Below are 72089 nucleotides of genomic sequence, written 5' to 3'. Positions count from 1 at the left end.
AAAAAGTTTGACGAAAGAAAATTCTCCATTAGGTTCTCTTTTGAGGCTACACGTTTAGACATACACGCCACACCAATTCTTTTCGAGTTACAACGTGTAGTTTTGGAGATACAAGCTAATTTTTTACTATGTGTTATTTCTTCTCGTAAAGTGTTTCCAATACCTACGTATTTGTCTTTACTCTGCAACACTGTATTTCCTTATAACGTGGTATTCTTACATAATCTTTCGAGAGAAAACTCTCCTGTGCCTTCTCTTTTGAGGCTACACACTTAGTCATAAATGCAACACGAAAGCTTTTCGAGTTACAACGTGTTGTTTAGGAAAAACAAGATAATTTCGCACGATGCGGGATTTCCTTAAAACGTGATTTTCTGAAAAAATTTGACGAAAGAAAATTCTCCTTTGGGTTCTCTTTTGAGGCTACACGTTTAGACGTACATGCCACACCAATTCTTTTCGAGTTACAACGTGTAGTTTTGGAGATAAAAGCTAATTTTGTAGGATGCGTTAATTCTTCTCATAAAGTGTTTCCAAAACGTACGTATTTGTCTTTACTCTGCAAAATTGTATTTCCTTATAACGTGGTATTCTTACATATTATTTCGAGAGAAAACTCTCCTGTGCCTCCTCTTTTGAGGCTACACACTTAGACATAAACGCAACAAGAAAGCTTTTCGAGTTACAACGTGTTGGTTAGGAAAAACAAGATAATTTCGCACGATGTGGGATTTCCTTAAAACGTGATTTTCTGAAAAAATTTGACGAAAGAAAATTCTCCTTTGCGTTCTCTTTTGAGGCTACATGTTTAGATGTACACACAACACCAATTCTTTTCGAGTTACAACGTGTAGTTTTGGAGATAAAAGCTAATTTTGTACAATGCGTTATTTCTTCTCATAAAGTGTTTCCATTACGTTCTTATTTGTCTTTTCTCTGCAAAATCGTATTTCCTTAAACGTGGTATTCTTACATAGTCTTTCGAGAGAAAACTCTCCTGTGCCTTTTCTTTTGAGGCTGAACACTAAGACATACACGAAACACGAAAGCTTTTCGAGTTACAACGTGTTGTTTAGGAAAAAAAAAGATAAATTCGCACAATGCGGGATTTCCTTAAAACGTGATTTTCTGAAAAATTTTGAAGAAAGAAAATTCTCCTTTGCGTTCTCTTTTGAGGCTACACGTTTAGACGTACACGCCACACCAATTCTTTTCGAGTTACAACGTGTAGTTTTGGAGATAAAAGCTAATTTTTTACGATGCGGTATTTCTTCTGGTAAAGTGTTTCCAATACGTATGTATTTGTCTTTACTCTGCAAAATTGTATTTTCTTATAACTTGGTATTCTTACATATTCTTTCAAGAGAAAACTCTCCTGTGCCTTCTCTTTTGAGGCTACACACTTAGACATACACGCAACACGAAAGCTTTTCGAGTTACAACGTGTTGTTTAGGAAAAACAAGATAATTTCGCACGATGCGGGATTTCCTTAAAACGTGGTTTTCTGAAAAATTTTGACGAAAGAAAATTCTCCTGTGGGTTCTCTTTTGAGGCTACACGTTTAGACGTACACGGCACACCAAATCTTGTCGAGTTACAACGTGTTGTTTAGGAGATACAAGCTCGTTTTTTATGATGCGTTAATTCTTCTCGTAAAGTGTTTCCAATAAGTACGTGTTTGTCTTTACTCTGCAACATTGTATTTCCTTATAACGTGGTATTCTTACATATTCTTTCGAGAGAAAACTATCCTGTGCATTCCCTTTTGAGGCTACACAGTTAGACATAGAGGCAACACCAAAGCTTTTCAAGTTACAACGTGTTGTTTATGAAAAACAAGATAATTTCTCACGATGCGGGATATCCTTAAAACGTGTTTTCTGAAAAAATTTGACGAAAGAAAGTTCTCCTGGGGGTTCTCTTTTGAGGCTACACGTGTAGAGGTACGCGCCACACCAAATCTTTTCGAGTTACAACGTGTTGTTTAGGAGATACAAGCTAATTTTGTACGATGCACTATTTCTTCTCTTAAAGTGTTTCCAATACGTACGTAGTTGTCTTTACAATGAAACACTGTATTTCCTTATTACGTGGTATTCTCACCTATTCTTTCGATAGAAAACTCTTCTGTGCATTCTCTTTTGAGGCTACACGCTTTGACATACACGCAACACCAAAGCTTTTCGAGTTACAACGTGTTGTTTAGCAAAAACAAGGTAATTTCACACAATGCGAGATTTCCTTAAAACGTGGTTTCTGACAAATTTTGATGAAAGAAAATTCTTCTGTGGGTTCTAGTTTAAGGCTACACTTTTAGATGTACATGTCACACCAAATCTTTTCGAGTTACAACGTGTAGTTTAGGAGATACAAGCTAATTTTTTACTATGCATTATTTCTTTTCTTAAGTGTTTCCAAAACATATGTATTTGTCTTTACTCTGCAAAACTGTATTTCCTTATAACGTGGTATTCTTACATATTCTTTCGAGAGAAAACTCTCCTGTGCCTTCTCTTTTGAGGCTACACACTTAGACATACACGCAACACGAAAGCTTCTCGAGTTACAACGTGTTGTTTTAGGAAAAACAACATAATTTCGCACGATGCGGGATTTCCTTAAAACGTGATTTTCTGAAAAATTTTGACGAAAGAAAGTTCTCCTTTGGGTGCTCTTTTGAGGCTACACGATTAGACGTACACGCCACACCAATTCTTTTCGAGTTACAACGTGTAGTTTAGGAGATACAAGCTAATTTTGTATGATGCCTTATTTCTTCTCGAAAAGTGTTTCCAATACCTTCGTATTTGTCTTTACACTGCAAAACTGTTTTTCATTATAACGTGGTATTCTTACATATTCTTCCGTGAGAAAACTCTCCTGTGCCTTCTCTTTTGAGGCTACACACTTAGACATACACGAAACATGAAAGCTTTTCGAGTTACAACGTGTTGTTTAGGAAAAACAAGATAAATTCGCACAATGCGGGATTTCCTTAAAACGTGATTTTCGGAAAAATTTTGACGAAAGAAAATTCTCCTTTGGGTGCTCTTTTGAGGCTACACGATTAGACGTACACGCCACACCAATTCTTTCCGAGTTACAACGTGTAGTTTTGGAGATGAAAGCTAATTTTGTAGGATGCGTTAATTCTTCTCATAAAGTGTTTCAAATACATACGTATTTGTCTTTACTCTGCAAAATTGTATTTCATTATAATGTGGTATTCTTACATATTCTTTCGAGAGAAAACTCTCCTGTGCCTTCTCTTTTGAGGCTACACACTTAGACATACATGCAACACAAAAGCTTTTCGAGTTACAACGTGTTGTTTAGGAAAAACAAGATAATTTCCCACGATGCGGGATTTCCTTAAAACGCGATTTTCTGAAAAATTTTGATGTAAGAAAATTCTCCTTTGGGTTCTATTTTGAGGCTACACGTTTAGACGTAAACGCCACAAATATTCCTTTCGAATTACAACGTGTAGTTTTGGAGATACAAGCTAATATTCTAGGATGCGTTATTTCTTCTCGTAAAGTGTTTCCAATACATATGTATTTGTCTTTACTCTGAAAAACTGTATTTCCTTATTACGTGGTATTCTTACATATTCTTTGTAGAGAAAACTCTCCTGTGCCTTCTTTTTTGAGGCTACACACTTAGAATTACACGCAACACAAAAGCTTTTCGAGTTACAACGTGTTGTTTAGAAAAACAAGATAATTTTGCATGATGCGGGATTTCCTAAAAACGTGATTTTCTGAAAAATTTAGAGGAAAGAAAATTCTTCTTTGGGTTCTCTTTTGAGGCTACACGTTTAGACGTACACGCCACACCAATTCATTCGAGTTACAACGTGTAGTTTTGGAGATACAAGCTAATTTTTTCGATGCGTTATTTCTTCTAGTAAAGTGTTTCCAATATGAATGTATTTGTCTTTACTCTGCAAAACTGTATTTCCTTATAACGTGGTATTCTTACATATTTTTTCGAGAGAAAACTCCGCTGTGCCTTCTCTTTTGAGGCTACACACTTAGATATAGACGCAACAGGAAAGCTTTTCGAGTTACAACTTGTTGTTTAGGAAAAACACGATAATTTCACACGATGCAGGATTTCCTTAAAACGTGATTTTCTCAAAAATTTTGACGAAAGAAAATTCTACTTTGGGTTCTCTTTTGAGGCTACATGTATAGACGTACACGCCACAACAATTCTTTTCGAGTTACAACGTGTAGTTTTGGAGATAAAAGCTAATTTTTTACGATGCCTTATTTCTTCACATAAAGTGTTTCCAATACGTATGTATTTGTCTTTACTCTGCAAAACTGTATTTTCTTATAACGTGGTATTCTTACATATTCTTTCGAGAGAAAACTCTCCTGTGCTTTCTCTTTTGAGGCTACACACTTTGACATACACGCAACACGAAAGCTTTTCAAGTTACAACGTGTTGTTTAGGAAAAACAAGTTAATTTCCCACGATGTGGGATTTCCTTAAAACGTGATTTTCTGAAAAAGTTTGACGAAAGAAAATTCTCCATTAGGTTCTCTTTTGAGGCTACACGTTTAGACATACACGCCACACCAATTCTTTTCGAGTTACAACGTGTAGTTTTGGAGATACAAGCTAATTTTTTACTATGTGTTATTTCTTCTCGTAAAGTGTTTCCAATACCTACGTATTTGTCTTTACTCTGCAACACTGTATTTCCTTATAACGTGGTATTCTTACATATTCTTTCGAGAGAAAACTCTCCTGTGCCTTCTCTTTTGAGGCTACACACTTAGTCATAAATGCAACACGAAAGCTTTTCGAGTTACAACGTGTTGTTTAGGAAAAACAAGATAATTTCGCACGATGCGGGATTTCCTTAAAACGTGATTTTCTGAAAAAATTTGACGAAAGAAAATTCTCCTTTGGGTTCTCTTTTGAGGCTACACGTTTAGACGTACATGCCACACCAATTCTTTTCGAGTTACAACGTGTAGTTTTGGAGATAAAAGCTAATTTTGTAGGATGCGTTAATTCTTCTCATAAAGTGTTTCCAAAACGTACGTATTTGTCTTTACTCTGCAAAATTGTATTTCCTTATAACGTGGTATTCTTACATATTATTTCGAGAGAAAACTCTCCTGTGCCTCCTCTTTTGAGGCTACACACTTAGACATAAACGCAACAAGAAAGCTTTTCGAGTTACAACGTGTTGGTTAGGAAAAACAAGATAATTTCGCACGATGTGGGATTTCCTTAAAACGTGATTTTCTGAAAAAATTTGACGAAAGAAAATTCTCCTTTGCGTTCTCTTTTGAGGCTACATGTTTAGATGTACACACAACACCAATTCTTTTCGAGTTACAACGTGTAGTTTTGGAGATAAAAGCTAATTTTGTACAATGCGTTATTTCTTCTCATAAAGTGTTTCCATTACGTTCTTATTTGTCTTTTCTCTGCAAAATCGTATTTCCTTAAACGTGGTATTCTTACATAGTCTTTCGAGAGAAAACTCTCCTGTGCCTTTTCTTTTGAGGCTGAACACTAAGACATACACGAAACACGAAAGCTTTTCGAGTTACAACGTGTTGTTTAGGAAAAAAAAAGATAAATTCGCACAATGCGGGATTTCCTTAAAACGTGATTTTCTGAAAAATTTTGAAGAAAGAAAATTCTCCTTTGCGTTCTCTTTTGAGGCTACACGTTTAGACGTACACGCCACACCAATTCTTTTCGAGTTACAACGTGTAGTTTTGGAGATAAAAGCTAATTTTTTACGATGCGGTATTTCTTCTGGTAAAGTGTTTCCAATACGTATGTATTTGTCTTTACTCTGCAAAATTGTATTTTCTTATAACTTGGTATTCTTACATATTCTTTCAAGAGAAAACTCTCCTGTGCCTTCTCTTTTGAGGCTACACACTTAGACATACACGCAACACGAAAGCTTTTCGAGTTACAACGTGTTGTTTAGGAAAAACAAGATAATTTCGCACGATGCGGGATTTCCTTAAAACGTGGTTTTCTGAAAAATTTTGACGAAAGAAAATTCTCCTGTGGGTTCTCTTTTGAGGCTACACGTTTAGACGTACACGGCACACCAAATCTTGTCGAGTTACAACGTGTTGTTTAGGAGATACAAGCTCGTTTTTTATGATGCGTTAATTCTTCTCGTAAAGTGTTTCCAATAAGTACGTGTTTGTCTTTACTCTGCAACATTGTATTTCCTTATAACGTGGTATTCTTACATATTCTTTCGAGAGAAAACTATCCTGTGCATTCCCTTTTGAGGCTACACAGTTAGACATAGAGGCAACACCAAAGCTTTTCAAGTTACAACGTGTTGTTTATGAAAAACAAGATAATTTCTCACGATGCGGGATATCCTTAAAACGTGTTTTCTGAAAAATTTTGACGAAAGAAAGTTCTCCTGGGGGTTCTCTTTTGAGGCTACACGTGTAGAGGTACGCGCCACACCAAATCTTTTCGAGTTACAACGTGTTGTTTAGGAGATACAAGCTAATTTTGTACGATGCGCTATTTCTTCTCTTAAAGTGTTTCCAATACGTACGTAGTTGTCTTTACAATGAAACACTGTATTTCCTTATTACGTGGTATTCTCACCTATTCTTTCGATAGAAAACTCTTCTGTGCATTCTCTTTTGAGGCTACACGCTTTGACATACACGCAACACCAAAGCTTTTCGAGTTACAACGTGTTGTTTAGCAAAAACAAGGTAATTTCACACAATGCGAGATTTCCTTAAAACGTGGTTTCTGACAAATTTTGATGAAAGAAAATTCTTCTGTGGGTTCTAGTTTAAGGCTACACTTTTAGATGTACATGTCACACCAAATCTTTTCGAGTTACAACGTGTAGTTTAGGAGATACAAGCTAATTTTTTACTATGCATTATTTCTTTTCTTAAGTGTTTCCAAAACATATGTATTTGTCTTTACTCTGCAAAACTGTATTTCCTTATAACGTGGTATTCTTACATATTCTTTCGAGAGAAAACTCTCCTGTGCCTTCTCTTTTGAGGCTACACACTTAGACATACACGCAACACGAAAGCTTCTCGAGTTACAACGTGTTGTTTTAGGAAAAACAACATAATTTCGCACGATGCGGGATTTCCTTAAAACGTGATTTTCTGAAAAATTTTGACGAAAGAAAGTTCTCCTTTGGGTGCTCTTTTGAGGCTACACGATTAGACGTACACGTCACACCAATTCTTTTCGAGTTACAACGTGTAGTTTAGGAGATACAAGCTAATTTTGTATGATGCCTTATTTCTTCTCGAAAAGTGTTTCCAATACCTTCGTATTTGTCTTTACACTGCAAAACTGTTTTTCATTATAACGTGGTATTCTTACATATTCTTCCGTGAGAAAACTCTCCTGTGCCTTCTCTTTTGAGGCTACACACTTAGACATACACGAAACATGAAAGCTTTTCGAGTTACAACGTGTTGTTTAGGAAAAACAAGATAAATTCGCACAATGCGGGATTTCCTTAAAACGTGATTTTCGGAAAAATTTTGACGAAAGAAAATTCTCCTTTGGGTGCTCTTTTGAGGCTACACGATTAGACGTACACGCCACACCAATTCTTTCCGAGTTACAACGTGTAGTTTTGGAGATGAAAGCTAATTTTGTAGGATGCGTTAATTCTTCTCATAAAGTGTTTCAAATACATACGTATTTGTCTTTACTCTGCAAAATTGTATTTCATTATAATGTGGTATTCTTACATATTCTTTCGAGAGAAAACTCTCCTGTGCCTTCTCTTTTGAGGCTACACACTTAGACATACATGCAACACAAAAGCTTTTCGAGTTACAACGTGTTGTTTAGGAAAAACAAGATAATTTCCCACGATGCGGGATTTCCTTAAAACGCGATTTTCTGAAAAATTTTGATGTAAGAAAATTCTCCTTTGGGTTCTATTTTGAGGCTACACGTTTAGACGTAAACGCCACAAATATTCCTTTCGAATTACAACGTGTAGTTTTGGAGATACAAGCTAATATTCTAGGATGCGTTATTTCTTCTCGTAAAGTGTTTCCAATACATATGTATTTGTCTTTACTCTGAAAAACTGTATTTCCTTATTACGTGGTATTCTTACATATTCTTTGTAGAGAAAACTCTCCTGTGCCTTCTTTTTTGAGGCTACACACTTAGAATTACACGCAACACAAAAGCTTTTCGAGTTACAACGTGTTGTTTAGAAAAACAAGATAATTTTGCATGATGCGGGATTTCCTAAAAACGTGATTTTCTGAAAAATTTAGAGGAAAGAAAATTCTTCTTTGGGTTCTCTTTTGAGGCTACACGTTTAGACGTACACGCCACACCAATTCATTCGAGTTACAACGTGTAGTTTTGGAGATACAAGCTAATTTTTTCGATGCGTTATTTCTTCTAGTAAAGTGTTTCCAATATGAATGTATTTGTCTTTACTCTGCAAAACTGTATTTCCTTATAACGTGGTATTCTTACATATTTTTTCGAGAGAAAACTCCGCTGTGCCTTCTCTTATGAGGCTACACACTTAGATATAGACGCAACAGGAAAGCTTTTCGAGTTACAACTTGTTGTTTAGGAAAAACACGATAATTTCACACGATGCAGGATTTCCTTAAAACGTGATTTTCTCAAAAATTTTGACGAAAGAAAATTCTACTTTGGGTTCTCTTTTGAGGCTACATGTATAGACGTACACGCCACAACAATTCTTTTCGAGTTACAACGTGTAGTTTAGGAGATACAAGCTAATTTTTTAGGATGCGTTATTTCTTCTCTTAAAGTGTTTCCAATACGTATGTATTTGACTTTAATCTGCAAAACTCTATTTCCTTATAACATGGTATTCTTACATATTCTTTCGAGAGAAAACTCTCCTGTGCCTTCTCTTTTGAGGCTACACACTTAGACATACACGCAACACGAAAGCTTTTCGAGTTACAACGTGTTGTTTAGGAAAAACAAGATAATTTCGCACGATGCGGGATTTCCTTAAAACGTGATTTTCTGAAAAATTTTGACGAAAGAAAATTCTCCTTTGGGTTCTATTTGGAGGCTACACGTTTAGACGTACACGCCACACCAATTCTTTTAGAGTTACAATGTGTAGTTTAGGAGATACAAGCTAATTTTGTACGATGCGTTATTTCTTCACGCAAAGTGTTTCCAATATGTACATATATGTCTTTACTCTGCAAAACTGTATTTCCTTATAACGTGGTATTATTACATATTCTTTCGATAGAAAACTCTCCTGTGCTTTCTCTTTTGAGGCTACACACTTACACATACACGCAACACGAAAGCTTTTCGAGTTACAACGTGTTGTTTAAGAAAAACAAGATAATTTCGCACGATGCGGGATTTCCTTAAAACGTGATTTTCTGAAAAAATTTGACGAAAGAAAATTCTCTTTTTGGTTCTCTTTTGAGGCTACACATTTAGACATACATGCGACACCCATTCTATTCGAGTTACAAAGTGTAGTTTTGGAGATACAAGCTAATTTTGTATGATGTGTTATTTCTTCTCGTAAAGTGTTTCCAATACGTATGTATATGTCTTTACTCTGCAAAACTGTATTTCCTTATAACGTGGTATTCTTACATATTCTTTCATGAGAAAACTCTCCTGTGCCTTCTCTTTTGAGGCTACACACTTAGACCTACACGCATGACGAAAGCTTTTCGAGTTACAACGTATTGATTAGGAAAAACAAGATAATTTCGCACAATGTAGGATTTCCTTAAAACGTGATTTTCTGAAAAATTTTGACGAAAGAAAATTCTCCTTTGGGTTCTGTTTTGAGGCTACACGTTTAGATGTACACGCCACAAAAATTCTTTTCGAGTTACAACGTGTAGTTTAGGAGATACAAGATAATTTTTTAGGATGCGTAATTTCTTCTCGTAAAGTGTTTCCAATACGTATGTATTTGACTTTAATCTGCAAAACTCTATTTCCTTATAACGTGGTATTCTTACATATTCTTTCGAAAGAAAACTCTCCTGTGCCTTCTCTTTTGAGGCTACACACTTCGACCTACACGCAACACGAAAGCTTTTCGAGTTACAACATGTTGTTTAGGAAAAACAAGGTAATTTCGCAGGATGCGGGATTTCCTTAAAACGTGATTTTCTGAAAAATTTTGACGAAAGAAAATTCTCCTTTCAGTTCTCTTTTGAGGCTACACGTTTAGACGTACACGCCACACCAATTCTTTTCGAGTTCCAACGTGTACTTTAGGAGATACAAGCTAATTTTTTACGATGCGTTATTTCTTCTCGAAAAGTGTTTCCAATACCTACATATTTGTCTTTACTCTGCAAAACTGTATTTCCTTATAACGTGGTATTCTTACATATTCTTTCGTGAGAAAACTCTGCTGTGCCTTCTCTTTTGAAGCTACATACTTAGACATACACGAAACACGAAAGCTTTTCAAGTTACAACGTGTTGTTTAGGAAAAACAAGATAATTTCGCACGATGCGGGATTTCCTTAAAACGTGATTTTCTGAAAAAGTTTGACGAAAGAAAATTCTCCATTCGGTTCTCTTCTGAGGCTACATGTTTAGACGTACACGCCACACCAATTCTTTTCGAGTTACAACGTGTAGTTTTGGATATACAAGCTAATTTTTTACGATGCGTTATTTCTTCTCGTAAAGTGTTTCCAATACGTACTTATTTGTCTTTACTCTGCAAAACTGTATTTCTTTATAATGTGGTATTCTTGCATATTCTTTCGAGAGAAAACTCTCCTGTGCCTTCTCTTTTGAGGGTACATACTTAGACATTCACGAAACACGAAAGCTTTTCGAGTTACAACGTGTTGTTTAGGAAAAACAAGATAATTTCGCACGATGCGGGATTTCCTTAAAACGTGATTTTCTGAAAAAGTTTGACAAAAGAAAATTCTCCATTCTGTTCTCTTTTGAGGCTACATGTTTAGACGTACACGCCACACCAATTCTTTTCGAGTTACAACGTGTAGTTTTGGAGATAAAACTAATTTTGTAGGATGCGTTAATTCTTCTCATAAAGTGTTTCCAGTACGTACATATTTGTCTTTACTCTGCAAAACTGTATTTCCTTATACCATGGTATTCTTACATATTCTTTCGAGAGAAAACTCTCCTGTGCCTTCTCTTTTGAGGCTACACACTTAGACATACACGAAACACGAAAGTTTTTCGAGTTACAACGTGTTGTTTAGTAAATACAGGATAAATTCGTACAAAGCGGGATTTCCTTAAAACGTGATTTTCTGAAAAATTTTGAAGAAAGAAAATTCTCCTTTGGGTTCTCTTTTGAGGCTACACGTTTAGACGTACACGCGACACCAATTCTTTTCGAGTTACAATGTGTAGTTTTGTAGATAAAACTAATTTTTTACGATGCGTTATTTCTTCTCATAAAGTGTTTCCAATACGTATGTATTTGTCTTTATTCTGCAAAACTGTATTTTCTTATAACGTGGTATTCTTACATATTCTTTCGAGAGAAAACTCTCCTGTGCCTTCTCTTTTGAGGCTACACACTTTGACATACACGCAACACGAAAGCTTTTCAAGTTACAACGTGTTGTTTAGGAAAAACAAGATAATTTCGCATGATGCGGGATTTCCTTAAAACGTGATTTTCTGAAAAAGTTTGACGAAAGAAAATTCTCCATTAGGTTCTCTTTTGAGGAGACACGTTTAGACATACACGCCACACCAATTCTTTTCGAGGTACAACGTGTAGTTTTGGAGATACAACTAATTTTTTACGATGTGTTATTTCTTCTCGTAAAGTGTTTCCAATAGGTACTTATTTGTCTTTACTCTGCAAAACTGTATTTCCTTATAATGAGGTATTCTTACATATTCTTTCGAGAGAAAACTCTCCTGTGCCTTCTCTTTTGAGGCTACACAATTAGACATACACGCAACACGAAAGCTTTTCGAATTACAACATGTTGTTTAGGAAAAACAAGATAATTTCACACGATGCGGGATTTCCTTAAAACGTGATTTTCTGAAAAATTTTGACGAAAGAAAGTTCTCCTTTGGGTGCTCTTTTGAGGCTACACGATTAGACATACACGCCACACCAATTCTTTCCGAGTTACAACGTGTAGTTTTGGAGATGAAAGCTAATTTTGTAGGATGCGTTAATTCTTCTCATAAAGTGTTTCAAATACATATGTATTTGTCTTTAATCTGCAAAATTGTATTTCATTATAATGTGGTATTCTTACATATTCTTTCGAGAGAAAACTCTCCTGTGCCTTCTCTTTTGAGGCTACACACTTAGACATACATGCAACACAAAAGCTTTTCGAGTTACAACGTGTTGTTTAGGAAAAACAAGATAATTTCGCACGATGCGGGATTTCCTTAAAACGTGATTTTCTTAAAAAATTTTGACGAAAGAAAATTCTCCTTTGGGTTCTCTTTTGAGTCTACACGTTTAGACATACACGCCACACCATTTCTTTTTGAGTTACAACGTGTAGTTTTGGAGATAAAAGCTAATTTTGTAGGATGCGTTAATTCTTCTCATAAAGTGTTTCCAATACATAAGTATTTGTCTTTACTCTGCAAATCTGTATTTCCTTATAACGTGGTATTCTAACATATTCTTTCGAGAGAAAACTCTCCTGTGCCTTCTCTTTTGAGGCTACACACTTAGACATACACGCAACACGAAAGATTTTCGAGTTACTAGGTGTTGTTTAGGAAAAACAAGATAATTTCGCAAGATGCGGGATTTCCTTAAAACGTGATTTTCTGAAAAAATTTGACGAAAGAAAATTCTCCTTTGGGTACTCTTTTGATGCTACACGTTTAGACGTACATGCCACACCAATTCTTTTCGAGTTCCAACGTGTACTTTAGGAGATACAAGCTAATTTTTTACGATGCGTTATTTCTTCTCGAAAAGTGTTTCCAATACCTACATATTTGTCTTTACTCTGCAAAACTGTATTTCCTTATAACGTGGTATTCTTACATATTCTTTCGTGAGAAAACTCTGCTGTGCCTTCTCTTTTGAGGCTACACACTTAGACATACACGAAACACGAAAGCTTTTCAAGTTACAACGTGTTGTTTAGGAAAAACAAGATAATTTCGCACGATGCGGGATTTCCTTAAAACGTGATTTTCTGAAAAAGTTTGACGAAAGAAAATTCTCCATTCGGTTCTCTTCTGAGGCTACATGTTTAGACATACACGCCACACCAATTCTTTTCGAGTTACAACGTGTAGTTTTGGAGATAAAACTAATTTTGTAGGATGCGTTAATTCTTCTCATAAAGTGTTTCCAGTATGTACGTATTTGTCTTTACTCTGCAAAACTATATTTCCTTATACCGTGGTATTCTTACATATTCTTTCGAGAGAAAACTCTCCTGTGCCTTCTCTTTTGAGGCTACACACTTAGACATACACGAAACACGAAAGCTTTTCGAGTTACAACGTGTTGTTTAGTAAATACAGGATAAATTCGCACAATGCGGGATTTCCTTAAAACGTGATTTTCTGAAAAAATTTGAAGAAAGGAAATTCTCCTTTGGGTTCTCTTTTAAGGCTGCACGTTTAGACGTACACGCCACACCAATTCTTTTCAAGTTACAACGTGTAGTTTTGGAGATAAAAGCTAATTTTTTACGATGCGTTATTTCTTCTCATAAAGTGTTTCCAATACGTACGAATTTGTCTTTACTCTGCAAAACTGTATTTTCTTATAACGTGGTATTCTTACATATTCTTTCGAGAGAAAACTCTCCTGTGCCTTCTCTTTAGAGGCTACACATTTTGACATACACGCAACACGAAAGCTTTTCAAGTTACAACGTGTTGTTTAGGAAAAACAAGATAATTTCCCACGATGCGGGATTTCCTTAAAACGTGATTTTCTGAAAAAGTTTGACGAAAGAAAATTCTCCATTAGGTTCTCTTTTGAGGCTACATGTTTAGACATACACGCCACACCAATTCTTTTCGAGTTACAACGTGTAGTTTTGGAGATACAAGCTAATTTTTTACGATGTGTTATTTCTTCTCATAAAGTGTTTCCAATACCTATGTATTTGTCTTTACTCTGCAAAACTCTATTTCCTTATAACGTGGTATTCTTACATATTCTTTCGAGAGAAAACTCTCCTGTGCCTTCTCTTTTGAGCCTACACACTTAGACATAAATGCAACACGAAAGCTTTTCGAGTTACAACGTGTTGTTTAGGAAAAACAAGATAATTTCGCAGGATGCGGGATTTCCTTAAAACGTGATTTTCTGAAAAAATTTGACGAAAGAAAATTCTCCTTTGGGTTCTCTTTTGAGGCTACACGTTTAGACGTACATGCCACACCAATTCTTTTCGAGTTACAACGTGTAGTTTTGGAGATAAAAGCTAATTTTGTAGGATGCGTTAATTCTTCTCATAAAGTGTTTCCAAAACGTACGTATTTGTCTTTACTCTGCAAAATTGTATTTCCTTATAACGTGGTATTCTTACATATTATTTCGAGAGAAAACTCTCCTGTGCCTCCTCTTTTGAGGCTACACACTTAGACATAAACGCAACAAGAAAGCTTTTCGAGTTACAACGTGTTGGTTAGGAAAAACAAGATAATTTCGCACGATGTGGGATTTCCTTAAAACGTGATTTTCTGAAAAAATTTGACGAAAGAAAATTCTCCTTTGGGTTCTCTTTTGAGGCTACATGTTTAGATGCACACACCACACCAATTCTTTTCGAGTTACAACGTGTAGTTTTGGAGATAAAGGCTAATTTTGTACAATGCGTTATTTCTTCTCATAAAGTGTTTCCAATACGTTCTTATTTGTCTTTACTCTGCAAAATCGTATTTCCTTAAACGTGGTATTCTTACATAGTCTTTCGAGAGAAAACTCTCCTGTGCCTTTTCTTTTGAGGCTGAACACTAAGACATACAGGAAACATGAAAGCTTTTCGAGTTACAACATGTTGTTTAGGAAAAAAAAGATAAATTCGCACAATGCGGGATTTCCTTAAAACGTGATTTTCTGAAAAAGTTTGAAGAATGAAAATTCTCCTTTGCGTTCTCTTTTGAGGCTACACGTTTAGACGTACACGCCACACCAATTCTTTTCGAGTTACAACGTGTAGTTTTGGAGATAAAAGCTAATTTTTTACGATGCGGTATTTCTTCTGGTAAAGTGTTTCCAATACGTATGTATTTGTCTTTACTCTGCAAAACTGTATTTTCTTATAACTTGGTATTCTTACATATTCTTTCGTGAGAAAACTCTCCTGTGCCTTCTCTTTTGAGGCTACACACTTAGACGTACACGAAACACGAAAGCTTTTCAAGTTACAACGTGTTGTTTAGGAAAAACAAGATAATTTCACACGATGCGGGATTTCCTTAAAACGTGATTTTCTGAAAAATTTTGACGAAAGAAAGTTCTCCTTTGGGTGCTCTTTTGAGGCTACACGATTAGACGTACACGCCACACCAATTCTTTTCGAGTTACAACGTGTAGTTTAGGAGATACAAGCTAATTTTGTATGATACCTTATTTCTTCTCGAAAAGTGTTTCCAATACCTTCGTATTTGTCTTTACACTGCAAAACTGTATTTCATTATAACGTGGTATTCTTACATATTCTTCCGTGAGAAAACTCTCCTGTGCCTTCTCTTTTGAGGCTACACACTTAGACATACACGAAACATGAAAGCTTTTCGAGTTACAACGTGTTGCTTAGGAAAAACAAGATAAATTCGCACAATGCGGGATTTCCTTAAAACGTGATTTTCGGAAAAATTTTGACGAAAGAAAATTCTCCTTTGGGTGCTCTTTTGAGGCTACACGATTAGACGTACACGCCACACCAATTCTTTCCGAGTTACAACGTGTAGTTTTGGAGATGAAAGCTAATTTTGTAGGATGCGTTAATTCTTCTCATAAAGTGTTTCAAATACATACGTATTAGTCTTTACTCTGCAAAATTGTATTTCATTATAATGTGGTATTCTTACATATTCTTTCGAGAGAAAACTCTCCTGTGCCTTCTCTTTTGAGGCTACACACTTAGACATACATGCAACACAAAAGCTTTTCGAGTTACAACGTGTTGTTTAGGAAAAACAAGATAATTTCCCACGATGCGGGATTTCCTTAAAACGCGATTTTCTGAAAAATTTTGATGTAAGAAAATTCTCCTTTGGGTTCTATTTTGAGGCTACACGTTTAGACGTAAACGCCACAAATATTCCTTTCGAATTACAACGTGTAGTTTTGGAGATACAAGCTAATATTCTAGGATGCGTTATTTCTTCTCGTAAAGTGTTTCCAATACATATGTGTTTGTCTTTACTCTGAAAAACTGTATTTCCTTATTACGTGGTATTCTTACATATTCTTTGTAGAGAAAACTCTCCTGTGCCTTTTTTTTGAGGCTACACACTTAGAATTACACGCAACACAAAAGCTTTTCGAGTTACAACGTGTTGTTTAGAAAAACAAGATAATTTTGCATGATGCGGGATTTCCTAAAAACGTGATTTTCTGAAAAATTTAGAGGAAAGAAAATTCTTCTTTGGGTTCTCTTTTGAGGCTACACGTTTAGACATACACGCCACACCAATTCTTTTCGAGTTACAACGTGTAGTTTTGGAGATACAAGCTAATTTTTTTGATGCGTTATTTCTTCTAGTAAAGTGTTTCCAATATAAATGTATTTGTCTTTACTCTGCAAAACTGTATTTCCTTATAACCTGGTATTCTTACATATTTTTTCGAGAGAAAACTCCGCTGTGCCTTCTCTTTTGAGGCTACACACTTAGATATAGACACAACAGGAAAGCTTTTCGAGTTACAACTTGTTGTTTAGGAAAAACAGGATAATTTCACACGATGCAGGATTTCCTTAAAACGTGATTTTCTGAAAAATTTTGACGAAAGAAAATTCTACTTTGGGTTCTCTTTTGAGGCTACACGTATAGACGTACACGCCACAACAATTCTTTTCGAGTTACAACGTGTAATTTAGGAGATACAAGCTAATTTTTTAGGATGCGTTATTTCTTCTCTTAAAGTGTTTCCAATACGTATGTATTTGACTTTAATCTGCAAAACTCTATTTCCTTATAACGTGGTATTCTTACATATTCTTTCGAGAGAAAACTCTCCTGTGCCTTCTCTTTTGAGGCTACACACTTAGACATACACGCAACACGAAAGCTTTTCGAGTTACAACGTGTTGTTTAGGAAAAACAAGATAATTTCGCACGATGCGGGATTTCCTTAAAACGTGATTTTCTGAAAAATTTTGACGAAAGAAAATTCTCCTTTGGGTTCTATTTGGAGGCTACACGTTTAGACGTACACGCCACACCAATTCTTTTCGAGTTACAATGTGTAGTTTAGGAGATACAAGCTAATTTTGTACAATGCGTTATTTCTTCACGTAAAGTGTTTCCAATATGTACGTATATGTCTTTACTCTGCAAAACTGTATTTCCTTATAACGTGGTATTATTACATATTCTTTCGATAGAAAACTCTCCTGTGCTTTCTCTTTTGAGGCTACACACTTAGACATACACGCAACAAGAAAGCTTTTCGAGTTACAACGTGTTGTTTAAGAAAAACAAGATAATTTTGCACGATGCGGGATTTCCTTAAAACGTGATTATCTGAAAAATTTTGACGAAAGAAAATTCTCTTTTTGGTTCTCTTTTGAGGCTACACATTTAGACATACATGCCACACCCATTCTATTCGAGTTACAATGTGTAGTTTTGGAGATACAAGCTAATTTTGTATGATGTGTTATTTCTTCTCGTAAAGTGTTTCCAATACTTATGTATATGTCTTTACTCTGCAAAACTGTATTTCCTTATAACATGGTATTCTTACATATTCTTTCATGAGAAAACTCTCCTGTGCCTTCTCTTTTGAGGCTACACACTTAGACCTACACGCATGACGAAAGCTTTTCGAGTTACAACGTGTTGATTAGGAAAAACAAGATAATTTCGCACAATGTAGGATTTCCTTAAAACGTGATTTTCTGAAAAATTTTGACGAAAGAAAATTCTCCTTTGGGTTCTGTTTTGAGGCTACACGTTTAGATGTACACGCCACAAAAATTCTTTTCGAGTTACAACGTGTAGTTTAGGAGATACAAGATAATTTTTTAGGATACATTATTTCTTCTCCTAAAGTGTTTCCAATACGTATGTATTTGACTTTAATCTGCAAAACTCTATTTCTTTATAACGTGGTATTCTTACATATTCTTTCGAAAGAAAACTATCCTGTGCCTTCTCTTTTGAGGCTACACACTTCGAGCTACACGCAACACGAAAGCTTTTCGAGTTACAACATGTTGTTTAGGAAAAACAAGATAATTTCGCACGATGCGGGATTTCCTTAAAAAGTGATTTTCTGAAAAATTTTGACGAAAGAAAATTCTCCTTTCAGTTCTCTTTTGAGGCTACACGTTTAGACGTACACGCCACACCAATTCTTTTCGAGTTCCAACGTGTACTTTAGGAGATACAAGCTAATTTTTTATGATGCGTTATTTCTTCTCGAAAAGTGTTTCCAATACCTACATATTTGTCTTTACTCTGCAAAACTGTATTTCCTTATAACGTGGTATTCTTACATATTCTTTCTTGAGAAAACTCTGCTGTGCCTTCTCTTTTGAGGCTACATACTTAGACATACACGAAACACGAAAGCTTTTCAAGTTACAACGTGTTGTTTAGGAAAAACAAGATAATTTCGCACGATGCGGGATTTCCTTAAAACGTGATTTTCTGAAAAAGTTTGACGAAAGAAAATTCTCCATTCGGTTCTCTTCTGAGGCTACATGTTTAGACATACACGCCACACCAATTCTTTTCGAGTTACAACGTGTAGTTTTGGATATACAAGCTAATTTTTTACGATGCGTTATATCTTCTCGTAAAGTGTTTCCAATACGTACTTATTTGTCTTTACTCTGCAAAACTGTATTTCCTTATAATGTGGTATTCTTGCATATTCTTTCGAGAGAAAACTCTCCTGTGCCTTCTCTTTTGAGGGTACATACTTAGACATTCACGAAACACGAAAGCTTTTCGAGTTACAATGTGTTGTTTAGGAAAAACAAGATAATTTCGCACGATGCGGGATTTCCTTAAAACGTGATTTTCTGAAAAAGTTTGACGAAAGAAAATTCTCCATTCGGTTCTCTTTTGAGGCTACATGTTTAGACGTACACGCCACACCAATTCTTTTCGAGTTACAACGTGTAGTTTTGGAGATAAAACTAATTTTGTAGGATGCGTTAATTCTTCTCATAAAGTGTTTCCAGTACGTAGGTATTTGTCTTTACTCTGCAAAACTTTATTTCCTTATACCGTGGTATTCTTACATATTCTTTCGAGAGAAAACTCTCCTGTGCCTTCTCTTTTGAGGCTACACACTTAGACATACACGAAACACGAAAGCTTTTCGAGTTACAACGTGTTGTTTAGTAAATACAGGATAAATTCGCACAATGCGGGATTTCCTTAAAACGTGATTTTCTGAAAAATTTTGAAGAAAGAAAATTCTCCTTTGGGTTCTCTTTTGAGGCTACACGTTTAGACGTACACGCCACACCAATTCTTTTCGAGTTACAACGTGTAGTTTTGGAGATAAAAGCTAATTTTTTACGATGCGTTATTTCTTCTCATAAAGTGTTTCCAATACGTACGTATTTGTCTTTATTCTGCAAAACTGTATTTTCTTATAACGTGGTATTCTTACATATTCTTTCGAGAGAAAACTCTCCTGTGCCTTCTCTTTTGAGTCTACACACTTTGACATACACGCAACACGAAAGCTTTTCAAGTTACAACGTGTTGTTTAGGAAAAACAAGATAATTTCGCATGATGTGGGATTTCCTTAAAACGTGATTTTCTGAAAAAGTTTGACGAAAGAAAATTCTCCATTAGGTTCTCTTTTGAGGCTACACGTTTAGACATACACGCCACACCAATTCTTTTCGAGGTACAACGTGTAGTTTTGGAGATACAATCTAATTTTTTACGATGTGTTATTTCTTCTCGTAAAGTGTTTCCAATAGCTACTTATTTGTCTTTACTCTGCAAAACTGTATTTCCTTATAATGAGGTATTCTTACATATTCTTTCGAGAGAAAACTCTTCTGTGCCTTCTCTTTTGAGGCTACACACTTAGACATACACGCAACATGAAAGCTTTTCGAGTTACACCGTGTTGTTTAGGAAAAACAAGATAATTTCGCACGATGCGGGATTTCCTTAAAACGTGATTTTCTGAATAATTTTGACGAAAGAAAATTCACTTTTTGGTTCTCTTTTGAGGCTACACATTTAGACATACATGCCACACCCATTCTATTCGAGTTACAATGTGTAGTTTTGGAGATACAAGCTAATTTTGTATGATGTGTTATTTCTTCTCGTAAAGTGTTTCCAATACGTGTGTATATGTCTTTACTCTGCAAAACTGTATTTCCTTATAACGTGGTATTCTTACATATTCTTTCATGAGAAAACTCTCCTGTGCCTTCTCTTTTGAGGCTACACACTTAGACCTACACGCATGAGGAAAGCTTTTCGAGTTACAACGTGTTGATTAGGAAAAACAAGATAATTTCGCACAATGCAGGATTTCCTTAAAACGTGATTTTCTGAAAAATTTTGACGAAAGAAAATTCTCCTTTGGGTTCTGTTTTGAGGCTACACGTTTAGATGTACACGCCACAAAAATTCTTTTCGAGTTACAACGTGTAGTTTAGGAGATACAAGATAATTTTTTAGGATGCGTTATTTCTTCTCCTAAAGTGTTTCCAATACGTATGTATTTGACTTTAATCTGCAAAACTCTATTTCCTTATAACGTGGTATTCTTACATATTCTTTCGAAAGAAAACTATCCTGTGCCTTCTCTTTTGAGGCTACACACTTCGACCTACACGCAACACGAAAGCTTTTCGAGTTACAACATGTTGTTTAGGAAAAACAAGATAATTTCGCACGATGCGGGATTTCCTTAAAACGTGATTTTCTGAAAAATTTTGACGAAAGAAAATTCTCCTTTCAGTTCTCTTTTGAGGCTACACATTTAGACGTACACGCCACACCAATTCTTTTCGAGTTCCAACGTGTACTTTAGGAGATACAAGCTAATTTTTTATTCTTCTCGAAAAGTGTTTCCAATACCTACATATTTGTCTTTACTCTGCAAAACTGTATTTCCTTATAACGTGGTATTCTTACATATTCTTTCGAGAGAAAACTCTCCTGTGCCTTCTCTTTTGAGGCTACACACTTTGACATACACGCAACACGAAAGCTTTTCAAGTTACAACGTGTTGTTTAGGAAAAACAAGATAACTTCGCATGATGCGGGATTTCCTTAAAAACGTGATTTTCCTGAAAAAGTTTGACGAAAGAAAATTATCCATTAGGTTCTCTTTTGAGGCTACACGTTTAGACATACACACCACACCAATTCTTTTCGAGGTAAAACGTGTAGTTTTGGAGATACAAGCGAATATTTTACGATGTGTTATTTCTTCTCGTAAAGTGTTTCCAATAGGTACTTATTTGTCTTTACTCTGCAAAACTGTATTTCCGTATAATGAGGTATTCTTACAAATTCTTTCGAGAGAAAACTCTCCTGTGCCTTCTCTTTTGAGGCTACACACTTAGACATACACGCAACACGAAAGCTTTTCGAATTACAACATGTTGTTTAGGAAAAAACAAGATAATTTCGCATGATGCGGGATTTCCTTAAAACGTGATTTTCTGAAAAATTCTGACGAAAGAAAATTCTCCTTTGGGTTCTCTTTTGAGGCTACACGTTTAGACGGACACGCCCACACCAATTCTTTTCGAGTTACAATGTGTAGTTTTGGAGATAAAAGCTAATTTTGTAGGATGCGTTAATACTTCTCATAAAGTGTTTCCAATATGTACGTATTTGTCTTTACTCTGCAAAACTCTATTTCCTTATAACGTGCTATTCTTACATATTCTTTTGAGAGAAAACTCTCCTGTTCCTTCTCTTTTGAGGCTACACACTTAGATATACACGCAACACGAAAGCTGTTCGAGTTATAACGTGTTGTTTAGGAAAAACAAGATAATTTCGCACAATGCGGGATTTCCTTAAAACGTGATTTTCTGAAAAATTTTGACGAAAGAAAATTCTCCATTGGGTTCTCTTTGAGGCTACACGTTTAGATGTACACGCCACACCAATTCATTACGAGTTACAACGTATAGTTTAGGAGATACAAGCTAATTTTGTAGGATGCGTTATTTCTTCTCGAAAAGTGTTTCCTATACCTACGTATTTGTCTTTACTCTGCAAAACTGTATTTCATTATAACGTGGTATTCTTACATATTCTTTCGAGGGAAAACTCTCCTGTGCCTTTCCTTTTGAGGCTACACACTTAGACATACATGCAACACGAAAGCTTTTCGAGTTACAACGTGTTGTTTAGGAAAAACAAGATAATTTCGCACGATGCGGGATTTCCTTAAAACGTGATTTTCTGAAAATTTTGACGAAAGAAAATTCTCCTTTGGGTTCTCTTTTGAGTCTACACGTTTAGACATACACGCCACAACCCATTTCTTTTTGAGTTACAACGTGTAGTTTTGGAGATAAAAGCTAATTTTGTAGGATGCGTTAATTCTTCTCATAAAGTGTTTCCAATACGTAAGTATTTGTCTTTACTCTGCAAATCTGTATTTCCTTATAACGTGGTATTCTAACATATTCTTTCGAGAGAAAACTCTCCTGTGCCTTCTCTTTTGAGGCTACACACTTAGACATACACGCAACACGAAAGATTTTCGAGTTACTAGGTGTTGTTTAGGAAAAACAAGATAATTTCGCAAGATGCGGGATTTCCTTAAAACGTGATTTTCTGAAAAAATTTGACGAAAGAAAATTCCTCCTTTGGGTACTCTTTTGATGCTACACGTTTAGACGTACATGCCCACACCAATTCTTTTCGAGTTCCAACGTGTACTTTAGGAGATACAAGCTAATTTTTTACGATGCGTTATTTCTTCTCGAAAAGTGTTTCCAATACCTACATATTTGTCTTTACTCTGCAAAACTGTATTTCCTTATAACGTGGTATTCTTACATATTCTTTCGTGAGAAAACTCTGCTGTACCTTCTCTTTTGAGGCTACACACTTAGACATACACGAAACACGAAAGCTTTTCAAGTTACAACGTGTTGTTTAGGAAAAACAAGATAATTTCGCACGATGCGGGATTTCCTTAAAACGTGATTTTCTGAAAAAGTTTGACGAAAGAAAATTCTCCATTCGGTTCTCTTCTGAGGCTACATGTTTAGACGTACACGCCCACACCAATTCCTTTTCGAGTTACAACGTGTAGTTTTGGAGATAAAACTAATTTTGTAGGATGCGTTAATTCTTCTCATAAAGTGTTTCCAGTATGTACGTATTTGTCTTTACTCTGCAAAACTGTATTTCCTTATACCGTGGTATTCTTACATATTCTTTCGAGAGAAAACTCTCCTGTGCCTTCTCTTTTGAGGCTACACACTTAGACATACACGAAACACGAAAGCTTTTCGAGTTACAACGTGTTGTTTAGTAAATACAGGATAAATTCGCACAATGCGGATTTCCTTAAAACGTGATTTTCTGAAAAATTTTGAAGAAAGGAAATTCTCCTTTGGGTTCTCTTTTAAGGCTGCACGTTAGACGTACACGCCACACCAATTCTTTTCAAGTTACAACGTGTAGTTTTGGAGATAAAAGCTAATTTTTTACGATGCGTTATTTCTTCTCATAAAGTGTTTCCAATACGTACGAATTTGTCTTTACTCTGCAAAAACTGTATTTTCTTATAACGTGGTATTCTTACATATTCTTTCGAGAGAAAAACTCTCCTGTGCCTTCTCTTTAGAGGCTACACATTTTGACATACACGCAACACGAAAGCTTTTCAAGTTACAACGTGTTGTTTAGGAAAAACAAGATAATTTCCCACGATGCGGGATTTCCTTAAAACGTGATTTTCTGAAAAAGTTTGACGAAAGAAAATTCTCCATTAGGTTCTCTTTTGAGGCTACATGTTTAGACATACACGCCACACCAATTCTTTTCGAGTTACAACGTGTAGTTTTGGAGATACAAGCTAATTTTTTACGATGTGTTTATTTCTTCTCGTAAAGTGTTTCCAATACCTATGTATTTGTCTTTACTCTGCAAGACTCTATTTCCTTATAACGTGGTATTCTTACATATTCCTTCGAGAGAAAACTCTCCTGTGCCTTCTCTTTTGAGGCTACACACTTAGACATAAATGCAACACGAAAGCTTTTCGAGTTACAACGTGTTGTTTAGGAAAAACAAGATAATTTCGCAGGATGCGGGATTTCCTTAAAACGTGATTTTCTGAAAAAATTTGACGAAAGTAAATTCTCCTTTGGGTTCTCTTTTGAGGCTACACGTTTAGACGTACATGCCACACCCAATTCTTTTCGAGTTACAACGTGTAGTTTTGGAGATAAAAGCTAATTTTGTAGTATGCGTTAATTCTTCTCATAAAGTGTTTCCAAAACGTACGTATTTGTCTTTACTCTGCAAAATTGTATTTCCTTATAACGTGGTATTCTTACATATTATTTCGAGAGAAAACTCTCCTGTGCCTCCTCTTTTGAGGCTACACACTTAGACATAAACGCAACAAGAAAGCTTTTCGAGTTACAACGTGTTGGTTAGGAAAAACAAGATAATTTCGCACGATGTGGGATTTCCTTAAAACGTGATTTTCTGAAAAAATTTGACGAAAGAAAATTCTCCTTTGGGTTCTCTTTTGAGGCTACATGTTTAGATGCACACACCACACCAATTCTTTTCGAGTTACAACGTGTAGTTTTGGAGATAAAGGCTAATTTTGTACAATGCGTTATTTCTTCTCATAAAGTGTTTCCAATACGTTCTTATTTGTCTTTACTCTGCAAAATCGTATTTCCTTAAACGTGGTATTCTTACATATTCTTTCGAGAGAAAACTCTCCTGTGCCTTTTCTTTTGAGGCTGAACACTAAGACATACAGGAAACATGAAAGCTTTTCGAGTTACAACATGTTGTTTAGGAAAAAAAAGATAAATTCGCACAATGCGGGATTTCCTTAAAACGTGATTTTCTGAAAAAGTTTGAAGAATGAAAATTCTCCTTTGCGTTCTCTTTTGAGGCTACACGTTTAGACGTACACGCCACACCAATTCTTTTCGAGTTACAACGTGTAGTTTTGGAGATAAAAGCTAATTTTTTACGATGCGGTATTTCTTCTGGTAAAGTGTTTCCAATACGTATGTATTTGTCTTTACTCTGCAAAACTGTATTTTCTTATAACTTGGTATTCTTACATATTCTTTCGTGAGAAAACTCTCCTGTGCCTTCTCTTTTGAGGCTACACACTTAGACGTACACGAAATACGAAAGCTTTTCGAGTTACAACGTGTTGTTTAGGAAAAACAAGATAATTTCACACGATGCGGGATTTCCTTAAAACGTGATTTTCTGAAAAATTTTGACGAAAGAAAGTTCTCCTTTGGGTGCTCTTTTGAGGCTACACGATTAGACGTACACGCCACACCAATTCTTTTCGAGTTACAACGTGTAGTTTAGGAGATACAAGCTAATTTTGTATGATACCTTATTTCTTCTCGAAAAGTGTTTCCAATACCTTCGTATTTGTCTTTACACTGCAAAACTGTATTTCATTATAACGTGGTATTCTTACATATTCTTCCGTGAGAAAACTCTCCTGTGCCTTCTCTTTTGAGGCTACACACTTAGACATACACGAAACATGAAAGCTTTTCGAGTTACAACGTGTTGTTTAGGAAAAACAAGATAAATTCGCAAAATGTGGGATTTCCTTAAAACGTGATTTTCGGAAAAATTTTGACGAAAGAAAATTCTCCTTTGGGTGCTCTTTTGAGGCTACACGATTAGACGTACACGCCACACCAATTCTTTCCGAGTTACAACGTGTAGTTTTGGAGATGAAAGCTAATTTTGTAGGATGCGTTAATTGTTCTCATAAAGTGTTTCAAATACATACGTATTTGTCTTTACTCTGCACAATTGTATTTCATTATAATGTGGTATTCTTACATATTCTTTCGAGAGAAAACTCTCCTGTGCTTTCTCTTTTGAGGCTACACACTTAGACATACATGCAACACAAAAGCTTTTCGAGTTACAACGTGTTGTTTAGGAAAAACAAGATAATTTCCCACGATGCGGGATTTCCTTGAAACGCGATTTTCTGAAAAATTTTGATGTAAGAAAATTCTCCTTTGGGTTCTATTTTGAGGCTACACGTTTAGACGTAAACGCCACAAATATTCCTTTCGAATTACAACGTGTAGTTTTGGAGATACAAGCTAATATTCTAGGATGCGTTATTTCTTCTCGTAAAGTGTTTCCAATACATATGTGTTTGTCTTTACTCTGAAAAACTGTATTTCCTTATTACGTGGTATTCTTACATATTCTTTGTAGAGAAAACTCTCCTGTGCCTTTTTTTTTGAGGCTACACACTTAGAATTACACGCAACACAAAAGCTTTTCGAGTTAGAACGTGTTGTTTAGAAAAACAAGATAATTTTGCATGATGCGGGATTTCCAAAAAACGTGATTTTCTGAAAAATTTAGAGGAAAGAAAATTCTTCTTTGGGTTCTCTTTTGAGGCTACACGTTTAGACATACACGCCACACCAATTCTTTTCGAGTTACAACGTGTAGTTTTGGAGATACAAGCTAATTTTTTCGATGCGTTATTTCTTCTAGTAAAGTGTTTCCAATATAAATGTATTTGTCTTTACTCTGCAAAACTGTATTTCCTTATAACCTGGTATTCTTACATATTTTTTCGAGAGAAAACTCCGCTGTGCCTTCTCTTTTGAGGCTACACACTTAGATATAGACACAACAGGAAAGCTTTTCGAGTTACAACTTGTTGTTTAGGAAAAACAGGATAATTTCACACGATGCAGGATTTCCTTAAAACGTGATTTTCTGAAAAATTTTGACGAAAGAAAATTCTACTTTGGGTTCTCTTTTGAGGCTACACGTATAGACGTACACGCCACAACAATTCTTTTCGAGTTACAACGTGTAATTTAGGAGATACAAGCTAATTTTTTAGGATGCGTTATTTCTTCTCTTAAAGTGTTTCCAATACGTATGTATTTGACTTTAATCTGCAAAACTCTATTTCCTTATAACGTGGTATTCTTACATATTCTTTCGAGAGAAAACTCTCCTGTGCCTTCTCTTTTGAGGCTACACACTTAGACATACACGCAACACGAAAGCTTTTCGAGTTACAACGTGTTGTTTAGGAAAAACAAGATAATTTCGCACGATGCGGGATTTCCTTAAAACGTGATTTTCTGAAAAATTTTGACGAAAGAAAATTCTCCTTTGGGTTCTATTTGGAGGCTACACGTTTAGACGTACACGCCACACCAATTCTTTTCGAGTTACAATGTGTAGTTTAGGAGATACAAGCTAATTTTGTACAATGCGTTATTTCTTCACGTAAAGTGTTTCCAATATGTACGTATATGTCTTTACTCTGCAAAACTGTATTTCCTTATAACGTGGTATTATTACATATTCTTTCGATAGAAAACTCTCCTTGCTTTCTCTTTTGAGGCTACACACTTAGACATACACGCAACAAGAAAGCTTTTCGAGTTACAACGTGTTGTTTAAGAAAAACAAGATAATTTTGCACGATGCGGGATTTCCTTAAAACGTGATTATCTGAAAAATTTTGACGAAAGAAAATTCTCTTTTTGGTTCTCTTTTGAGGCTACACATTTAGACATACATGCCACACCCATTCTATTCGAGTTACAATGTGTAGTTTTGGAGATACAAGCTAATTTTGTATGATGTGTTATTTCTTCTCGTAAAGTGTTTCCAATACTTATGTATATGTCTTTACTCTGCAAAACTGTATTTCCTTATAACATGGTATTCTTACATATTCTTTCATGAGAAAACTCTCCTGTGCCTTCTCTTTTGAGGCTACACACTTAGACCTACACGCATGACGAAAGCTTTTCGAGTTACAACGTGTTGATTAGGAAAAACAAGATAATTTCGCACAATGTAGGATTTCCTTAAAACGTGATTTTCTGAAAAATTTTGACGAAAGAAAATTCTCCTTTGGGTTCTGTTTTGAGGCTACACGTTTAGATGTACACGCCACAAAAATTCTTTTCGAGTTACAACGTGTAGTTTAGGAGATACAAGATAATTTTTTAGGATACATTATTTCTTCTCCTAAAGTGTTTCCAATACGTATGTATTTGACTTTAATCTGCAAAACTCTATTTCTTTATAACGTGGTATTCTTACATATTCTTTCGAAAGAAAACTATCCTGTGCCTTCTCTTTTGAGGCTACACACTTCGACCTACACGCAACACGAAAGCTTTTCGAGTTACAACATGTTGTTTAGGAAAAACAAGATAATTTCGCACGATGCGGGATTTCCTTAAAAAGTGATTTTCTGAAAAATTTTGACGAAAGAAAATTCTCCTTTCAGTTCTCTTTTGAGGCTACACGTTTAGACATACACGCCACACCAATTCTTTTCGAGTTCCAACGTGTACTTTAGGAGATACAAGCTAATTTTTTATGATGCGTTATTTCTTCTCGAAAAGTGTTTCCAATACCTACATATTTGTCTTTACTCTGCAAAACTGTATTTCCTTATAACGTGGTATTCTTACATATTCTTTCTTGAGAAAACTCTGCTGTGCCTTCTCTTTTGAGGCTACATACTTAGACATACACGAAACACGAAAGCTTTTCAAGTTACAACGTGTTGTTTAGGAAAAACAAGATAATTTCGCACGATGCGGGATTTCCTTAAAACGTGATTTTCTGAAAAAGTTTGACGAAAGAAAATTCTCCATTCGGTTCTCTTCTGAGGCTACATGTTTAGACATACACGCCACACCAATTCTTTTCGAGTTACAACGTGTAGTTTTGGATATACAAGCTAATTTTTTACGATGCGTTATATCTTCTCGTAAAGTGTTTCCAATACGTACTTATTTGTCTTTACTCTGCAAAACTGTATTTCCTTATAATGTGGTATTCTTGCATATTCTTTCGAGAGAAAACTCTCCTGTGCCTTCTCTTTTGAGGGTACATACTTAGACATTCACGAAACACGAAAGCTTTTCGAGTTACAATGTGTTGTTTAGGAAAAACAAGATAATTTCGCACGATGCGGGATTTCCTTAAAACGTGATTTTCTGAAAAAGTTTGACGAAAGACAATTCTCCATTCGGTTCTCTTTTGAGGCTACATGTTTAGACGTACACGCCACACCAATTCTTTTCGAGTTACAACGTGTAGTTTTGGAGATAAAACTAATTTTGTAGGATGCGTTAATTCTTCTCATAAAGTGTTTCCAGTACGTAGGTATTTGTCTTTACTCTGCAAAACTTTATTTCCTTATACCGTGGTATTCTTACATATTCTTTCGAGAGAAAACTCTCCTGTGCCTTCTCTTTTGAGGCTACACACTTAGACATACACGAAACACGAAAGCTTTTCGAGTTACAACGTGTTGTTTAGTAAATACAGGATAAATTCGCACAATGCGGGATTTCCTTAAAACGTGATTTTCTGAAAAATTTTGAAGAAAGAAAATTCTCCTTTGGGTTCTCTTTTGAGGCTACACGTTTAGACGTACACGCCACACCAATTCTTTTCGAGTTACAACGTGTAGTTTTGGAGATAAAAGCTAATTTTTTACGATGCGTTATTTCTTCTCATAAAGTGTTTCCAATATGTACGTATTTGTCTTTATTCTGCAAAACTGTATTTTCTTATAACGTGGTATTCTTACATATTCTTTCGAGAGAAAACTCTCCTGTGCCTTCTCTTTTGAGTCTACACACTTTGACATACACGCAACACGAAAGCTTTTCAAGTTACAACGTGTTGTTTAGGAAAAACAAGATAATTTCGCATGATGTGGGATTTCCTTAAAACGTGATTTTCTGAAAAAGTTTGACGAAAGAAAATTCTCCATTAGGTTCTCTTTTGAGGCTACACGTTTAGACATACACGCCACACCAATTCTTTTCGAGGTACAACGTGTAGTTTTGGAGATACAATCTAATTTTTTACGATGTGTTATTTCTTCTCGTAAAATGTTTCCAATAGCTACTTATTTGTCTTTACTCTGCAAAACTGTATTTCCTTATATTGAGGTATTCTTACATATTCTTTCGAGAGAAAACTCTTCTGTGCCTTCTCTTTTGAGGCTACACACTTAGACATACACGCAACATGAAAGCTTTTCGAGTTACACCGTGTTGTTTAGGAAAAACAAGATAATTTCGCACGATGCGGGATTTCCTTAAAACGTGATTTTCTGAATAATTTTGACGAAAGAAAATTCACTTTTTGGTTCTCTTTTGAGGCTACACATTTAGACATACATGCCACACCCATTCTATTCGAGTTACAATGTGTAGTTTTGGAGATACAAGCTAATTTTGTATGATGTGTTATTTCTTCTCGTAAAGTGTTTCCAATACGTATGTATATGTCTTTACTCTGCAAAACTGTATTTCCTTATAACGTGGTATTCTTACATATTCTTTCATGAGAAAACTCTCCTGTGCCTTCTCTTTTGAGGCTACACACTTAGACCTACACGCATGACGAAAGCTTTTCGAGTTACAACGTGTTGATTAGGAAAAACAAGATAATTTCGCACAATGCAGGATTTCCTTAAAACGTGATTTTCTGAAAAATTTTGACGAAAGAAAATTCTCCTTTGGGTTCTGTTTTGAGGCTACACGTTTAGATGTACACGCCACAAAAATTCTTTTCGAGTTACAACGTGTAGTTTAGGAGATACAAGATAATTTTTTAGGATGCGTTATTTCTTCTCCTAAAGTGTTTCCAATACGTATGTATTTGACTTTAATCTGCAAAACTCTATTTCCTTATAACGTGGTATTCTTACATATTCTTTCGAAAGAAAACTATCCTGTGCCTTCTCTTTTGAGGCTACACACTTCGACCTACACGCAACACGAAAGCTTTTTGAGTTACAACATGTTGTTTAGGAAAAACAAGATAATTTCGCACGATGCGGGATTTCCTTAAAACGTGATTTTCTGAAAAATTTTGACGAAAGAAAATTCTCCTTTCAGTTCTCTTTTGAGGCTACACGTTTAGACGTACACGCCACACCAATTCTTTTCGAGTTCCAACGTGTACTTTAGGAGATACAAGCTAATTTTTTACGATGCGTTATTTCTTCTCGAAAAGTGTTTCCAATACCTACATATTTGTCTTTACTCTGCAAAACTGTATTTCCTTATAACGTGGTATTCTTACATATTCTTTCGAGAGAAAACTCTCCTGTGCCTTCTCTTTTGAGGCTACACACTTTGACATACACGCAACACGAAAGCTTTTCAAGTTACAACGTGTTGTTTAGGAAAAACAAGATAACTTCGCATGATGCGGGATTTTCTTAAAACGTGATTTTCTGAAAAAGTTTGACGAAAGAAAATTATCCATTAGGTTCTCTTTTGAGGCTACACGTTTAGACATACACTCCACACCAATTCTTTTCGAGGTAAAACGTGTAGTTTTGGAGATACAAGCGAATATTTTACGATGTTTTATTTCTTCTCGTAAAGTGTTTCCAATAGGTACTTATTTGTCTTTACTCTGCAAAACTGTATTTCCGTATAATGAGGTATTCTTACAAATTCTTTCGAGAGAAAACTCTCCTGTGCCTTCTCTTTTGAGGCTACACACTTAGACATACACGCAACACGAAAGCTTTTCGAATTACAACATGTTGTTTAGGAAAAACAAGATAATTTCGCATGATGCGGGATTTCCTTAAAACGTGATTTTCTGAAAAATTCTGACGAAAGAAAATTCTCCTTTGGGTTCTCTTTTGAGGCTACACGTTTAGACGGACACGCCACACCAATTCTTTTCGAGTTACAATGTGTAGTTTTGGAGATAAAAGCTAATTTTGTAGGATGCGTTAATACTTCTCATAATGTGTTTCCAATATGTACGTATTTGTCTTTACTCTGCAAAACTCTATTTCCTTATAACGTGGTATTCTTACATATTCTTTTGAGAGAAAACTCTCCTGTTCCTTCTCTTTTGAGGCTACACACTTAGATATACACGCACCACCAAAGCTTTTCGAGTTACTACGTGTTGTTTAGGAAAAAACTAAAAAATTTGCACAATGCGAGATTTCCATAAAACGTGGTTTCTGAGAAATTTTGATGAAAGAAAATTCTCCTGTGCGTTCTCTTTTGAGGGTACATGTTTAGACGTACATGTCACACCAAATCTTTTCGAGTTACAACGTGTTGTTTAGGAGATACAAGCTAATTTTGAACAATGTGTTATTTCTTCTCGTAAAGTCTTTCCAATATGTACGTATTTGTCTTTACTCTGCAACACTGTATTTCCTTATAACGTGGTATTCTTATATATTCGTTCGAGAGAAAACTCTCCTGTGCATTTCCTTTTAGGCTACACGCTTAGACATACACACAACACCAAAGCTTTTCGAGTTACAACGTGTTGTTTAGGAAAAACAAGATAATTTTGCACGATGCGGTATTTCCTTAAAACGTGGTTATCTGACAAATTTTGACGAAAGAAAATTCCCCTGTTGGTTTTCTTTTGAGGCTACACTTTTAGACGTACATGCCAAACCAAATCTTTTCGAGTTACCACGTGTTGTTTAGGAGATACAAGCTAATTTTGTATGATGCATTATTTCTTCTCGTAAAGTGTTTCCAATATGTACTTACTTGTCTTTACTCTGCAAAATTGTTCTTCCTAATAACGTGGTATTCTTACATTTTCTTTTGAGAGAAAACTCTCCTGTGCGTTCTCTTTTGAGGCTCAAGGCTTAGACATACACGCAACACTAAAACTTTTCGAGTTACAACATTTTTTTTAGGATAAAGAAGATGATTTCACACAATGCGGGATTTACTTAAAACGTGGTTTTCTGAAAAATTTTGACGAAAGAAAATTCTCCTGTGGGTTCTCTTTTGAGGCTACATGTTTAGATGTACACGCCACACCAAATCTTTTCGAGTTACAACGTGTTGGTTAGGAGATACAAATAATTTTGTACGATGCGTTAATTCTTCTCGTAAGTGTTTCCAATAGGTGGGTATTTTTCTTTACTCTGCAACACTGTATTTCCTTATAACTTGGTATTCTTACATATTCTTTCGAGAAAAAAACTCTCTTTTGCATTCTCTTTTGAGGCTACACGCTTAGACATACACACAACACCAAAGCTTTTCGAGTTACAACTTGTTGTTTAAGAAAAACAAGATGATTTTGCACGATGAGGGATTTCCTTAAAACGTGGTTTTCTCACATATTTTGATGATAGAAAATTCTCCTGTCGGTTCTCTTTTGAGGCTACACATTTAGACCTACACGCCACACCACATCCTTTCGAGTTACAACCTGTTGTTTAGGAGATACAGGCTAATTTTTTACGATGCGTTATTTATTCTCTTAAAGTGTTTCCAATAGGTACTTATTTGTCTTTACTCTGCAACACTGTATTTCCTTATAACGTGGTATTCTTACATATTCTTTCAAGAGAAAACTCTCCTGTGCGTTCTCTTTTGAGGCTACACGCTTAGACATACACGCAACACCAAAGCTTTTCGAGTTACTACTTGTTGTTTTGGAAAAACTTAAAAATTTTCGCACGATGCGAGATTTCCATAAAACGTGGTTTCTGACAAATTTTGATGAAAGAAAATTCTCCTGTGAGTTCTCTTTTGAGGCTACACGTTTAGACGTACATGTCACACCAAATCTTTTCGAGTTACAACGTGTTGTTTAGGAGATACAAGCTAATTTTGAACGATGTGTTATTTCTTCTCGTAAAGTGTTTCCAATATGTACGTATTTATCTTTACTCTGCATCACTGTATTTCCTTATAACATGGTATTCTTACATATTCGTTCAAGAGAAAACTCTCCTGTGAATTTCCTTTTAGGCTACACACTGAGACATACATGCAACACCAAAGCTTTTCGAGTTACAACGTGTTGTTTAGGAAAACCAAGATAATTTCGCACGATGCGGAATTGCCTTATAACTAGGTTTTCTGACAAATTTTGAAGAAAGAAAATTCTCCTGTGGGTTCTCTTTTGAGGCTTCACTTTTAGATGTACACGCCAAACTAAATCTTTTCGAGTTACCACTTGTTGTTTAGGAGATACAAGCTAATATTTTATGATGCGTTATTTCTTCTATTAAAGTGTTTCCAATATATACATTTTTGTCTTTACTCTGCAACACTGTATTTCCTTATAACGTTGTATTCTTACATGATCTTTCGAGAGAAAACTCTCCTGTGCATTCTCTTTTTAGGCTACATGCTTAGACATACACGCAACACCATGGCTTTTCGAGTAACAACGTGTTGTTTAGGAAAAACAAGATAATTTTGCTCGATGCGGGATTTCCTTAAAACGTGGTTATCTGACACATTTTGACGAAAGAAAATTCCCCTGTTGGTTCTCGTTTGAGGCTACACTTTTAGACGTACAAGCCAAACCAAATCTTTTCAAGTTACCACGTGTTGTTTAGGAGATACAAATTAATTTTGTATGATGCATTATTTCTTCTCGTAAAGTGTTTCCAATAAGTACTTACTTGTCTTTACTCTGCAAAATTGTACTTCCTAATAACGTGGTATTCTTACATTTTCTTTTGAGAGAAAACTCTCCTGTGCGTTCTCTTTTGAGGCTCCACGCTTAGACATACACGCCACACTAAAGCTTTTCGAGTTACAACATGTTGTTTAGGAAAAAGAAGATGATTTCGCAGGATGCGGGATTTCCTTAAAACGTGGTTTACTGAAATATTGACGAAAGAAAATTCTCCTGTGGGTTCTCTTTTGAGGCTACATGTTTAGATGTACACGCCACACCATATCTTTTCGAGTTACAACGTGTTGGTTAGGAGATACAAATTAATTTTGTATGATGTGTTAATTCTTCTCGTAAAGTGTTTCCAATAGGTGCGTATTTGTCTTTACTCTGCAACACTGTATTTCCTTATAACGTGGTATTCTTACATATTCTTTCGAAAAAAACTCTCTTTTGCGTTCTCTTTTGAGGCTACACGCTTAGACACACACACAACACCAAAGCTTTTCGAGTTACAACTTGTTGTTTAAGAAAAACAAGCTGATTTTGCACGATGAGGGATTTCCTTAAAACGTTGTTTTCTCACATATTTTGACGATAGAAAATTCTCCTGTCAGTTCTCTTTTGAGGCTACACGTTTAGACCTACACGCCACACCACATCCTTTCGAGTTACAACCTGTTGTTTAGGAGATACAGGCTAATTTTTTACGATGCGTTATTTATTCTCTTAAAGTGTTTCCAATAGGTACGTATTTGTCTTTACTCTGCAACACTGTATTTCCTTATAACGTGGTATTCTTACATATTCGTTTGAGAGAAAACTCTCCTGTGCATTTCCATTAGGCTACACACTGAGACATACATGCTACACCAAAGCTTTTCGAGTTACAACCTGTTGTTTAGGAAAAACAAGATAATTTCGCACGATGCAGAATTGCCTTATAAGGAGGTTTTCTGAAAATTTTGAAGAAAGAAAATTCTCCTGTGGGTTCTCTTTTGAGGCTCCACTTTTAGACATACATGCCAAACTAAATCTTTTCGAGTTACCACGTGATGTTTAGGAGATACAAGCTAATATTTTATGATGCGTTATTTCTTCTATTAAAGTGTTGCCAATGTATACATTTTTGTCTTTACTCTGCTACACTGTATTTCCTTATAACGTTGTATTCTTACATGTACTTTCGAGAGAAAACTCTCCTGTGCATTCTCTTTTGAGGCTACACGCTTAGACATACACGCAACACTAAAGCTTTTCGAGTTACAACGTGCTGTTTAGGAAAAACAAGATAATTTTGCACGATGCGGGATTTCCTTAAAACCGGTAATCTGTCAAATTTTGACGAAAGAAAATTCCACTGTTGATTCTCTTTTGAGGCTACACTTTTAGACGTACATGCCAAACCAAATCTTTTCGAGTTACCACGTGCTGTTTAGGAGATACAAGCTAATTTTGTATGATGCATCATTTCTTCTCGTAAAGTGTTTCCAATATGTACTTACTTGTCTTTACTCTGCAAAATTGTACTTCCTAATAACGTGGTATTCTTACATTTTCTTTTGAGAGAAAAGTCTCCTGTGCGTTCTCTTTTGAGGCTTTACGCTTAGACATACACGCAACACTAAAGCTTTTCGAGTTACAACATGTTTTTTAGGAAAAAGAAGATGATTTTGCACGATGCGGGATATACATAAAACGTGGTTTTCTGAAAAAAATTTGACGAAAGAAAATTCTCCTGTAGGTTCTCTTTTGAGGGTACATGTTTAGATATACACGCCACACCAAATCTTTTCGAGTTACAACGTGTTGGTTAGGAGATACAAATTAATTTTGTACGATGCATTCATTCTTCTCATAAAGTGTTTCCAATAGGTGCGTATTTGTCTTTACTCTGCAACACTGTATTTCCATATAATGTGGTATTTTTACATATTCCTTCGAGAAAAAACTCTCTTTTGCGTTCTTTTGAGGCTACACGCTTAGACATACACACAACACCAAAGCTTTTCGAGTTACAACTTGTTGTTTAAGAAAAACAAGCTGATTTTGCACGATGAGGGATTTCCTTAAAATGTGGCTTTCTCACATATTTTGACGATAGAAAATCCTCCTGTCTGTTCTCTTTTGAGGCTACACGTTTAGACCTACACGCCACACCAAATCCTTTCGAGTTACAACCTGTTGTTTAGGAGATACAGGCTAATTTTGTACGATGCGTTATTTATTCTCTTAAAGAGTTTCCAATAGGTACGTATTTGTCTTTACTCTGCAACACTGTATTTCCTTATAACATGGTATTCTTACATATTCTTTTGAGAGAAAACTCTCCTGTGCGTTCTCTTTTGAGGCTACACGCTTAGACATACACGCAACACCAAAGCTTTTCGAGTTACTACCTGTTGATTTGGAAAAACTAAAAAATTTCCCACGATGCGAGATTTCCATAAAACGTGGTTTCTGACAAATATTGATGAAAGAAAATTCTCCTGTGCCCTCTCTTTTGAGGCTACACGTTTAGACGTACATGTCACACCAAATCTTTCGAGTTACAACGTGTTATTTAGGAGATACAAGCTAATTTTGTATGATGCATTACTTCTTCTCGTAAAGTGTTTCCAATACATACGTATTTGTCTTTATTCTGCAACATTGTATTTCCGTATAATGTGGTATTCTTACATATTCTTTCGAGAAAAAAACTCTCCTGTGCATTCCCTTTGAGGCTACACACTTAGACATACAGGCAACACCAAAGCTTTTCGAGGTACATCGTGGTGTTTATGAAAAACAAGATAATTTCTCATGATGCGGGAATTCCTTAAAACGTGGTTTTCTGAGAAATTTTGACGAAAGAAAATTCTCCTGTGGGTTCTCTTTTGAGGCTACACGTTTAGACGTACACGCCACACCATATCCTTTCGAGTTACCACGTGTTGTTTAGGAGATACAAGCTAATTTTGTAAGATGTGTTATTTCTTCTCATAAAGTGTTTCCAATATGTACTTATTTGTCTTTACTCTGCAAAATTGTATTTCCTTATAACGTGGTATTCTTACATATTATTTCGAGAGAAAACTCTCCTGTGCCTTCTCTTTTGAGGCTCCACGCTTACACATACACGCAACACCAAAGCTTTTCGAGTTACAACATGTTGTTTAGGAAAAAGAAGATGATTTCGCAGGATGCGGGATTTCCTTAAAACGTGGTTTTCTGAAAAATTTTGACGAAAGAAAATTCTCCTGTGGATTCTCTTTTGAGGCTACACGTTTAGACGTACACGGCACACCAAATCTTGTCGAGTTACAACATGTTGTTTAGGAGATACAAGCTAATTTTTTATGATGCGTTAATTCTTCTCGTAAAGTGTTTCCAATAAGTACGTGTTTGTCTTTACTCTGCAACATTGTATTTCCTTATAACATGGTATTCTTACATATTCTTTCAGGAGAAAACTATCCTGTGTGTTCCCTTTTGAGGCTACACAGTTAGACATAGACACAACACCAAAGCTTTTCAAGTTACAACGTGTTGTTTATGAAAAACAAGATAATTTCTCACGATGCGGGATTTCCTTAAAACGTGGTTTTCTGAAAAAATTTGACGAAAGAAAGTTCTCCTGGGGGTTCTCTTTTGAGGCTACACGTGTAGAGGTACGTGCCACACCAAATCTTTTCGAGTTACAATGTGTTGTTTAGGAGATACAAGCTAATTTTGTACGATGCGTTATTTCTTCTCTTAAAGTGTTTCCAATACGTACGTAGTTGTCTTTATAATGCAACACTGTATTTCCTTATTACGTGGTATTCTCACCTATTCTTTCGAGAGAAAACTCTTCTGTGCGTTCTCTTTTGAGGCTACACGCTTTGACATACACGCAACACCAAAGCTTTTCGAGTTACAACGTGTTGTTTAGCAAAAACAAGGTAATTTCACACGAAGCGAGATTTCCTTAAAACGTGGTTTCTGACAAATTTTGATGAAAGAAAATTCTCCTGTGGCTTCTAGTTTAAGGCTACACTTTTAGATGTACATGTCAAACCAAATCTTTTCGAATTACAACGTGTTGTTTAGGAGATATAAGCTAATTTTGTACGATGCGTTATTTCTTCTCGTAAAGTGTTTCCAATATGTATTTATTTGTCTTTACTCTGCAAAATTGTATTTCCTTATAAAGTGGTATTCTTAGATATTCTTTCGAGAAAAAACTCTCCTGTGCGTTCTCTTTTGAGGTTACACGCTTAGACATACACGCAATACCAAAGCTTTTCGAGTTACAACGTGTTGTTTTGGAAAAACAAGATAATTTCGCACGATGCGAGATTTCCTTAAAACGTGGTTTCTGACAAATTTTGATGAAAGAAAATTCTCCTGTGGGTACTTTTTTGAGGCTACACGTTTAGACGTACACGTCACACCAAATCTTTTCGAGTTACAACGGGTAGTTTAGGAGATACAAGCTAATTTTGTACGATGCGTTATTTCTTCTCATAAAGTGTTTCCAATATGTACTTATTTGTCTTTACTCTGCAAAATAGTATTTCCTTATAAGGTGGTATTCTTACATATTATTTCGAGAGAAAACTCTCCTGTGCCTTCTCTTTTGAGGCTCCACGCTTATACATACAGGCAACACCAAAGCTTTTCCAGTTACAACATGTTGTTTAGGAAAAAGAAGATGATTTCGCAGGATGCGGGATTTCCTTAAAACGTGGTTTTCTGAAAAATTTTGACGAAAGAAAATTCTCCTGTGGGTTCTCTTTTGAGGCTACACGTTTAGACGTACACGGCACACCAAATCTTGTCGAGTTACAACGTGTTGTTTAGGAGATACAAGCTCGTTTTTTATGATGCGTTAATTCTTCTCGTAAAGTGTTTCCAATAAGTACGTGTTTGTCTTTACTCTGCAACATTGTATTTCCTTATAACGTGGTATTCTTACATATTCTTTCGAGAGAAAACTATCCTGTGCGTTCCCTTTTGAGGCTACACAGTTAGACATAGAGGCAACACCAAAGCTTTTCAAGTTACAACGTGTTGTTTATGAAAAACAAGATAATTTCTCACGATGCGGGATATCCTTAAAACGTGTTTTCTGAAAAATTTTGACGAAAGAAAGTTCTCCTGGGGGTTCTCTTTTGAGGCTACACGTGTAGAGGTATGCGCCACACCAAATCTTTTCGAGTTACAACGTGTTGTTTAGGAGATACAAGCTAATTTTGTACGATGCGCTATTTCTTCTCTTAAAATGTTTCCAATACGTACGTAGTTGTCTTTACAATGAAACACTGTATTTCCTTATTACGTGGTATTCTCACCTATTCTTTCGATAGAAAACTCTTCTGTGCATTCTCTTTTGAGGCTACACGCTTTGACATACACGCAACACCAAAGCTTTTCGAGTTACAACGTGTTGTTTAGCAAAAACAAGGTAATTTCACACAATGCGAGATTTCCTTAAAACGTGGTTTCTGACAAATTTTGATGAAAGAAAATTCTTCTGTGGGTTCTAGTTTAAGGATACACTTTTAGATGTACACGTCACACCAAATCTTTTCGAGTTACAACGTGTAGTTTAGGAGATACAAGCTAATTTTTTACTATGCATTATTTCTTTTCTTAAGTGTTTCCAAAACATATGTATTTGTCTTTACTCTGCAAAACTGTATTTCCTTATAACGTGGTATTCTTACATATTCTTTCGAGAGAAAACTCTCCTGTGCCTTCTCTTTTGAGGCTACACACTTAGACATACACGCAACACAAAAGCTTTTCGAGTTACAACGTGTTGTTTAGGAAAAACAAGATAATTTCCCACGATGCGGGATTTCCTTAAAACGCGATTTTCTGAAAAATTTTGATGTAAGAAAATTCTCCTTTGGGTTCTATTTTGAGGCTACACGTTTAGACGTAAACGCCACAAATATTCCTTTCGAATTACAACGTGTAGTTTTGGAGATACAAGCTAATATTCTAGGATGCGTTATTTCTTCTCGTAAAGTGTTTCCAATACATATGTATTTGTCTTTACTCTGAAAAACTGTATTTCCTTATTACGTGGTATTCTTACATATTCTTTGTAGAGAAAACTCTCCTGTGCCTTCTTTTTTGAGGCTACACACTTAGAATTACACGCAACACAAAAGCTTTTCGAGTTACAACGTGTTGTTTAGAAAAACAAGATAATTTTGCATGATGCGGGATTTCCTAAAAACGTGATTTTCTGAAAAATTTAGAGGAAAGAAAATTCTTCTTTTGGTTCTCTTTTGAGGCTACACGTTTAGACGTACACGCCACACCAATTCATTCGAGTTACAACGTGTAGTTTTGGAGATACAAGCTAATTTTTTCGATGCGTTATTTCTTCTAGTAAAGTGTTTCCAATATGAATGTATTTGTCTTTACTCTGCAAAACTGTATTTCCTTATAACGTGGTATTCTTACATATTTTTTCGAGAGAAAATTCCGCTGTGCCTTCTCTTTTGAGGCTACACACTTAGATATAGACGCAACAGGAAAGCTTTTCGAGTTACAACTTGTTGTTTAGGAAAAACACGATAATTTCACACGATGCAGGATTTCCTTAAAACGTGATTTTCTCAAAAATTTTGACGAAAGAAAATTCTACTTTGGGTTCTCTTTTGAGGCTACATGTATAGACGTACACGCCACAACAATTCTTTTCGAGTTACAACGTGTAGTTTAGGAGATACAAGCTAATTTTTTAGGATGCGTTATTTCTTCTCTTAAAGTGTTTCCAATACGTATGTATTTGACTTTAATCTGCAAAACTCTATTACCTTATAACATGGTATTCTTACATATTCTTTCGAGAGAAAACTCTCCTGTGCCTTCTCTTTTGAGGCTACACACTTAGACATACACGCAACACGAAAGCTTTTCGAGTTACAACGTGTTGTTTAGGAAAAACAAGATAATTTCGCACGATGCGGGATTTCCTTAAAACGTGATTTTCTGAAAAATTTTGACGAAAGAAAATTCTCCTTTGGGTTCTATTTGGAGGCTACACGTTTAGACGTACACGCCACACCAATTCTTTTCGAGTTACAATGTGTAGTTTAGGAGATACAAGCTAATTTTGTACGATGCGTGATTTCTTCACGCAAAGTGTTTCCAATATGTACATATATGTCTTTACTCTGCAAAACTGTATTTCCTTATAACGTGGTATTATTACATATTCTTTCGATAGAAAACTCTCCTGTGCTTTCTCTTTTGAGGCTACACACTTACACATACACGCAACACGAAAGCTTTTCGAGTTACAACGTGTTGTTTAAGAAAAACAAGATAATTTCGCACGATGCGGGATTTCCTTAAAACGTGATTTTCTGAAAAATTTTGACGAAAGAAAATTCTCTTTTTGGTTCTCTTTTGAGGCTACACATTTAGACATGCATGCGACACCCATTCTATTCGAGTTACAAAGTGTAGTTTTGGAGATACAAGCTAATTTTGTATGATGTGTTATTTCTTCTCGTAAAGTGTTTCCAATACGTATGTATATGTCTTTACTCTGCAAAACTGTATTTCCTTATAACGTGGTATTCTTACATATTCTTTCATGAGAAAACTCTCCTGTGCCTTCTCTTTTGAGGCTACACACTTAGACCTACACGCATGACGAAAGCTTTTCGAGTTACAACGTGTTGATTAGGAAAAACAAGATAATTTCGCACAATGTAGGATTTCCTTAAAACGTGATTTTCTGAAAAATTTTGACGAAAGAAAATTCTCCTTTGGGTTCTGTTTTGAGGCTACACGTTTAGATGTACACGCCACAAAAATTCTTTTCGAGTTACAACGTGTAGTTTAGGAGATACAAGATAATTTTTTAGGATGCGTTATTTCTTCTCGTAAAGTGTTTCCAATACCTATGTATTTGACTTTAATCTGCAAAACTCTATTTCCTTATAACGTGGTATTCTTACATATTCTTTCGAAAGAAAACTCTCCTGTGCCTTCTCTTTTGAGGCTACACACTTCGACCTACACGCAACACGAAAGCTTTTCGAGTTACAACATGTTGTTTAGGAAAAACAAGGTAATTTCGCAGGATGCGGGATTTCCTTAAAACGTGATTTTCTGAAAAATTTTGACGAAAGAAAATTCTCCTTTCAGTTCTCTTTTGAGGCTACACGTTTAGACGTACACGCCACACCAATTCTTTTCGAGTTCCAACGTGTACTTTAGGAGATACAAGCTAATTTTTTACGATGCGTTATTTCTTCTCGAAAAGTGTTTCCAATACCTACATATTTGTCTTTACTCTGCAAAACTGTATTTCCTTATAACGTGGTATTCTTACATATTCTTTCGAGAGAAAACTCTCCTGTGCCTTCTCTTTTGAGGGTACATACTTAGACATTCACGAAACACGAAAGCTTTTCGAGTTACAACGTGTTGTTTAGGAAAAACAAGATAATTTCGCACGATGCGGGATTTCCTTAAAACGTGATTTTCTGAAAAAGTTGGACAAAAGAAAATTCTCCATTCTGTTCTCTTTTGAGGCTACATGTTTAGACGTACACGCCACACCAATTCTTTTCGAGTTACAACGTGTAGTTTTGGAGATAAAACTAATTTTGTAGGATGCGTTAATTCTTCTCATAAAGTGTTTCCAGTACGTACATATTTGTCTTTACTCTGCAAAACTGTATTTCCTTATACCATGGTATTCTTACATATTCTTTCGAGAGAAAACTCTCCTGTGCCTTCTCTTTTGAGGCTACACACTTAGACATACACGAAACACGAAAGTTTTTCGAGTTACAACGTGTTGTTTAGTAAATACAGGATAAATTCGTACAAAGCGGGATTTCCTTAAAACGTGATTTTCTGAAAAATTTTGAAGAAAGAAAATTCTCCTTTGGGTTCTCTTTTGAGGCTACACGTTTAGACGTACACGCGACACCAATTCTTTTCGAGTTACAATGTGTAGTTTTGTAGATAAAAGTAATTTTTTACGATGCGTTATTTCTTCTCATAAAGTGTTTCCAATACGTACGTATTTGTCTTTATTCTGCAAAACTGTATTTTCTTATAACGTGGTATTCTTACATATTCTTTCGAGAGAAAACTCTCCTGTGCCTTCTCTTTTGAGGCTACACACTTTGACATACACGCAACACGAAAGCTTTTCAAGTTACAACGTGTTGTTTAGGAAAAACAAGATAATTTCGCATGATGCGGGATTTCCTTAAAACGTGATTTTCTGAAAAAGTTTGACGAAAGAAAATTCTCCATTAGGTTCTCTTTTGAGGCTACACGTTTAGACATACACGCCACACCAATTCTTTTCGAGGTACAACGTGTAGTTTTGGAGATACAACTAATTTTTTACGATGTGTTATTTCTTCTCGTAAAGTGTTTCCAATAGGTACTTATTTGTCTTTACTCTGCAAAACTGTATTTCCTTATAATGAGGTATTCTTACATATTCTTTCGAGAGAAAACTCTCCTGTGCCTTCTCTTTTGAGGCTACACAATTAGACATACACGCAACACGAAAGCTTTTTGAATTACAACATGTTGTTTAGGAAAAACAAGATAATTTCGCATGATGCGGGATTTCCTTAAAACGTGATTTTCTGAAAAATTCTGACGAAAGAAAATTCTCCTTTGGGTTCTCATTTGAGGCTACACGTTTAGACGGACACGCCACACCAATTCTTTTCGAGTTACAATGTGTAGTTTTGGAGATAAAAGCTAATTTTGTAGGATGCGTTAATACTTCTCGTAAAGTGTTTCCAATATGTACGTATTTGTCTTTACTCTGAAAAACTGTATTTCCTTATAACGTGGTATTCTTACATATTCTTTTGAGAGAAAACTCTCCTGTTCCTTCTCTTTTGAGGCTACACACTTAGATATACACGCAACACGAAAGCTGTTCGAGTTATAACGTGTTGTTTAGGAAAAACAAGATAATTTCGCACAATGCGGGATTTCCTTAAAACGTGATTTTCTGAAAAATTTTGACGAAAGAAAATTCTCCATTGGGTTCTCTTTTGAGGCTACACGTTTAGATGTACACGCCACACCAATTCATTACGAGTTACAACGTGTAGTTTAGGATATACAAGCTAATTTTGTAGGATGCGTTATTTCTTCTCGAAAAGTGTTTCCTATACCTACGTATTTGTCTTTACTCTGCAAAACTGTATTTCATTATAACGTGGTATTCTTACATATTCTTTCGAGGGAAAACTCTCCTGTGCCTTTCCTTTTGAGGCTACACACTTAGACATACACGCAACACGAAAGCTTTTCGAGTTACAACGTGTTGTTTAGGAAAAACAAGATAATTTCGCCCGATGCGGGATTTCCTTAAAACGTGATTTTCTGAAAAATTTTGACGAAAGAAAATTCTCCTTTGGGTTCTCTTTTGAGTCTACACGTTTAGACATACACGCCACACCATTTCTTTTTGAGTTACAACGTGTAGTTTTGGAGATAAAAGCTAATTTTGTAGGATGCGTTAATTCTTCTCATAAAGTGTTTCCAATACGTAAGTATTTGTCTTTACTCTGCAAATTTGTATTTCCTTATAACGTGGTATTCTAACATATTCTTTCGAGAGAAAACTCTCCTGTGCCTTCTCTTTTGAGGCTACACACTTAGACATACACGCAACACGAAAGATTTTCGAGTTACTAGGTGTTGTTTAGGAAAAACAAGATAATTTCGCAAGATGCGGGATTTCCTTAAAACGTGATTTTCTGAAAAAATTTGACGAAAGAAAATTCTCCTTTGGGTACTCTTTTGATGCTACACGTTTAGACGTACATGCCACACCAATTCTTTTCGAGTTCCAACGTGTACTTTCGGAGATACAAGCTAATTTTTTACGATGCGTTATTTCTTCTCGAAAAGTGTTTCCAATACCTACATATTTGTCTTTACTCTGCAAAACTGTATTTCCTTATAACGTGGTATTCTTACATATTCTTTCGTGAGAAAACTCTGCTGTGCCTTCTCTTTTGAGGCTACACACTTAGACATACACGAAACACGAAAGCTTTTCAAGTTACAACGTGTTGTTTAGGAAAAACAAGATAATTTCGCATGATGCGGGATTTCCTTAAAACGTGATTTTCTGAAAAAGTTTGACGAAAGAAAATTCTCCATTCGGTTCTCTTCTGAGGCTACATGTTTAGACGTACACGCCACACCAATTCTTTTCGAGTTACAACGTGTAGTTTTGGAGATAAAACTAATTTTGTAGGATGCGTTAATTCTTCTCATAAAGTGTTTCCAGTATGTACGTATTTGTCTTTACTCTGCAAAACTGTATTTCCTTATACCGTGGTATTCTTACATATTCTTTCGAGAGAAAACTCTCCTGTGCCTTCTCTTTTGAGGCTACACACTTAGACATACACGAAACACGAAAGCTTTTCGAGTTACAACGTGTTGTTTAGTAAATACAGGATAAATTCGCACAATGCGGGATTTCCTTAAAACGTGATTTTCTGAAAAATTTTGAAGAAAGGAAATTCTCCTTTGGGTTCTCTTTTAAGGCTGCACGTTTACACGTACACGCCACACCAATTCTTTTCAAGTTACAACGTGTAGTTTTGGAGATAAAAGCTAATTTTTTACGATGCGTTATTTCTTCTCATAAAGTGTTTCCAATACGTACGAATTTGTCTTTACTCTGCAAAACTGTATTTTCTTATAACGTGGTATTCTTACATATTCTTTCGAGAGAAAACTCTCCTGTGCCTTCTCTTTAGAGGCTACACATTTTGACATACACGCAACACGAAAGCTTTTCAAGTTACAACGTGTTGTTTAGGAAAAACAAGATAATTTCCCACGATGCGGGATTTCCTTAAAACGTGATTTTCTGAAAAAGTTTGACGAAAGAAAATTCTCCATTAGGTTCTCTTTTGAGGCTACATGTTTAGACATACACGCCACACCAATTCTTTTCGAGTTACAACGTGTAGTTTTGGAGATACAAGCTAATTTTTTACGATGTGTTATTTCTTCTCGTAAAGTGTTTCCAATACCTATGTATTTGTCTTTACTCTGCAAAACTCTATTTCCTTATAACGTGGTATTCTTACATATTCTTTCGAGAGAAAACTCTCCTGTGCCTTCTCTTTTGAGGCTACACACTTAGACATAAATGCAACACGAAAGCTTTTCGAGTTACAACGTGTTGTTTAGGAAAAACAAGATAATTTCGCAGGATGCGGGATTTCCTTAAAACGTGATTTTCTGAAAAAATTTGACGAAAGAAAATTCTCCTTTGGGTTCTCTTTTGAGGCTACACGTTTAGACGTACATGCCACACCAATTCTTTTCGAGTTACAACGTGTAGTTTTGGAGATAAAAGCTAATTTTGTAGGATGCGTTAATTCTTCTCATAAAGTGTTTCCAAAACGTACGTATTTGTCTTTACTCTGCAAAATTGTATTTCCTTATAACGTGGTATTCTTACATATTATTTCGAGAGAAAACTCTCCTGTGCCTCCTCTTTTGAGGCTACACACTTAGACATAAACGCAACAAGAAAGCTTTTCGAGTTACAACGTGTTGTTTAGGAAAAACAAGATAATTTCGCACGATGTGGAATTTCCTTAAAACGTGATTTTCTGAAAAAATTTGACGAAAGAAAATTCTCCTTTGGGTTCTCTTTTGAGGCTACATGTTTAGATGCACACACCACACCAATTCTTTTCGAGTTACGACGTGTAGTTTTGGAGATAAAGGCTAATTTTGTACAATGCGTTATTTCTTCTCATAAAGTGTTTCCAATACGTTCTTATTTGTCTTTACTCTGCAAAATCGTATTTCCTTAAACGTGGTATTCTTACATATTCTTTCGAGAGAAAACTCTCCTGTGCCTTTTCTTTTGAGGCTGAACACTAAGACATACAGGAAACATGAAAGCTTTTCGAGTTACAACATGTTGTTTAGGAAAAAAAAGATAAATTCGCACAATGCGGGATTTCCTTAAAACGTGATTTTCTGAAAAATTTTGAAGAATGAAAATTCTCCTTTGCGTTCTCTTTTGAGGCTACACGTTTAGACGTACACGCCACACCAATTCTTTTCGAGTTACAACGTGTAGTTTTGGAGATAAAAGCTAATTTTTTACGATGCGGTATTTCTTCTCTTAAAGTGTTTCCAATACGTATGTATTTGTCTTTACTCTGCAAAACTGTATTTTCTTATAACTTGGTATTCTTACATATTCTTTCGTGAGAAAACTCTCCTGTGCCTTCTCTTTTGAGGCTACACACTTAGACGTACACGAAACACGAAAGCTTTTCGAGTTACAACGTGTTGTTTAGGAAAAACAAGATAATTTCACACGATGCGGGATTTCCTTAAAACGTGATTTTCTGAAAAATTTTGACGAAAGAAAGTTCTCCTTTGAGTGCTCTTTTGAGGCTACACGATTAGACGTACACGCCACACCAATTCTTTTCGAGTTACAACGTGTAGTTTAGGAGATACAAGCTAATTTTGTATGATACCTTATTTCTTCTCGAAAAGTGTTTCCAATACCTTCGTATTTGTCTTTACACTGCAAAACTGTATTTCATTATAACGTGGTATTCTTACATATTCTTCCGTGAGAAAACTCTCCTGTGCCTTCTCTTTTGAGGCTACACACTTAGACATACACGAAACATGAAAGCTTTTCGAGTTACAACGTGTTGTTTAGGAAAAACAAGATAAATTCGCACAATGCGGGATTTCCTTAAAACGTGATTTTCGGAAAAATTTTGACGAAAGAAAATTCTCCTTTGGGTGCTCTTTTGAGGCTATACGATTAGACGTACACGCCACACCAATTCTTTCCGAGTTACAACATGTAGTTTTGGAGATGAAAGCTAATTTTGTAGGATGCGTTAATTCTTCTCATAAAGTGTTTCAAATACATACGTATTTGTCTTTACTCTGCAAAATTGTATTTCATTATAATGTGGTATTCTTACATATTCTTTCGAGAGAAAACTCTCCTGTGCCTTCTCTTTTGAGGCTACACACTTAGACATACATGCAACACAAAAGCTTTTCGAGTTACAACGTGTTGTTTAGGAAAAACAAGATAATTTCCCACGATGCGGGATTTCCTTAAAACGCGATTTTCTGAAAAATTTTGATGTAAGAAAATTCTCCTTTGGGTTCTATTTTGAGGCTACACGTTTAGACGTAAACGCCACAAATATTCCTTTCGAATTACAACGTGTAGTTTTGGAGATACAAGCTAATATTCTAGGATGCGTTATTTCTTCTCGTAAAGTGTTTCCAATACATATGTGTTTGTCTTTACTCTGAAAAACTGTATTTCCTTATTACGTGGTATTCTTACATATTCTTTGTAGAGAAAACTCTCCTGTGCCTTTTTTTTGAGGCTACACACTTAGAATTACACGCAACACAAAAGCTTTTCGAGTTACAACGTGTTGTTTAGAAAAACAAGATAATTTTGCATGATGCGGGATTTCCTAAAAACGTGATTTTCTGAAAAATTTAGAGGAAAGAAAATTCTTCTTTGGGTTCTCTTTTGAGGCTACACGTTTAGACATACACGCCACACCAATTCTTTTCGAGTTACAACGTGTAGTTTTGGAGATATAAGCTAATTTTTTCGATGCGTTATTTCTTCTAGTAAAGTGTTTCCAATATAAATGTATTTGTCTTTACTCTGCAAAACTGTATTTCCTTATAACCTGGTATTCTTACATATTTTTTCGAGAGAAAACTCCGCTGTGCCTTCTCTTTTGAGGCTACACACTTAGATATAGACACAACAGGAAAGCTTTTCGAGTTACAACTTGTTGTTTAGGAAAAACAGGATAATTTCACACGATGCAGGATTTCCTTAAAACGTGATTTTCTGAAAAATTTTGACGAAAGAAAATTCTACTTTGGGTTCTCTTTTGAGGCTACACGTATAGACGTACACGCCACAACAATTCTTTTCGAGTTACAACGTGTAATTTAGGAGATACAAGCTAATTTTTTAGGATGCGTTATTTCTTCTCTTAAAGTGTTTCCAATACGTATGTATTTGACTTTAATCTGCAAAACTCTATTTCCTTATAACGTGGTATTCTTACATATTCTTTCGAGAGAAAACTCTCCTGTGCCTTCTCTTTTGAGGCTACACACTTAGACATACACGCAACACGAAAGCTTTTCGAGTTACAACGTGTTGTTTAGGAAAAACAAGATAATTTCGCAGGATGCGGGATTTCCTTAAAATGTGATTTTCTGAAAAATTTTGACGAAAGAAAATTCTCCTTTGGGTTCTATTTGGAGGCTACACGTTTAGACGTACACGCCACACCAATTCTTTTCGAGTTACAATGTGTAGTTTAGGAGATACAAGCTAATTTTGTACAATGCGTTATTTCTTCACGTAAAGTGTTTCCAATATGTACGTATATGTCTTTACTCTGCAAAACTGTATTTCCTTATAACGTGGTATTATTACATATTCTTTCGATAGAAAACTCTCCTGTGCTTTCTCTTTTGAGGCTACACACTTAGACATACACGCAACAAGAAAGCTTTTCGAGTTACAACGTGTTGTTTAAGAAAAACAAGATAATTTTGCACGATGCGGGATTTCCTTAAAACGTGATTATCTGAAAAATTTTGACGAAAGAAAATTCTCTTTTTGGTTCTCTTTTGAGGCTACACATTTAGACATACATGCCACACCCATTCTATTCGAGTTACAATGTGTAGTTTTGGAGATACAAGCTAATTTTGTATGATGTGTTATTTCTTCTCGTAAAGTGTTTCCAATACTTATGTATATGTCTTTACTCTGCAAAACTGTATTTCCTTATAACATGGTATTCTTACATATTCTTTCATGAGAAAACTCTCCTGTGCCTTCTCTTTTGAGGCTACACACTTAGACCTACACGCATGACGAAAGCTTTTCGAGTTACAACGTGTTGATTAGGAAAAACAAGATAATTTCGCACAATGTAGGATTTCCTTAAAACGTGATTTTCTGAAAAATTTTGACGAAAGAAAATTCTCCTTTGGGTTCTGTTTTGAGGCTACACGTTTAGATGTACACGCCACAAAAATTCTTTTCGAGTTACAACGTGTAGTTTAGGAGATACAAGATAATTTTTTAGGATACATTATTTCTTCTCCTAAAGTGTTTCCAATACGTATGTATTTGACTTTAATCTGCAAAACTCTATTTCTTAATAACGTGGTATTCTTACATATTCTTTCGAAAGAAAACTATCCTGTGCCTTCTCTTTTGAGGCTACACACTTCGAGCTACACGCAACACGAAAGCTTTTCGAGTTACAACATGTTGTTTAGGAAAAACAAGATAATTTCGCACGATGCGGGATTTCCTTAAAAAGTGATTTTCTGAAAAATTTTGACGAAAGAAAATTCTCCTTTCAGTTCTCTTTTGAGGCTACACGTTTAGACGTACACGCCACACCAATTCTTTTCGAGTTCCAACGTGTACTTTAGGAGATACAAGCTAATTTTTTATGATGCGTTATTTCTTCTCGAAAAGTGTTTCCAATACCTACATATTTGTCTTTACTCTGCAAAACTGTATTTCCTTATAACGTGGTATTCTTACATATTCTTTCTTGAGAAAACTCTGCTGTGCCTTCTCTTTTGAGGCTACATACTTAGACATACACGAAACACGAAAGCTTTTCAAGTTACAACGTGTTGTTTAGGAAAAACAAGATAATTTCGCACGATGCGGGATTTCCTTAAAACGTGATTTTCTGAAAAAGTTTGACGAAAGAAAATTCTCCATTCGGTTCTCTTCTGAGGCTACATGTTTAGACATACACGCCACACCAATTCTTTTCGAGTTACAACGTGTAGTTTTGGATATACAAGCTAATTTTTTACGATGCGTTATATCTTCTCGTAAAGTGTTTCCAATACGTACTTATTTGTCTTTACTCTGCAAAACTGTATTTCCTTATAATGTGGTATTCTTGCATATTCTTTCGAGAGAAAACTCTCCTGTGCCTTCTCTTTTGAGGGTACATACTTAGACATTCACGAAACACGAAAGCTTTTCGAGTTACAATGTGTTGTTTAGGAAAAACAAGATAATTTCGCACGATGCGGGATTTCCTTAAAACGTGATTTTCTGAAAAAGTTTGACGAAAGAAAATTCTCCATTCGGTTCTCTTTTGAGGCTACATGTTTAGACGTACACGCCACACCAATTCTTTTCGAGTTACAACGTGTAGTTTTGGAGATAAAACTAATTTTGTAGGATGCGTTAATTCTTCTCATAAAGTGTTTCCAGTACGTAGGTATTTGTCTTTACTCTGCAAAACTTTATTTCCTTATACCGTGGTATTCTTACATATTCTTTCGAGAGAAAACTCTCCTGTGCCTTCTCTTTTGAGGCTACACACTTAGACATACACGAAACACGAAAGCTTTTCGAGTTACAACGTGTTGTTTATTAAATACAGGATAAATTCGCACAATGTGGGATTTCCTTAAAACGTGATTTTCTGAAAAAATTTGAAGAAAGAAAATTCTCCTTTGGGTTCTCTTTTGAGGCTACACGTTTAGACGTACACGCCACACCAATTCATTTCGAGTTACAACGTGTAGTTTTGGAGATAAAAGCTAATTTTTTACGATGCGTTATTTCTTCTCATAAAGTGTTTCCAATATGTACGTATTTGTCTTTATTCTGCAAAACTGTATTTTCTTATAACGTGGTATTCTTACATATTCTTTCGAGAGAAAACTCTCCTGTGCCTTCTCTTTTGAGTCTACACACTTTGACATACACGCAACACGAAAGCTTTTCAAGTTACAACGTGTTGTTTAGGAAAAACAAGATAATTTCGCATGATGTGGGATTTCCTTAAAACGTGATTTTCTGAAAAAGTTTGACGAAAGAAAATTCTCCATTAGGTTCTCTTTTGAGGCTACACGTTTAGACATACACGCCACACCAATTCTTTTCGAGGTACAACGTGTAGTTTTGGAGATACAATCTAATTTTTTACGATGTGTTATTTCTTCTCGTAAAGTGTTTCCAATAGCTACTTATTTGTCTTTACTCTGCAAAACTGTATTTCCTTATAATGAGGTATTCTTACATATTCTTTCGAGAGAAAACTCTTCTGTGCCTTCTCTTTTGAGGCTACACACTTAGACATACACGCAACATGAAAGCTTTTCGAGTTACACCGTGTTGTTTAGGAAAAACAAGATAATTTCGCACGATGCGGGATTTCCTTAAAACGTGATTTTCTGAATAATTTTGACGAAAGAAAATTCACTTTTTGGTTCTCTTTTGAGGCTACACATTTAGACATACATGCCACACCCATTCTGTTCGAGTTACAATGTGTAGTTTTGGAGATACAAGCTAATTTTGTATGATGTGTTATTTCTTCTCGTAAAGTGTTTCCAATACGTATGTATATGTCTTTACTCTGCAAAACTGTATTTCCTTATAACGTGGTATTCTTACATATTCTTTCATGAGAAAACTCTCCTGTGCCTTCTCTTTTGAGGCTACACACTTAGACCTACACGCATGACGAAAGCTTTTCGAGTTACAACGTGTTGATTAGGAAAAACAAGATAATTTCGCACAATGCAGGATTTCCTTAAAACGTGATTTTCTGAAAAATTTTGACGAAAGAAAATTCTCCTTTGGGTTCTGTTTTGAGGCTACACGTTGAGATGTACACGCCACAAAAATTCTTTTCGAGTTACAACGTGTAGTTTAGGAGATACAAGATAATTTTTTAGGATGCGTTATTTCTTCTCCTAAAGTGTTTCCAATACGTATGTATTTGACTTTAATCTGCAAAACTCTATTTCCTTATAACGTGGTATTCTTACATATTCTTTCGAAAGAAAACTATCCTGTGCCTTCTCTTTTGAGGCTACACACTTCGACCTACACGCAACACGAAAGCTTTTCGAGTTACAACATGTTGTTTAGGAAAAACAAGATAATTTCGCACGATGCGGGATTTCCTTAAAACGTGATTTTCTGAAAAATTTTGACGAAAGAAAATTCTCCTTTCAGTTCTCTTTTGAGGCTACACGTTTAGACGTACACGCCACACCAATTCTTTTCGAGTTCCAACGTGTACTTTAGGAGATACAAGCTAATTTTTTACGATGCGTTATTTCTTCTCGAAAAGTGTTTCCAATACCTACATATTTGTCTTTACTCTGCAAAACTGTATTTCCTTATAACGTGGTATTCTTACATATTCTTTCGAGAGAAAACTCTCCTGTGCCTTCTCTTTTGATGCTACACACTTTGACATACACGCAACACGAAAGCTTTTCAAGTTACAACGTGTTGTTTAGGAAAAACAAGATAACTTCGCATGATGCGGGATTTCCTTAAAACGTGATTTTCTGAAAAAGTTTGACGAAAGAAAATTATCCATTAGGTTCTCTTTTGAGGCTACACGTTTAGACATACACGCCACACCAATTCTTTTCGAGGTAAAACGTGTAGTTTTGGAGATACAAGCGAATATTTTACGATGTGTTATTTCTTCTCGTAAAGTGTTTCCAATAGGTACTTATTTGTCTTTACTCTGCAAAACTGTATTTCCGTATAATGAGGTATTCTTACAAATTCTTTCGAGAGAAAACTCTCCTGTGCCTTCTCTTTTGAGGCTACACACTTAGACATACACGCAACACGAAAGCTTTTCGAATTACAACATGTTGTTTAGGAAAAACAAGATAATTTCGCATGATGCGGGATTTCCTTAAAACGTGATTTTCTGAAAAATTCTGACGAAAGAAAATTCTCCTTTGGGTTCTCTTTTGAGGCTACACGTTTAGACGGACACGCCACACCAATTCTTTTCGAGTTACAATGTGTAGTTTTGGAGATAAAAGCTAATTTTGTAGGATGCGTTAATACTTCTCATAAAGTGTTTCCAATATGTACGTATTTGTCTTTACTCTGCAAAACTCTATTTCCTTATAACGTGGTATTCTTACATATTCTTTTGAGAGAAAACTCTCCTGTTCCTTCTCTTTTGAGGCTACACACTTAGATATACACGCAACACGAAAGCTGTTCGAGTTATAACGTGTTGTTTAGGAAAAACAAGATAATTTCGCACAATGCGGGATTTCCTAAAAACGTGATTTTCTGAAAAATTTTGACGAAAGAAAATTCTCCATTGGGTTCTCTTTTGAGGCTACACGTTTAGATGTACACGCCACACCAATTCATTACGAGTTACAACGTGTAGTTTAGGAGATACAAGCTAATTTTGTAGGATGCGTTATTTCTTCTCGAAAAGTGTTTCCAATACCTACGTATTTGTCTTTACTCTGCAAAACTGTATTTCATTATAACGTGGTATTCTTACATATTCTTTCGAGGGAAAACTCTCCTGTGCCTGCTCTTTTGAGGCTACACACTTTGACATACACGCAACACGAAAGCTTTTCGAGTTACAATGTGTTGTTTAGGAAAAAACAAGATAATTTCGCACCATGCGGGATTTCCTTAAAACGTGATTATCTGAAAAATTTTGACGAAAGAAAATTCTCCTTTGGGTTCTCTTTTGAGTCTACACGTTTAGACGTACACGCCACACCAATTCTTTTCGAGTTACAACGTGTAGTTTTGGAGATAAAAGCTAATTTTTTACGATGCGGTATTTCTTCTCTAAAAGTGTTTCCAATATGTACGTATTTGTCTTTACTTTGCAAAACTGTATTTTCTTATAACGTGATATTCTTACATATTCTTTCAAGAGAAAACTCTCCTGTGCCTTCTCTTTTGAGGCTACACACTTAGACATACACGCAACACGAAAGCTTTTCGAGTTACAACGTGTTGTTTAGGAAAAACAAGATAATTTCGCACGATGCGGGATTTCCTTAAAACGTGATTTTCTGAAAAATTTTGACGAAAGAAAATTCTCCTTTGGGTTCTCTTTTGAGTCTACACGTTTAGACGTACATGCCACACCATTTCTTTTTGAGTTACAACGTGTAGTTTTGGAGATAAAAGCTAATTTTGTAGGATGCGTTAATTCTTCTCATAAAGTGTTTCCAATACGTAAGTATTTGTCTTTACTCTGCAAATCTGTATTTCCTTATAACGTGGTATTCTAACATATTCTTTCGAGAGAAAACTCTCCTGTGCCTTCTCTTTTGAGGCTACACACTTAGACATACACGCAACACGAAAGATTTTCGAGTTACTAGGTGTTGTTTAGGAAAAACAAGATAATTTCGCAAGATGCGGGATTTCATTAAAACGTGATTTTCTGAAAAATTTTGACGAAGGAACATTCTCCTTTCAGTTCTCTTTTGAGGCTACACGTTTAGACGTACATGCCACACCAATTCTTTTCGAGTTCCAACGTGTACTTTAGGAGATACAAGCTAATTTTTTACGATGCGTTATTTCTTCTCGAAAAGTGTTTCCAATACCTACATATTTGTCTTTACTCTGCAAAACTGTATTTCCTTATAACGTGGTATTCTTACATATTCTTTCGTGAGAAAACACTGCTGTGCCTTCTCTTTTGAGGCTACACACTTAGACATACACGAAACACGAAAGCTTTTCAAGTTACAACGTGTTGTTTAGGAAAAACAAGATAATTTCGCACGATGCGGGATTTCCTTAAAACGTGATTTTCTGAAAAAGTTTGACGAAAGAAAATTCTCCATTCGGTTCTCTTCTGAGGCTACATGTTTAGACGTACACGCCACACCAATTCTTTTCGAGTTACAACGTGTAGTTTTGGAGATAAAACTAATTTTGTAGGATGCGTTAATTCTTCTCATAAAGTGTTTCCAGTACGTACGTATTAGTCTTTACTCTGCAAAACTGTATTTCCTTATACCGTGGTATTCTTACATATTCTATCGAGAGAAAACTCTCCTGTGCCTTCTCTTTTGAGGCTACACACTTAGACATACACGAAACACGAAAGCTTTTCGAGTTACAACGTGTTGTTTAGTAAATACAGGATAAATTCGCACAATGCGGGATTTCCTTAAAACGTGATTTTCTGAAAAATTTTGACGAAAGAAAATTCTCCATTAGGTTCTCTTTTGAGGCTACACGTTTAGACATACACGCCACACCAATTCTTTTCGAGGTACAACGTGTAGTTTTGGAGATACAATCTAATTTTTTACGATGTGTTATTTCTTCTCGTAAAGTGTTTCCAATAGCTACTTATTTGTCTTTACTCTGCAAAACTGTATTTCCTTATAATGAGGTATTCTTACATATTCTTTCGAGAGAAAACTCTTCTGTGCCTTCTCTTTTGAGGCTACACACTTAGACATACACGCAACATGAAAGCTTTTCGAGTTACACCGTGTTGTTTAGGAAAAACAAGATAATTTCGCACGATGCGGGATTTCCTTAAAACGTGATTTTCTGAATAATTTTGACGAAAGAAAATTCACTTTTTGGTTCTCTTTTGAGGCTACACATTTAGACATACATGCCACACCCATTCTGTTCGAGTTACAATGTGTAGTTTTGGAGATACAAGCTAATTTTGTATGATGTGTTATTTCTTCTCGTAAAGTGTTTCCAATACGTATGTATATGTCTTTACTCTGCAAAACTGTATTTCCTTATAACGTGGTATTCTTACATATTCTTTCATGAGAAAACTCTCCTGTGCCTTCTCTTTTGAGGCTACACACTTAGACCTACACGCATGACGAAAGCTTTTCGAGTTACAACGTGTTGATTAGGAAAAACAAGATAATTTCGCACAATGCAGGATTTCCTTAAAACGTGATTTTCTGAAAAATTTTGACGAAAGAAAATTCTCCTTTGGGTTCTGTTTTGAGGCTACACGTTGAGATGTACACGCCACAAAAATTCTTTTCGAGTTACAACGTGTAGTTTAGGAGATACAAGATAATTTTTTAGGATGCGTTATTTCTTCTCCTAAAGTGTTTCCAATACGTATGTATTTGACTTTAATCTGCAAAACTCTATTTCCTTATAACGTGGTATTCTTACATATTCTTTCGAAAGAAAACTATCCTGTGCCTTCTCTTTTGAGGCTACACACTTCGACCTACACGCAACACGAAAGCTTTTCGAGTTACAACATGTTGTTTAGGAAAAACAAGATAATTTCGCACGATGCGGGATTTCCTTAAAACGTGATTTTCTGAAAAATTTTGACGAAAGAAAATTCTCCTTTCAGTTCTCTTTTGAGGCTACACGTTTAGACGTACACGCCACACCAATTCTTTTCGAGTTCCAACGTGTACTTTAGGAGATACAAGCTAATTTTTTACGATGCGTTATTTCTTCTCGAAAAGTGTTTCCAATACCTACATATTTGTCTTTACTCTGCAAAACTGTATTTCCTTATAACGTGGTATTCTTACATATTCTTTCGAGAGAAAACTCTCCTGTGCCTTCTCTTTTGATGCTACACACTTTGACATACACGCAACACGAAAGCTTTTCAAGTTACAACGTGTTGTTTAGGAAAAACAAGATAACTTCGCATGATGCGGGATTTCCTTAAAACGTGATTTTCTGAAAAAGTTTGACGAAAGAAAATTATCCATTAGGTTCTCTTTTGAGGCTACACGTTTAGACATACACGCCACACCAATTCTTTTCGAGGTAAAACGTGTAGTTTTGGAGATACAAGCGAATATTTTACGATGTGTTATTTCTTCTCGTAAAGTGTTTCCAATAGGTACTTATTTGTCTTTACTCTGCAAAACTGTATTTCCGTATAATGAGGTATTCTTACAAATTCTTTCGAGAGAAAACTCTCCTGTGCCTTCTCTTTTGAGGCTACACACTTAGACATACACGCAACACGAAAGCTTTTCGAATTACAACATGTTGTTTAGGAAAAACAAGATAATTTCGCATGATGCGGGATTTCCTTAAAACGTGATTTTCTGAAAAATTCTGACGAAAGAAAATTCTCCTTTGGGTTCTCTTTTGAGGCTACACGTTTAGACGGACACGCCACACCAATTCTTTTCGAGTTACAATGTGTAGTTTTGGAGATAAAAGCTAATTTTGTAGGATGCGTTAATACTTCTCATAAAGTGTTTCCAATATGTACGTATTTGTCTTTACTCTGCAAAACTCTATTTCCTTATAACGTGGTATTCTTACATATTCTTTTGAGAGAAAACTCTCCTGTTCCTTCTCTTTTGAGGCTACACACTTAGATATACACGCAACACGAAAGCTGTTCGAGTTATAACGTGTTGTTTAGGAAAAACAAGATAATTTCGCACAATGCGGGATTTCCTAAAAACGTGATTTTCTGAAAAATTTTGACGAAAGAAAATTCTCCATTGGGTTCTCTTTTGAGGCTACACGTTTAGATGTACACGCCACACCAATTCATTACGAGTTACAACGTGTAGTTTAGGAGATACAAGCTAATTTTGTAGGATGCGTTATTTCTTCTCGAAAAGTGTTTCCAATACCTACGTATTTGTCTTTACTCTGCAAAACTGTATTTCATTATAACGTGGTATTCTTACATATTCTTTCGAGGGAAAACTCTCCTGTGCCTGCTCTTTTGAGGCTACACACTTTGACATACACGCAACACGAAAGCTTTTCGAGTTACAATGTGTTGTTTAGGAAAAAACAAGATAATTTCGCACCATGCGGGATTTCCTTAAAACGTGATTATCTGAAAAATTTTGACGAAAGAAAATTCTCCTTTGGGTTCTCTTTTGAGTCTACACGTTTAGACGTACACGCCACACCAATTCTTTTCGAGTTACAACGTGTAGTTTTGGAGATAAAAGCTAATTTTTTACGATGCGGTATTTCTTCTCTAAAAGTGTTTCCAATATGTACGTATTTGTCTTTACTTTGCAAAACTGTATTTTCTTATAACGTGATATTCTTACATATTCTTTCAAGAGAAAACTCTCCTGTGCCTTCTCTTTTGAGGCTACACACTTAGACATACACGCAACACGAAAGCTTTTCGAGTTACAACGTGTTGTTTAGGAAAAACAAGATAATTTCGCACGATGCGGGATTTCCTTAAAACGTGATTTTCTGAAAAATTTTGACGAAAGAAAATTCTCCTTTGGGTTCTCTTTTGAGTCTACACGTTTAGACGTACATGCCACACCATTTCTTTTTGAGTTACAACGTGTAGTTTTGGAGATAAAAGCTAATTTTGTAGGATGCGTTAATTCTTCTCATAAAGTGTTTCCAATACGTAAGTATTTGTCTTTACTCTGCAAATCTGTATTTCCTTATAACGTGGTATTCTAACATATTCTTTCGAGAGAAAACTCTCCTGTGCCTTCTCTTTTGAGGCTACACACTTAGACATACACGCAACACGAAAGATTTTCGAGTTACTAGGTGTTGTTTAGGAAAAACAAGATAATTTCGCAAGATGCGGGATTTCATTAAAACGTGATTTTCTGAAAAATTTTGACGAAGGAACATTCTCCTTTCAGTTCTCTTTTGAGGCTACACGTTTAGACGTACATGCCACACCAATTCTTTTCGAGTTCCAACGTGTACTTTAGGAGATACAAGCTAATTTTTTACGATGCGTTATTTCTTCTCGAAAAGTGTTTCCAATACCTACATATTTGTCTTTACTCTGCAAAACTGTATTTCCTTATAACGTGGTATTCTTACATATTCTTTCGTGAGAAAACACTGCTGTGCCTTCTCTTTTGAGGCTACACACTTAGACATACACGAAACACGAAAGCTTTTCAAGTTACAACGTGTTGTTTAGGAAAAACAAGATAATTTCGCACGATGCGGGATTTCCTTAAAACGTGATTTTCTGAAAAAGTTTGACGAAAGAAAATTCTCCATTCGGTTCTCTTCTGAGGCTACATGTTTAGACGTACACGCCACACCAATTCTTTTCGAGTTACAACGTGTAGTTTTGGAGATAAAACTAATTTTGTAGGATGCGTTAATTCTTCTCATAAAGTGTTTCCAGTACGTACGTATTAGTCTTTACTCTGCAAAACTGTATTTCCTTATACCGTGGTATTCTTACATATTCTATCGAGAGAAAACTCTCCTGTGCCTTCTCTTTTGAGGCTACACACTTAGACATACACGAAACACGAAAGCTTTTCGAGTTACAACGTGTTGTTTAGTAAATACAGGATAAATTCGCACAATGCGGGATTTCCTTAAAACGTGATTTTCTGAAAAATTTTGACGAAAGAAAATTCTCCATTAGGTTCTCTTTTGAGGCTACACGTTTAGACATACACGCCACACCAATTCTTTTCGAGGTACAACGTGTAGTTTTGGAGATACAATCTAATTTTTTACGATGTGTTATTTCTTCTCGTAAAGTGTTTCCAATAGCTACTTATTTGTCTTTACTCTGCAAAACTGTATTTCCTTATAATGAGGTATTCTTACATATTCTTTCGAGAGAAAACTCTTCTGTGCCTTCTCTTTTGAGGCTACACACTTAGACATACACGCAACATGAAAGCTTTTCGAGTTACACCGTGTTGTTTAGGAAAAACAAGATAATTTCGCACGATGCGGGATTTCCTTAAAACGTGATTTTCTGAATAATTTTGACGAAAGAAAATTCACTTTTTGGTTCTCTTTTGAGGCTACACATTTAGACATACATGCCACACCCATTCTGTTCGAGTTACAATGTGTAGTTTTGGAGATACAAGCTAATTTTGTATGATGTGTTATTTCTTCTCGTAAAGTGTTTCCAATACGTATGTATATGTCTTTACTCTGCAAAACTGTATTTCCTTATAACGTGGTATTCTTACATATTCTTTCATGAGAAAACTCTCCTGTGCCTTCTCTTTTGAGGCTACACACTTAGACCTACACGCATGACGAAAGCTTTTCGAGTTACAACGTGTTGATTAGGAAAAACAAGATAATTTCGCACAATGCAGGATTTCCTTAAAACGTGATTTTCTGAAAAATTTTGACGAAAGAAAATTCTCCTTTGGGTTCTGTTTTGAGGCTACACGTTTAGATGTACACGCCACAAAAATTCTTTTCGAGTTACAACGTGTAGTTTAGGAGATACAAGATAATTTTTTAGGATGCGTTATTTCTTCTCCTAAAGTGTTTCCAATACGTATGTATTTGACTTTAATCTGCAAAACTCTATTTCCTTATAACGTGGTATTCTTACATATTCTTTCGAAAGAAAACTATCCTGTGCCTTCTCTTTTGAGGCTACACACTTCGACCTACACGCAACACGAAAGCTTTTCGAGTTACAACATGTTGTTTAGGAAAAACAAGATAATTTCGCACGATGCGGGATTTCCTTAAAACGTGATTTTCTGAAAAATTTTGACGAAAGAAAATTCTCCTTTCAGTTCTCTTTTGAGGCTACACGTTTAGACGTACACGCCACACCAATTCTTTTCGAGTTCCAACGTGTACTTTAGGAGATACAAGCTAATTTTTTACGATGCGTTATTTCTTCTCGAAAAGTGTTTCCAATACCTACATATTTGTCTTTACTCTGCAAAACTGTATTTCCTTATAACGTGGTATTCTTACATATTCTTTCGAGAGAAAACTCTCCTGTGCCTTCTCTTTTGATGCTACACACTTTGACATACACGCAACACGAAAGCTTTTCAAGTTACAACGTGTTGTTTAGGAAAAACAAGATAACTTCGCATGATGCGGGATTTCCTTAAAACGTGATTTTCTGAAAAAGTTTGACGAAAGAAAATTATCCATTAGGTTCTCTTTTGAGGCTACACGTTTAGACATACACGCCACACCAATTCTTTTCGAGGTAAAACGTGTAGTTTTGGAGATACAAGCGAATATTTTACGATGTGTTATTTCTTCTCGTAAAGTGTTTCCAATAGGTACTTATTTGTCTTTACTCTGCAAAACTGTATTTCCGTATAATGAGGTATTCTTACAAATTCTTTCGAGAGAAAACTCTCCTGTGCCTTCTCTTTTGAGGCTACACACTTAGACATACACGCAACACGAAAGCTTTTCGAATTACAACATGTTGTTTAGGAAAAACAAGATAATTTCGCATGATGCGGGATTTCCTTAAAACGTGATTTTCTGAAAAATTCTGACGAAAGAAAATTCTCCTTTGGGTTCTCTTTTGAGGCTACACGTTTAGACGGACACGCCACACCAATTCTTTTCGAGTTACAATGTGTAGTTTTGGAGATAAAAGCTAATTTTGTAGGATGCGTTAATACTTCTCATAAAGTGTTTCCAATATGTACGTATTTGTCTTTACTCTGCAAAACTCTATTTCCTTATAACGTGGTATTCTTACATATTCTTTTGAGAGAAAACTCTCCTGTTCCTTCTCTTTTGAGGCTACACACTTAGATATACACGCAACACGAAAGCTGTTCGAGTTATAACGTGTTGTTTAGGAAAAACAAGATAATTTCGCACAATGCGGGATTTCCTAAAAACGTGATTTTCTGAAAAATTTTGACGAAAGAAAATTCTCCATTGGGTTCTCTTTTGAGGCTACACGTTTAGATGTACACGCCACACCAATTCATTACGAGTTACAACGTGTAGTTTAGGAGATACAAGCTAATTTTGTAGGATGCGTTATTTCTTCTCGAAAAGTGTTTCCAATACCTACGTATTTGTCTTTACTCTGCAAAACTGTATTTCATTATAACGTGGTATTCTTACATATTCTTTCGAGGGAAAACTCTCCTGTGCCTGCTCTTTTGAGGCTACACACTTTGACATACACGCAACACGAAAGCTTTTCGAGTTACAATGTGTTGTTTAGGAAAAAACAAGATAATTTCGCACCATGCGGGATTTCCTTAAAACGTGATTATCTGAAAAATTTTGACGAAAGAAAATTCTCCTTTGGGTTCTCTTTTGAGTCTACACGTTTAGACGTACACGCCACACCAATTCTTTTCGAGTTACAACGTGTAGTTTTGGAGATAAAAGCTAATTTTTTACGATGCGGTATTTCTTCTCTAAAAGTGTTTCCAATATGTACGTATTTGTCTTTACTTTGCAAAACTGTATTTTCTTATAACGTGATATTCTTACATATTCTTTCAAGAGAAAACTCTCCTGTGCCTTCTCTTTTGAGGCTACACACTTAGACATACACGCAACACGAAAGCTTTTCGAGTTACAACGTGTTGTTTAGGAAAAACAAGATAATTTCGCACGATGCGGGATTTCCTTAAAACGTGATTTTCTGAAAAATTTTGACGAAAGAAAATTCTCCTTTGGGTTCTCTTTTGAGTCTACACGTTTAGACGTACATGCCACACCATTTCTTTTTGAGTTACAACGTGTAGTTTTGGAGATAAAAGCTAATTTTGTAGGATGCGTTAATTCTTCTCATAAAGTGTTTCCAATACGTAAGTATTTGTCTTTACTCTGCAAATCTGTATTTCCTTATAACGTGGTATTCTAACATATTCTTTCGAGAGAAAACTCTCCTGTGCCTTCTCTTTTGAGGCTACACACTTAGACATACACGCAACACGAAAGATTTTCGAGTTACTAGGTGTTGTTTAGGAAAAACAAGATAATTTCGCAAGATGCGGGATTTCATTAAAACGTGATTTTCTGAAAAATTTTGACGAAGGAACATTCTCCTTTCAGTTCTCTTTTGAGGCTACACGTTTAGACGTACATGCCACACCAATTCTTTTCGAGTTCCAACGTGTACTTTAGGAGATACAAGCTAATTTTTTACGATGCGTTATTTCTTCTCGAAAAGTGTTTCCAATACCTACATATTTGTCTTTACTCTGCAAAACTGTATTTCCTTATAACGTGGTATTCTTACATATTCTTTCGTGAGAAAACACTGCTGTGCCTTCTCTTTTGAGGCTACACACTTAGACATACACGAAACACGAAAGCTTTTCAAGTTACAACGTGTTGTTTAGGAAAAACAAGATAATTTCGCACGATGCGGGATTTCCTTAAAACGTGATTTTCTGAAAAAGTTTGACGAAAGAAAATTCTCCATTCGGTTCTCTTCTGAGGCTACATGTTTAGACGTACACGCCACACCAATTCTTTTCGAGTTACAACGTGTAGTTTTGGAGATAAAACTAATTTTGTAGGATGCGTTAATTCTTCTCATAAAGTGTTTCCAGTACGTACGTATTAGTCTTTACTCTGCAAAACTGTATTTCCTTATACCGTGGTATTCTTACATATTCTATCGAGAGAAAACTCTCCTGTGCCTTCTCTTTTGAGGCTACACACTTAGACATACACGAAACACGAAAGCTTTTCGAGTTACAACGTGTTGTTTAGTAAATACAGGATAAATTCGCACAATGCGGGATTTCCTTAAAACGTGATTTTCTGAAAAATTTTGAAGAAAGGAAATTCTCCTTTGGGTTCTCTTTTAAGGCTACACGTTTAGACGTACACGCCACACCAATTCTTTTCGAGTTACAACGTGTAGTTTTGGAGATAAAAGCTAATTTTTTACGATGCCTTATTTCTTCACATAAAGTGTTTCCAATACGTATGTATTTGTCTTTACTCTGCAAAACTGTATTTTCTTATAACGTGGTATTCTTACATATTCTTTCGAGAGAAAACTCTCCTGTGCTTTCTCTTTTGAGGCTACACACTTTGACATACACGCAACACGAAAGCTTTTCAAGTTACAACGTGTTGTTTAGGAAAAACAAGTTAATTTCCCACGATGTGGGATTTCCTTAAAACGTGATTTTCTGAAAAAGTTTGACGAAAGAAAATTCTCCATTAGGTTCTCTTTTGAGGCTACACGTTTAGACATACACGCCACACCAATTCTTTTCGAGTTACAACGTGTAGTTTTGGAGATACAAGCTAATTTTTTACTATGTGTTATTTCTTCTCGTAAAGTGTTTCCAATACCTACGTATTTGTCTTTACTCTGCAACACTGTATTTCCTTATAACGTGGTATTCTTACATATTCTTTCGAGAGAAAACTCTCCTGTGCCTTCTCTTTTGAGGCTACACACTTAGTCATAAATGCAACACGAAAGCTTTTCGAGTTACAACGTGTTGTTTAGGAAAAACAAGATAATTTCGCACGATGCGGGATTTCCTTAAAACGTGATTTTCTGAAAAAATTTGACGAAAGAAAATTCTCCTTTGGGTTCTCTTTTGAGGCTACACGTTTAGACGTACATGCCACACCAATTCTTTTCGAGTTACAACGTGTAGTTTTGGAGATAAAAGCTAATTTTGTAGGATGCGTTAATTCTTCTCATAAAGTGTTTCCAAAACGTACGTATTTGTCTTTACTCTGCAAAATTGTATTTCCTTATAACGTGGTATTCTTACATATTATTTCGAGAGAAAACTCTCCTGTGCCTCCTCTTTTGAGGCTACACACTTAGACATAAACGCAACAAGAAAGCTTTTCGAGTTACAACGTGTTGGTTAGGAAAAACAAGATAATTTCGCACGATGTGGGATTTCCTTAAAACGTGATTTTCTGAAAAAATTTGACGAAAGAAAATTCTCCTTTGCGTTCTCTTTTGAGGCTACATGTTTAGATGTACACACAACACCAATTCTTTTCGAGTTACAACGTGTAGTTTTGGAGATAAAAGCTAATTTTGTACAATGCGTTATTTCTTCTCATAAAGTGTTTCCATTACGTTCTTATTTGTCTTTTCTCTGCAAAATCGTATTTCCTTAAACGTGGTATTCTTACATAGTCTTTCGAGAGAAAACTCTCCTGTGCCTTTTCTTTTGAGGCTGAACACTAAGACATACACGAAACACGAAAGCTTTTCGAGTTACAACGTGTTGTTTAGGAAAAAAAAAGATAAATTCGCACAATGCGGGATTTCCTTAAAACGTGATTTTCTGAAAAATTTTGAAGAAAGAAAATTCTCCTTTGCGTTCTCTTTTGAGGCTACACGTTTAGACGTATACGCCACACCAATTCTTTTCGAGTTACAACGTGTAGTTTTGGAGATAAAAGCTAATTTTTTACGATGCGGTATTTCTTCTGGTAAAGTGTTTCCAATACGTATGTATTTGTCTTTACTCTGCAAAATTGTATTTTCTTATAACTTGGTATTCTTACATATTCTTTCAAGAGAAAACTCTCCTGTGCCTTCTCTTTTGAGGCTACACACTTAGACATACACGCAACACGAAAGCTTTTCGAGTTACAACGTGTTGTTTAGGAAAAACAAGATAATTTCGCACGATGCGGGATTTCCTTAAAACGTGATTTTCTGAAAAATTTTGACGAAAGAAAATTCTCCTTTGGGTTCTTTTTTGAGTCTACACGTTTAGACGTACATGCCACACCATTTCTTTTTGAGTTACAACGTGTAGTTTTGGAGATAAAAGCTAATTTTGTAGAATGCGTTAATTCTTCTCATAAAGTGTTTCCAATACGTAAGTATTTGTCTTTACTCTGCAAATCTGTATTTCCTTATAACGTGGTATTCTAACATATTCTTTCGAGAGAAAACTCTCCTGTGCCTTCTCTTTTGAGGCTTCACACTTAGACATACACGCAACACGAAAGATTTTCGAGTTACTATGTGTTGTTTAGGAAAAACAAGATAATTTTGCAAGATGCGGGATTTCCTTAAAACGTGATTTTCTGAAAAATTTTGACGAAGGAAAATTCTCCTTTCAGTTCTCTTTTGAGGCTACACATTTAGACGTACACGCCACACCAATTCTTTTCGAGTTCCAACGTGTACTTTAGGAGATACAAGCTAATTTTTTACGATGCGTTATTTCTTCTCGAAAAGTGTTTCCAATACCTACATATTTGTCTTTACTCTGCAAACTGTATTTCCTTATAACGTGGTATTCTTACATATTCTTTCGTGAGAAAACTCTGCTGTGCCTTCTCTTTTGAGGCTACACACTTTGACATACACGCAACACGAAAGCTTTTCAAGTTACAACGTGTTGTTTAGGAAAAACAAGATAATTTCCCACGATGTGGGATTTCCTTAAAACGTGATTTTCTGAAAAAGTTTGACGAAAGAAAATTCTCCATTAGGTTCTCTTTTGAGGCTACACGTTTAGACATACACGCCAAACCAATTCTTTTCGAGTTACAACATGTAGTTTTGGAGATACAAGCTAATTTTTTACGATGTGTTATTTCTTCTCGTAAAGTGTTTCCAATACCTACGTATTTGTCTTTACTCTGCAACACTGTATTTCCTTATAACGTGGTATTCTTACATATTCTTTCGAGAGAAAACTCTCCTGTGCCTTCTCTTTTGAGGCTACACACTTAGTCATAAATGCAACACGAAAGCTTTTCGAGTTACAACGTGTTGTTTAGGAAAAACAAGATAATTTCGCACGATGCGGGATTTCCTTAAAACGTGATTTTCTGAAAAAAATTGACGAAAGAAAATTCTCCTTTGGGTTCTCTTTTGAGGCTACACGTTTAGACGTACATGCCACACCAATTCTTTTCGAGTTACAACGTGTAGTTTTGGAGATAAAAGCTAATTTTGTAGGATGCGTTAATTCTTCTCATAAAGTGTTTCCAAAACGTACGTATTTGTCTTTACTCTGCAAAATTGTATTTCCTTATAACGTGGTATTCTTACATATTATTTCGAGAGAAAACTCTCCTGTGCCTCCTCTTTTGAGGCTACACACTTAGACATAAACGCAACAAGAAAGCTTTTCGAGTTACAACGTGTTGGTTAGGAAAAACAAGATAATTTCGCACGATGTGGGATTTCCTTAAAACGTGATTTTCTGAAAAAATTTGACGAAAGAAAATTCTCCTTTGCGTTCTCTTTTGAGGCTACATGTTTAGATGTACACACAACACCAATTCTTTTCGAGTTACAACGTGTAGTTTTGGAGATAAAAGCTAATTTTGTACAATGCGTTATTTCTTCTCATAAAGTGTTTCCATTACGTTCTTATTTGTCTTTTCTCTGCAAAATCGTATTTCCTTAAACGTGGTATTCTTACATAGTCTTTCGAGAGAAAACTCTCCTGTGCCTTTTCTTTTGAGGCTGAACACTAAGACATACACGAAACACGAAAGCTTTTCGAGTTACAACGTGTTGTTTAGGAAAAAAAAGATAAATTCGCACAATGCGGGATTTCCTAAAAACGTGATTGTCTGAAAAATTTTGAAGAAAGAAAATTCTCCTTTGCGTTCCCTTTTGAGGCTACACGATTAGACGTACACGCCACACCAATTCTTTTCGAGTTACAACGTGTAGTTTTGGAGATAAAAGCTAATTTTTTACGATGCGGTATTTCTTCTGGTAAAGTGTTTCCAATACGTATGTATTTGTCTTTACTCTGCAAAACTGTATTTTCTTATAACTTGGTATTCTTACATATTCTTTCGTGAGAAAACTCTCCTGTGCCTTCTCTTTTGAGACTACACACTTAGACGTACACGAAACACGAAAGCTTTTCGAGTTACAACGTGTTGTTTAGGAAAAACAAGATAATTTCGCACGATGCGGGATTTCCTTAAAACGTGATTTTCTGAAAAATTTTGACGAAAGAAAGTTCTCCTTTGGGTGCTCTTTTGAGGCTACACGATTAGATGTACACGCCACACCAATTCTTTTCGAGTTACAACGTGTAGTTTAGGAGATACAAGCTAATTTTGTACGATACCTTATTTCTTCTCGAAAAGTGTTTCCAATACCTTCGTATTTGTCTTTACACTGCAAAACTGTATTTCATTATAACGTGGTATTCTTACATATTCTTTCGTGAGAAAACTCTCCTGTGCCTTCTCTTTTGAGGCTACACACTTAGACATACACGAAACACGAAAGCTTTTCGAGTTACAACGTGTTGTTTAGGAAAAACAAGATAAATTCGCACAATGCGGGATTTCCTTAAAACGTGATTTTCGGAAAAATTTTGACGAAAGAAAATTCTCCTTTGGGTGCTCTTTTGAGGCTACACGATTAGACGTACACGCCACACCAATTCTTTCCGAGTTACAACGTGTAGTTTTGGAGATAAAAGCTAATTTTGTAGGATGCGTTAATTCTTCTCATAAAGTGTTTCAAATACGTACGTATTTGTCTTTACTCTGCAAAATTGTATTTCATTATAATGTGGTATTCTTACATATTCTTTCGAGAGAAAACTCTCCTGTGCCTTCTCTTTTGAGGCTACACACTTAGACATACACGCAACACGAAAGATTTTCGAGTTACAACGTGTTGTTTAGGAAAAACAAGATAATTTCGCACGATGTGGGATTTCCTTAAAATGTGATTTTCTGAAAAATTTTGAGGAAAGAAAATTCTCCTTTGGGTTCTTTTTTGAGGCTACACGTGTAGACGTACAAGCCACACCAATTCTTTTGAGTTACAACGTGTAGTTTGGGAGATAAAAGCTAATTTTGTAGGATGCGTTAATTCTTCTCATAAAGTGTTTCAAATACATACGTATTTGTCTTTACTCTGCAAAACTGTATTTCCTTATAACGTGGTATTCTTACATATTCTTTCGAGAGAAAACTCTCCTATGCCTTCTCTTTTGAGGCTACACACTTAGACATACACGCAACACGAAAGCTTTTCGAGTTACAACGTGTTGTTTAGGAAAAACAAGATAATTTGGCACGATGCGGGATTTCCTTAAAACGTGATTTTCTGAAAAATTTTGACGAAAGAAAATTCTCCTTTGGGTGCTCTTTTGAGGCTACACGATTAGACGTACACGCCACACCAATTCTTTTTGAGTTACAAAGTGTAGTTTAGGAGATACAAGCTAATTTTGTAGGGTGCGTTATTTCTTCTCGAAAAGTGTTTCCAATACCTACGTATTTGTCTTTACTCTGCAAAACTGTATTTCCTTATAACGTGGTATTCTTACATATTCTTTCGAGAGAAAACTCTCCTGTGCCTTCTCTTTTGAGGCTACACACTTAGACATAAATGCAACACGAAAGCTTTTCGAGTTACAACGTGTTGTTTAGGAAAAACAAGATAATTTCGCATGATGCGGGATTTCCTTAAAACGTGATTTTCGGAAAAAATTTGACGAAAGAAAATTCTCCTTTGGGTACTCTTTTGAGGCTACACGTTTAGACGTACATGCCACACCAATTCTTTTCGAGTTACAACGTGTAGTTTTGGAGATAAAACCTAATTTTGTAGGATGCGTTAATTCTTCTCATAAAGTGTTTCCAAAACGTACGTATTTGTCGATACTCTGCAAAATAGTATTTCCTTATAACGTGGTATTCTTACATATTCTTTCGAGAGAAAACTCTCCTGTGCCTTCTCTTTTGAGGCTACACACTTAGACATACACGCAATACGAAAGCTTTTCGAGTTACAACGTGTTGTTTAGGAAAAACAAGATAATTTCGCACGATGCGGGATTTCCTTAAAATGTGATTTTCTGAAAAAATTTGACGAAAGAAAATTCTCCTTTGGGTTCTCTTTTGAGGCTACACGTTTAGACGTACATGCCACACCAATTCTTTTCGAGTTACAACGTGTAGTTTTGGAGATAAAAGCTAATTTTGTAGGATGCGTTAATTCTTCTCATAAAGTGTTTCCAAAACGTACGTATTTGTCTTTACTCTGCAAAATTGTATTTCCTTATAACGTGGTATTCTTACATATTATTTCGAGAGAAAACTCTCCTGTGCCTCCTCTTTTGAGGCTACACACTTAGACATAAACGCAACAAGAAAGCTTTTCGAGTTACAACGTGTTGGTTAGGAAAAACAAGATAATTTTGCATGATGTGGGATTTCCTTAAAACGTGATTTTCTGAAAAAATTTGACGAAAGAAAATTCTCCTTTGGGTTCTCTTTTGAGGCTACATGTTTAGATGTACACACAACACCAATTCTTTTCTAGTTACAACGTGTAGTTTTGGAGATAAAAGCTAATTTTGTACAATGCGTTATTTCTTCTCATAAAGTGTTTCCATTACGTTCTTATTTGTCTTTTCTCTGCAAAATCGTATTTCCTTAAACGTGGTATTCTTACATATTCTTTCGAGAGAAAACACTCCTGTGCCTTTTCTTTTGAGGCTGAACACTAAGACATACAGGAAACACGAAAGCTTTTCGAGTTACAACGTGTTGTTTAGGAAAAAAAGATAAATTCGCAAATGCGGGATTTCCTTAAAACGTGATTTTCTGAAAAATTTTGAAGAAAGAAAATTCTCCTTTGCGTTCTCTTTTGAGGCTACACGTTTAGACGTACACGCCACACCAATTCTTTTCGAGTTACAACATGTAGTTTTGGAGATAAAAGCTAATTTTTTACGATGCGGTATTTCTTCT

Source organism: Apodemus sylvaticus, chromosome 20 (genome assembly GCF_947179515.1).
Source record: "Apodemus sylvaticus chromosome 20, mApoSyl1.1, whole genome shotgun sequence".
Classification (NCBI taxonomy): Eukaryota; Metazoa; Chordata; class Mammalia; order Rodentia; family Muridae; genus Apodemus; species Apodemus sylvaticus.
This window is presented reverse-complemented; position numbering follows the sequence as displayed.